We start from the raw sequence: 71,827 nt of genomic DNA on the forward strand, positions 1-71,827 counted from the left end.
AGAGACAAGCCTGTGATCACATGTTTGGACTTCACCAAAGAAACATGACAAAAAGGATTGTCAATGTCAAAAAGGTTGAAGCTAAATGCAAAGGTCCACTTACACCATATGCTGAAGAAGTCTTTAAAGAAATTAAGGAACAAGAATCACATGTGAATGTTCTGATGGCGAATTCTTCCAAGTACCAGGTATAATATCTTAAACTGATATGGTTGTATTGTATTGTATGAATTAACCGTTCTGAAAACCATTTGATTGGCAGGTGACAGGTTCTAGGTCTAGATGCGTGGTGAATGTGGATTTGAAAACATGTTCATGGAGGAGGTGGGATTTGACTGGGATACCTTGTAAACATGGAGTTGTTGTTATATGGGGCATGGGAAAAAATGGGATAAGAGTTAGGACATTAGAAAATTGGGTGTTCAGAGCATATTGGTTAGATACATGGAAGGAAGCTTACTAGCGTGTTATTGAACCAATCCGTGGGCTAGACATGTGGACACCTTCAAACTACCCAATTACACTCACTGCACCCAAACATCATACCCGGGTGGTACGTCCAAAGAAAAAGAGAATAAAGAGTGTGGATGAGGTTCAGGCAACCTTTGAGAAATTAGGAAAGATGGCTAACAAGGGGACACAACCAAATGCAGTAAGTGTGGGAATCTAGGACACAATAGTAGATGTTGCAAAGGACAAGGAGGGCCATGAAATAGTGCAAATGTAGCATAGGAATCAGTTTCCCAAAATGCAACACAAGGTGCATCACATGCTACTCCTTCTACTCAAGTTTAATGCTTGATGTTTGGTTGTTAAGACAATTTGAATTACTCTATGTTTGATGTTAGACAATTTGAATTTATGTTTGTGACGGTACAAAGTTTGATGTTGTATACGGTTTGACTTTTACAAGTCAACTGAATCTATGTTTGATGTTGAGACATTCTGATTTTTAATTTGTAATGCTAGGAAGACATATTGCAATATGCAGTTTGACTTTTAGAAGTCAACAGAGTCTATTTGAGATTACTTGTATTTTGCAGCTGTAGGTGTACAATAAGGTTCATGTAAAATGCAGTTTTACTACTAGAAGTCAAATAAGTACGTTTGATGTAGTTTGGTTCATTACAAAACATATTGGGCACTTTGACTTTACTAAAGAACATTACATAATACCATTAACATAACTAAATAGTCATCACATAAGACCATTACAACATACCAACATTATAAAACACAGTTCATAATTCCTACATTACAAGGTACATAATTCATTTCCAATGACAATCGTCATTTGACCATTCAGGGTCAGAATCATGCTTGCCTTCATACGGGTCATGATACCGCCAACTCTCACTATCATACTCTTCATAGTCATAAGCCTCTTGCAAAACCTCACTATCAATATCTTCGGATCCTTTTCGACATCTTCTTCCAACTCTTCGACGAAACTGTATTCGTCCTTTAAGTATCGAGCCATTAATTCTTCTTCAGTCATGTTTAAGTCCTTACAGAAGTTATCTTCAACCACTTCTTCTGTCTGTTCAACTACTTCCAATTCTTTCTCAGCTTATTCGGATTTGGTATGGTTACAACAAGGCTATCAAGATCAACAACATAATATACATACCATTACTAGCAAATAAGGAAATTAATTAACATACGAATGCTAATCAAAATGATCAACATCATAATACAAACATAGATGATCCATTAGAGGTTTTCAAAAAAGGATCAACATCCATTACAATATTGTTTCATAAGGTTACTACATTACATCACTTCAAAATATGAAAACAAACACAACAAAGAACAACCAACTAAGTCCTACAATAGTTTTCCATTTTGTTACTTGCATCGACTTGCTTTTGACCATCTCCTCTTTCATCCGGATAGTTTCAACCAATGCTAGAACTACCATTTCACATCTTGAATATATGGGAGTGTCAGCCCACCTAGTCCAACCACAATCTCCCTTCTGTAATTCATGTATAACAATATCACACACATCACATTCACAACCAAATAAAAATTACCAACATTTATTACAGACATTTACATTAACTAATGTACAGATTCACCACAAGGCAAATTTTAGACAGATTGAGCACTTACACAGCATAGGAAACGCCGTCCAAGGTTGGCCTCCGTCCTAGAGATTTTGACTTGAACCACATGAGCATCTCAGATCAGACGAAACAACCCTCTCTAAGCTAAGGCGATGGCATGAACTGGAGTTTGATGAGAATTGTGACATTGTGTTGAACAAGAACGCTGCTAGTGGAATCAAAATTAGGGTTTGTATTGAAGACGATGGAAGCTTATAACGTTCATAAGAAGGGTAAAAATGTCTTTTCACTCATTTAATGAACGACAGGTTAACAGATCAGACGGAAAACAAAGTCCAGGGTGACAAATTGCAAGAAAATGGAAGTTTCATGGTGTAGTCCAAAAATTCTTTGAAATAAAGAGGAAAAGTGAAAAGTTATTAAACTCAAAATTTTGGCTATGGGGTATGGGGGATGGCGGAGGGTCGTTGAGCCCCGTGGAAGCACATCCACACCGCCCCCACTGCTTCGTCATGTCCCATCGTCATCTCCAAGACGTCAACGACGACCCCTCTCTTCCTCATCCAACATACATACATACATACATATAAAAGGACTCATTAGCCCATCCCTAGGCTCATCCTCACACCCAATAACATGACCACCTACGTAGTAAATCATCCCAAAAAAAAAAAACTACCTACCTTTTAACACCCACTAGCCTTACCCTCCTATCCATCAATTAGTGTCATAAATTTATATCCTCCTATCCATCCATCCACAACATTTGCATTAAGATAAGTATAAAATAAAAACATTTTTTAATTTTAAATTAAATAATGGTTAAAAATTATAATTTGTCGAGTCAAATTGTCACCTCCATAATCTCCTACATTTTAGTGTTTTAACCAGTCTCACTAGCAGATTCAACACTCCTAATCTCTCTCTAAACACCACATAATCATCATTCACACAATAATTTACAGATTCCATTGATGCCCGAAACCCCTTTTCCCATTCCCATAATCTCCAGCTTTCAATATCTCTTTTATGCTAATAATATATGACTGAGAGTTGAGGGTTTTTTGAATTCGAAACAATCATCATCATCCTTGCTGTCATTTTCTGTTTTTTTATAAATATAAATCTGTCGTTTTTGCGGAGAATTGAGGGTATACTCTTTTCTTTTCGGATAGATACATACATACATACACATATAGAGACAGAGACAGAGAGAGAAAGAGTGTAAGTAGTCCAGTGAATTAATCATGGAGGAGATTTTGAGGCCCTGAGAAGGTTTAATTTCTTCTTCACCTGTTCGATTCGGTGAGTAATTTTTATTGATTTTTCTTATTTTTTTTACAATTATTGTATCGGTTTGTGGGTTGTTTCCCCAAAAATTAGTTGTTAGTTTATATGTTTCTTTCTTTTTTGGTAGATTGAATCAAACCCTTTTGAAGTTATTTCAGTTTAATGTTGAATTTTTACTCTTATATGTGTTGAAATTGTTCTTGTAAATATGCACACCAACTGTTTGTAAAAAGGTATCAAAGAACACACATTAGTTTTGTGGATAGCATAAATTTGTTGGTGCTGTTTTTCACTTTTTTTTTCTTTTGCATATGAAATTTCTCGAGTTTTTTTTTTTTTATATTATTTGTTTAAATAGGATTTGTAAATATGGATATGTTTTTGCTAGTTAAGGTAGGAAAACACATTCATTTTTGGTACCCTTTCAATCATGCTTTTCATCATGGAATCTTGTTCATGCCATTTTTGCTCATAAAGTTACAATCATGTTTGTGTTTTTTCTTTTGAGTTAATTATTGTTTCCGTCCATGTGGTTTGCCAAAAATCACTATTTCAGTCAAATAGTTTAAAAATTGCGATTTCAGTCCCTGTGGTTTCACTTTCGTAACCATTTCAGTCCACCTCGTAATCATTTCAGTCCCTGTACTTACATAATAAATGGATTGAAATGGTTACGAAAGTGAAACCACAGGGACTGAAATCGCAATTTTTAAACCAATGGACTGAAATAGTGATTTTTGACAAACCACAGGGACGAAAACAGTAATTAACTCTTTAATTAAAGTTGACCATGAAATCATGAATTGATTTAATGCACCTTCTTCTTGTACCATATGATGATGATTTTTTTTTATTTTTTTTATTTCTGTTACGTTTTGCAGTTAAAATGGATTTCTCAGAATCTACAAGAGTCGTATACGACAGAATCCAAAAAACCGAACCCGAAAACGTCTCCAAGATTATCGGGTACCTTCTGTTACAAGATCACGGTGAACGCGAAATGATAAGATTAGCATTTGGGCCCGATAATTTAATACACTCCTTAATCAACAAAGCCAAAACCGACCTCAACTTACCTTCAAACACAACCGTTGGTCAACCGATTTCACCTCCTGAGGTCAACGGCCCGATTCGCTTCACGCCATTCTCTCCTTCACCCTGCCGCCGATCACCGTTAACTATCCAAGTCCCGACCCCCCGTTGTTGTGATCCTCATGGTCAACCTGTTGACTTTGTTCCCATGGCTTCATATCCCGAAGATTACCACCTTCACAACCACCTCCGTTTCATGTCGTTAGACGATCAAATCGAGTCTGTTAACAGCCCCGATTTTTCGTCTACTAATTACTATTCACCTAATAGGCGATCGCCAAGTTTACCCGAATTTCCGTTCAAAGTTTGTCATTACTTTATTAAAGGGTTTTGTCGGCATGGAAACAACTGTCGGTATCTACATCCTACACCTGAAAATCTGTCGCAAATCTTTAACACCGAGGACGATAACGTCTTTTCACCGGGGTCGCTTGAGAAACTAGAGTTAGAACTCACTGAGTTATTGAAATCAAGAAGAGGGTTTCCAGTTTCCATAGCTTCTTTACCAATGATATATTATGAAAAATTTGGTAAGACGCTTCAAGCTGAAGGTTATTTGACCGAAAGTCAACGGCACGGAAAAGCTGGTTATAGTTTGACCAAACTTCTAGCTCGCCTAAAAAGCATCTGTCTCATTGATAGGTCATTTTCTTTACCCTTCATAACTTAAGGTGTGTTTGGGATCGGTTATTAGAACTGTTCAGTTTACGGTATGGTTTAGTTTCTCCAAAAACCTTTGGTAACGGTTCGGACCAGAAATTTTGTCAAAACCGACCCAACTGGACCATGAACATCCCTATGCATTGTAACTTTCTCCACTCTTAAAGGAGTGAAAGTTCATTTTATAAAGATTTTAGAGTAAATTACGTTTTTGGCCCCTGTGGTTATATCATTTTTACTATATTAGCTCAAAATAAGAATTTTTAACATATCTGCCCCCATGGTCTCTATAACTAACCATTTTGGCCCCCCAAGTCTAGAGATCACGAGGGCCAAAATGGTTAGTTATAGAGATCATGGGGGCCAAAATAGTTAGTTATAGAGACCATGGGGGCAGATATGTTAAAAATTCTTATTTTGGGCTAATATAGTAAAAGTGATATAACCACTGGGGCTAAAAACGTAATTTACTCAAGATTTTAGGAGTGAGTTTAATGTTTTACAAATATTGAGTGAGTAAAGTTTAGCCGGATACATTTTTTTTTGACAACTGACCCTATTTCTTATGTTAATATCGTGTCACTAGGCCGCATGGACAACATGCAGTCGTGTTGGCTGATGACATGGCAAAATGTATGGATCATAACGGCGATAGAAACGAACATGGTGGAATTGTGGCGGGATCTAGACAGATATATTTGACTTTTCCAGCCGAAAGTACCTTTTCGGAGCTCGATGTCTACAATTACTTCAAGTAAGAATAGTGTAGCCCATAGACTATGGGCCATAGTTGTTAATAGCGACCATTGCAGTCGCTATAGCGCGCTTTATGGCGATGCGACTATGTGTCGCTAAGTTGGTCATGGCGATGAATAGCGATTTTAGCGACAGTTATTATTTTTTTTTATTTTTTTAATGTTATAAAGGGTTATAGCTATAAAATAGCTAGATTTATAGGTTTTTGTTAAATATACATGTAAAATAGCATATATACAAGGGTATTTTGATGTAATATACATATAAAAATTTTCAAAATTCTTTTTCTAGTGTAATCGCTATTTATAAAATTGCCGTCGCTATTTGTCGCTATTCGCTACGTAGCCTAGCCATGCCTTGTCGCTATTCGCTATCGACAACTATGGTGTAGCCGATAATACAAAAATCAATTTCAACATACATGTATGTATCATATGCAACGTGCGATGATTTTTACTTATTTCTTTTTTATTTCAATATAACAGCAAATTCGGGCCCGTTAATGATGTGAGAATTCCATGTCAGCAAAAGAGAATGTTTGGATTTGTGACCTTTTCGTTTGCAGATACAGTTAGGCTTGTTTTAAACAAGGGTAACCCTCATTTTGTTAGCGGTGCGCGTGTTTTGGTCAAACCTTACCGCGAAAAATGTAAGGTTGATGATAGGTAAGAAATTTATTAGGTTTATCCCTTTTTCAAATTATAAATATTAGAGTGAAGTACATGGATGGTCTCCGTGATTTACCAAAATTTTGGATTTGGTCCCTAGCTTTTCAAAAGTACACAGATGGTCCCTGTGGTTTGCAGTTTGTAACGCATTTAGTTCCCAACTTTACCAAAAGTCACAAGTTGGGGATTAAATGCGTTACAAAGTGCAAACTATAGGGACCATCCGTGTACCTTAAAATAACTAGGGACTAAATCCAAAATTTTGATAAACCACACGGACCATGTGGTATTTTACTCTTATAAATATTATTATACCATGATATTTTTTGAAAGTCATATGTTTCAAGATTATGTTTTGAGTTGATTATTGTTTTTGTCCCTGTAGTTTGTCAAAAATCACTATTTCAGTCCATTAGTTTAAAAATTGCGATTTCAGTCCCTGTGGTTTCACTTTTGTAACCATTTCAGTCCATATGGTTTCACTTTCGTAACCATTTCAATCCATTATCTGTTAAGTACGGGGACTGAAATGGTTACGAGGTGGACTGAAATGGTTACGAAAGAGAAACCACAAGGACGGAAATCGCAAATTTTAAACTAATGGACTAAAATAGTGATTTTTGACAAACCACAGGGACGAAAACAGTAATTAACTCTTATGTTTTAATTTGATATTATGGAACATGTTATGTCTATTTGTGCCATTAATATATATCTTTCAGGAAACATGGAGACACATATCAAAATTCTATTTACCAAGGTTCCCATTGTCTTGATACCGAACTTGGGTTGCAGTCAAGTGAGATTTTTATATAATATTCTTGACGTATTTTATAAAAGCGAATTGCTTATGGAAACCGTATCAAGTCCATAAACAATTATAATAACATTTTTTTAATTTCAATTGTAGCGCCAAGATTTTGTGATAATTCAATCAATAACCAATGGCAAAGTTGTGGAACCTCACTAGAAGATTTGATGGTATCAGAAGGTAAATATTTCCAGGAATTTTGATAATTTTAAAATTATTTTTATTTAGAGTTAATTACTGTTTTCGTCCCTGTGTTTTATCAAAAATCACTATTTCAGTCCATTAGTTTAAAACTTGCGATTTCAGTTCTTGTGGTTTCACTTTCGTAACCATTTCAGTCCACCTCGTAACCATTTTAGTCCCTGTACTTAACAGAATAATGGATTGAAATGGTTACGGAAGTGAAAGCACAGGGACTGAAATCGTTACGAAAGTGAAACCACAGGGACTGAAATTGCAATTTTTAAACTAATGGACTGAAATAGTGATTTTTGACAAACCACAGGGACGGAAACAGTAATTAACTCTTTTATTTAAATATTATCTACTTTTTTTTTGTTTATTTATAGGCAATGCTCATGCACAGCAAATGGAATTTCCGCGTTTCAATTGTTTTCTTGATGTTTTAAACAACGGTAACACCGGTGAACAAAAAGTCAGACAGATCAAGACCAAATACAATGAGCAAGAAAGGTGTGTTTACAATAAAAATGTATCTTTTCAATTTTTTAGTGTTTAATACCATAAAAAACCAATATACTTTCTTATTATTTTTTTATAAAAGGTCCCTGAACATAGTTTTGGTATATCAAAGTCCCTGAACTTGTAAAAATACACAAAAAAGTCACTAAACTAATTTTTGTATATTGAAGTCCTAAACTTGTTTAAAATGTAGGTACATGTGAATTTTTTTGAAAAAAATATAAGAGTTAACTTTCGTTTTGCTCCCTGTGGTTTGGTCATTTTAACGGTTTTGCTCCAATAGTTTAAAAATAGCCATTTTCCTCCCTGATCTTTCGAGTTTGTCGCCAGTTTGCTCCCTAATCTTTCGAGTTTGTCGCCAGTTTCCTCCCTGATGGAGTTAGAGGCGGGGAGCAAAACGACGATAAGTCAGAAAAATCAGGGTGGAAAATGGCTATTTTTAAACTATTGGAGCAAAACAGTTAAAATAACCAAATCGCAGGGAGCAAAATGGAAGTTTACTCAAAATATAATGACTTGTTAACCCTTAAATTGATCAAAGTGACCTTCTACGTTTTGCAAAAATAAATAAATAAGTGTATTTTCTTGAGTAAATTGTCATTTTCGTCCCTGTGGTTTGGCTACTTTTGCAACTTTCATCCAAAGGTTTGTTTTTCCGCATCTGGGTCCTCATGGTTTCAAAATCTTGTCATTTTCACCCTAAGGTTTGGCAATTTACTGCGACTTTCGTCCCTCGAGGTTTGGCCCTCAGGGACGAAAATGGCAAGATTTTGAAACAACAAGGACCAGATGCGGAAAAACAAACCTTTGGAAGAAAGTCGCAAAAATAGCCAAACCACAGGGATGAAAATGACAATTTACTCATTCTCTTATTTACACATTTTGCAAAAAGGAAAACAACCCAAATTGGGTTGAAGGACTTGTTTGTGAATAATAACAAAGTATATTTTATGGTATTAACCCTTTTTTTAAATAAAAAATCTGTATCAATGGTTTTATTTCTTAAGTTGCAGTAGCCAGGGACTGAATCTTCCAGACAGTCCGTTTGCATCTGGATTAGGCGGTGAAATATCGACAACTATATAGTTTCTTCATAGATAACAAGAGCAGGTTTATAGCGTTAGAGATAACAGAATGTCAAAGGCGATTTGAGAGTTCTAGAATCGATATAATATGAGAAAAAGGTTTATATAGAGAACGTTTTCGGGGCGACAAAGATGGTTGCAGAAAAGGGTACAGAAAGAAAAAAATATGATATGTAACTAAGTTATTGTTTTTTTTTCTAAGTTTTTAGAAGTATAGCAAGGCTGCAAAAAAATAGGTGGCTTAAAGTAGAAAGTAATGAAGTAGAGGGGTTAAAAGTTAAATAGCAGAAAAGAATTTCTGCATCTATGGGATGTTACTAAATACATACATATGCTAATTAATAATATAAAGACTTCAGTTTATACCAAGTGTTTTCTTTTTTCATGTTTTCTTGATTTTATTAAAGATTTTGTGGTGTTGGAAGTTGCAAGCTGCTATAGTCAGTGGTGGATTTAGAAAATAATTATAGGGGCAATGTTTCAAAAAAAATCTAAAGGGGCAGCGAAATCGGAAAAACGTCAAAAAGAAAAATTACACTATTGATGAGTGTTTAAATGGCAACGTAGGCTACCCCTTGTTGTATGGTATGTCCGACCCTGGCTATAGTTATTGTTACTGTTATATCTCTACAGTACATGTTAGTCATAAATCGAACTTCTTAAGAGTGAAATGTTTACCTTTCTATAGCTGGATGAGTGTTCATTGGAATGAAACCAGACCAACGTAAAGCGGTTTGACGTTGGTCTGGTTCTAGTATAGAAATGGTTTGGTAGCAGTGGTGTAGCTGGAACGAAAAATCAGTGGGGGCTGACTCTCAAAATCCAAAACAGTGGGGGACGTACTCTTAACAGTCCAATATTTTACACTTAAAATACACGAAAATTGTCGGCAAAATTAACACTATGAGCAAAAAATCGGGAGGGGCTTTAGACTAGTAAAACATGGCATAGTAAGGCTTTAGAACATAGTATTTAACATCAAAGTTTGTTTCAACCTTAAATATCATGTGAATCAAAAGTTATTTAACTTTTTCATACAACTACCTCAAAACCTTAGAACATTGTGTCAAACATTGCTAGGTTACCATAGTGTTTTTATTTTACGAATCAATATGAAACTAAGATTGCGACCCGCCGCAATGCGGCGGGGATTCTTTAGATATAACTAAGTCAATCTATGACTCGCACGTTATGTTAAACCTGTCAAACGGGGGAAAATAGACGATGTAAAAACGTTCACCCACACACGCACGTTGCGTCGTGTTAACTCGCAAAATTTAGAACGAAACGTAAAAACATTAAACCAAAGACGCACGTTGCGATGTGTTAAGTCACAAAATTTAGAACCAAGCATAAAGCAAAAAAAAATGCGGAAAATGAAAACTATAAAGGACCAAAGTTGAAAGTAAAAAAAAGTTATGAGAATATATCGCAAAAGATAAAAATTTTTGGGTTAAAAGTAAAAAAACAAATAGTTTTGGGTTAAAAATAATTTATGAAATACTTTTGGGTGAAAAGTAAAAAAAACACTTTTTTTGGAAAACCCCCAAAGCCAGCGTTACGACAACCATATGTATAACCACCCCGCGTTGCGGCGGGGCGTAAAACGGTGTGTCAGATAGTATTAATGTCACACAACCGTCATCGACCACCAACACTGACTCGACCTAGGATATGTGTGTTGCGACGAACCTGTCAAACATGGAAAAATAGAGGTAAAAACGTTGAACCACACATGCACGTTGCGTCGTATTAACTCGAAAAATTTAGAGCTATACGTAAAACGAAAATTTGCGAAAGATGAAAAGTATAAGTGACAAAAGTTGCGTAGTTAAATTGCAAATAATGAAAAGTTTTTGGTTAAAGTTAAAAAAAAAACAAATTAGGTAAGGTTAAAATTGAAAAAGGTAAAAAGAATTTGATTAAAAGTAAAAAAAACAAAAGTTGCGTAGTTAAATTGCAAATAATGAAAATTTTTTTTTTTTTTTGAAAAACTCTTGAAGCACAATTTACAAGTGGTATTGCACAAAAAAGTTACAAACTTATATATGGAATAATGGTGTGTCTAACCTATTACAATGGTGCATCCAACTTTACACTTTTGTGTAGTTGTAACCGGTTTTGATGTATATATTTAAATAGGGGATGGTTCAAATGAAAACCATTTTTATTGTGAAAACTCGAAAACTAACTAAAAAAAGCCTAAAAAACACACAAAAAAAATTTTTTTTTCATTTTTTTTATAAAAATCGCTAGTTTTTATATATAAAAAAAACTTTTTTTTCAAAAAAAAAAAAAAAATTTGTGTAGTGCACATGTGTAATAATACACATGTGTAGTACACATACATATGTGCAGTATTACACATGTGCACTACACAAATTTTTTTTTTTTTTTAAATTTTTTTATATTAAAAAACCTGCGAAATTTTGATTGCAAAAAAAAAATTAAAAAAAAAAAAATTTTTGTATGTTTTTTTGGCTTTTTTTAATTAGTTTTCGAGTTTTCACAATAACTAGTGGTTTTCATTTGAACCTTCCCCTATTTAAATAATTGTTTTCAAATCCAATAGCTTCATATTTAGCGTTGACACTCGAAAAATAAACCAATGACCTCTACATAAAAAAAAAACATAAAGTTATATGTGTGCCACTTTTCTTAGATGAGAAAACACACCACCTTATTTACAAATTGCAATTCAATATTTACGTCAATTATTACAATTCGCCATAGTCGTAGAGTGAAAAAGACTTGTGATGTGATCAATGGGGGAAAGTAGAAAAGAAAATAAAAGTTTTTTAGGGTCGGGATTTAGAAAAAACGGTAGAAAGTGTGAGAACGGTGAGAACGCTTATGGATCGTCCGATCAAAACAATCTATGGACTAAATTGGTGCAGTGGCGTTTTTGTAAATAACATCAAATTTATTACGTAAACGCGCTTCATTAAGGGTAAAAGCGTCTTTTGACTACTCCAAACAAAACGCCATCTCGTGAAAATAAAACGCCAAACAAAAATCACACACCATTTTAACTAAAGAACGCCATTAGGTATAAAAAGCCAAACTTAATTATAGTAAAATCCCGCCTAAACAAACCGCCAAAAAATGCTATATATACAACAACTCAGACCTTCAATTAAAAACACACACAAAAACCCCAAATGCCATAATTAATATATACCATTCGTCTGATAAACGCCAGAAAACCCAAACATCAAATATATTCTTGTCAATAAAGTGTAGCTGTATGGGGTGGACAATATTGTCAGTTATCTTTCTTAACTGAGGATTAACAATGTTATCCATCACCATACAACAACACTTTATTGATTTTAGCATGATCAAATTTACAGTTTTAAGATGTTTTATTTTGTGGCGTTCTTTTTCTCGGTAAAACGCCAAAAAGATAACATTTTGGCTGAAAGGGTGTAAACTCAATAACATTTTGCTGCATTAGATGGACAAAAATTATAGAAAAAGGGGCTGATTTCAGACTTTGTGTTTACAAACGGCGACAAAAAAACTACTTCAAAAAACAAAAATAAAAAAAATCATACGAAAGTCGAAACAGCCAGTGAAGATGCTTCAAAAGAAGAAAGAGACTGGTGACAGTGAAGATTTCGAAGATCAATATTTATTTTGTTTAATTTTCTTTTCAGTTGATTGTTATATAATAACAACATCATATCTAATAAAAACACCAAAAAACAAATGTCTTACACCTTTGACGTTTATCAAACCATCATAAATTTACTTTGGACAACTATTATAAAAAACAAAAAAAGTAAAAAAAAAAAAATAAAATAAAATAATAAAATAAATAAAAAACAAACTTGAAAATGTAACTAGAAACAGTAACTACAAATCAGTAATACTGAAGATAGGAAAATTTTATTATATTAAAATCTAAAACGCCAAACTTGAAAGATGGGACGTGTTACAGACTTAAGAGATAAAGCTTGTGAAAAACAATAATCTATGTCCCACACGTCATAGATCTATATCCCCAAACACCCACAAAAAAGCCACTTTAACAGACGCGTAGGCAAAATAATCAAACCGATTGGTTTGTTAAGTTTTACATAAAACGCCATATTTTTTGTGACAGTTCTTGTACTATTAAAAAACAGAGAGACTGATGACAGTGAAGAGAGATCCGATTAGGATTTTTAATTTATTTTCTTTGCTTGTATTTTTTTTACTGTGGCTGAAATATAATCTAACAATTGAAAAACGCCAAGATACAACAAACGCCAAAATGTTTATAAAAAATAATAAAACAATGGGCCATTTTTTTAAAACGCCTTGAAAAAACGCCATTCAGATAGATTTCCTGACCACTCTTGGTCCCAATGGCATACGATTTGAATAAACGCCAAAATGTTAATACGCTTTTCCATTAAACGCCATTAATTATTGAATTTGGATAACGCAAAAAATCTTAAACCCCAAAAATTAAAACAATATTCGGAAAAGCGGAACTAGAAAAACAGAAGATGAAAGGACAAAAACGCCCCTCCGCCCTTCTCTATGCCGCGTGACACGTGTTAGACCAGGATGCGTTCTCACCGTTCTCACACTTTTAAGCGTTTTCTCCTGATCCTGTTTCAGTTTTTGTATGTGGTTTATAAGGGTATAATAGAACTTTGTGTTACCTATTTGTCTTTATAATAATTAAAAAAAAAAAAAGAATTATTACATAATGTGAGAGTTGGGTACAAAGTCCATTTTTCCTACAAAGTATAAAAAGTCATAAAACACCATAATATCAACAATAAAACCCACTCAAAACCCACAAATAACATAGTGAAGATTACTAAAACACCATATTTGTGGATTTTGTGTTGTGTTTTGGATGATACGGCTTTGATTATCGAATGACTAACATTAGTGTGTGTTGATTATCATATTATGTTTTATATTCATAGTTGTACGATTGTGTGTTTGAAGTTTTTAAGGACTATTAGGGTCTGGATATTGTGTTTTAGTGATATTCACTATGTTATTTGTGGGTTTTGCGTGTGTTTTATGGCTAAAATTGTAGTGTTTTATGACTTTGTACACTTTGTAGGAAAAATGACTTTGTAGCCGAACCCCACCCTTATTACATATATCCCTCGATTTCAAACTATAATTACATATTTACCCGACCTAAAAATTAAATTACACATTTCCTCTCTTCTTGTGGCAAAATGGCACAAATGTTTTTAAGATTTAATAAAAAGGGTAAATTGGTCATTCTCTAATGTAATTTTAATAAATTGGGTATATTTGATATTTTTAGTTTTTTTAAAGAGGAAACATGTAAATTAAATTTTAACTTGGTATATGTAATTTATGAAGTTTACAAGAGGATATATGTAATTGCCTCTAAAAAATAAGAGCAAAGACGCATTAATTTACAATATTTACTACGGTTTCTAAAATAACATTTTTATATGATCGACCAATGTTTTAAAAACCGGTTTTTAAATCAAACCGGATTAGACCAAAAAATGGTTCAACCAGTTGAACAAGGTTGTACCGAGCGGTTCAACTGGGTTGACTAGCTAACTCTGTAATTTCATAAATTACAACATCAACTCAAAAGTTAATCGAAAAATGCATGATTACATATTAAAAGATGATCCAAAAGTAATTCCATAATAAAAAATAATACAAAAGATAATCGAAAATCATTTAATTTTCCAACAAGCTCTTTTAAATGAAAGTGTACTATATGTTTAAGCCATTTGAGTATTGAATACATCAAGTTCACGATCGCATAAAAGATCAAATTCACTATTATCGCTATCCTCATCAACTAAAGGATAACTATTTTCGTTTCATACAATATTAAATAAGAACTTTTAGTTACGAATAATCATAATATATAAAAATTACGTAAGATAAGCAACATATATAATAAAAAATAAGCAACAACCCAAACTAAAATAACCCTGGGCCGGTTCCGGTATTATGTTTCAAACTGGTATACCGGATTTTACCGCCGGTACAAACCTTATGTCGTTTCACTTATTTACCGGGGTGTTTCGTACCGGATTTATATCCGGAAACGGTAATACCGGTATAACCGGCCGGTATTTACCGGTTTCTAAAACACTGTGATCGACCGTATATATATTTCTGTGTATGAAGAAGTATGTATGTGTGTATATGAATAAACAAATACCTACTATCAAGAGGATCTGGATACAAACTTATCTCTATGCACTTTTAGATCAAACTACCCGGACCTGAACTGGTTTTTCAAAAACCCCGATTTTGTAAAACCTGATTCTACCCGAACCCGGTTCCATAACCAGAACCGGTTTTTCGAAAAACCCGATTTGTGCACCACTACATAAACCCAATTAACCAGTTGACTACTTAACTTTATTATGAACACAAATGAAATAACTTTTGTGTCACCCTTGTTTTATATGGAAAAAGCCCAAACATTTGGTCGGGCCGTCGGGGTACTTTTGTAAGCATGCTTTGTTTTATATTTCTTTTCTAGAATACAAATTAATTTTAGCGGTGAGATAAAACCTTGGAATCAATAGGTTTTTGTTCGATTTTCACAAGAGCGTTTTTCTATATTTATCGGGTTCATTCTGAATTGGTGTAGATACATTATGTTTAGTGGAGATGGATATGATCGGGTGGTTCCGCTGATGACATGATGATACACCGGTGGTCCATCAGTGATCCAAATTTATCGTTAAAAAAATACATTTGAGAATTAAATTTTTACTTATCTGCACACCAATTTATTTCATGTAACACGGTGACAATAGCTACAAAGCGTGTGGGTCATGGTTTTCTGAATTCTTATCCTAGTGTTTGAAATTTGAGATTTGGATTTTTCTTTAATAATTTTATTATATCAGATCCATGATGAAATTTGAGATTTGGATTTTTTTAATAATTTTATTATATCAGATCCATTATTCATGAAGTTTATATAATAATCTAATCTAATCTAATCTAATAATCTAATAGACATAAGATATTATTTATTTCTTTAAAATCAAGTGTGCGGGCTATGTTTTTATAACGATTTTTATATAATGGGATTGTTTCGAATTCAGTCATTTCAACATTTAGAATGAGATTGTTTGATAGTTTAATATCAAAAGAAACATAATTTCAAAATTGATTGGATATGCCCTAAAGGCTCGCAAGTGCTTATTTCATAAGAAGGCACTAATGAGTCACATACATGGAATTTTACGGATTTCTATCCGAGTAACAACTTGTTAAACCACAGGGACTATCCGAGTAACCTTCATCCGCTTTAGGAACTATCCGAGTAACAACTTGTCAAACCACAGGGACAAAGAGTGTAATTCTGAAAAGTTGGGGACTAAAGGTAAAATTTCACCAAACTACATGGGCTATCCGTACATTTTACTCTTTTTAAAATAAACGATAATTTTCATACTATAAATTAACAACATCTTGGTGCTTTATGAAGTTGTACATTAAGTATTAGGAACTTTTCAAAAAAAAAAATTCCACTTCTAGCCCAAATGTTTTATTTTTTGTATTCTAACCCCTTTGATTTTTTACTTTTAACACAAAGATTTTCATCTTTGTAACTTAATCCAAACACTTTTTTATTTTCAATATTGATCCCTCATGTCTTTCATCTTTTGCAAATTTTTCGTTTTATATTTCGTTCTAAATTTTGTAAGTGAACACGCCGCAACGTGCGTGTGGGGTTCAACGTTTTTTCGTCTATTTTTTCCCGTTTGACGGGCCCATCGCAAGTCGCAACGTGTCTATTTTCTCTGTTTGACAAGTTCGTCGCAACGCGCGTGGTCCTATGTCGACTTAGTTATTCTTTTATATGTTTTACGTTTCATTCTAATTTCTTCGCATTAACACACCGCAACGGGTATATGTGGTTCAACAATTTTACGTCTACTTTTCGTTCGTTGTTATTTTTTCCTTTTTTTTATTTTGTTTTTACGGGTTTTTTCGTGTAGTTTTAGTGCTACTTGCACGGTTAACGCCCCCATCGCAACGCGGGGACCTTAATACTAGTTGAACCCAAATTTGAAATTGTTATCATTTCGCTATTTTTTGCTCGAAAAACATGAAGAAGATACATGCCACAACAACCGTCCATGCGGCAGTAAAAATGCCATGACATGTAACTTTTGTGATATTGTTAGTTTTTAATAATCAAATTATCTTTTTGATTCATTCACGTGAGTTAAGGTTAACAAGAAGTTTAAATATGTGATAATTTATTTTTTATTTGTATATAAGTAAATGCATTAGAAAAAATAAAAGATAATTGAGTAAAGTTGGGAGGTAAGACCGAGGAGATTTAAAGCTTAAAATAAAATAACGAGTTAATTGCCCAGATGGTCCTTGTGGTTTAACATTTTTTCACGTTTAGTCCCCACCTTTTGAAAATAGCAGGTATGCTCCCTATGGTTTGTGATTTTGTTACTCGGATAGTCCCCTGACATTTACTCTGGGGACTATCCGAGTAACAAAATGACAAACCATAGGGAGCATACCAGCTATTTCTAAACTAACTGATATCTACCCAGGGACTATCCGAGTAACAAAATGACAAACCATAGGGAGCATACATGCTATTTTCAAAAAGTGGGGACTAAACGTGAAAAACATGAAACCACAGGGACCATCCTAGCAATTAACTCTAAAATAACAAAGTAGATGTGTTCTCAAATGTACTTGTGGGGAAAAGCTACATTTGCCAAAGGGACTCAAAACTAAAAAGTAGGGGATGAGAAATGATTAACATAACTTTTCTTTTGATTGGCGTCAGAGAAATCTACCTAACAGTGAACGGAGCGGGGGCGGTAAACTCACTCGGTACTGACCCTCCTTTACTGCCAACCTGTTTACCGAACAAACTTTACCGAAATGGGGGGCGAAATCGGTGAAGGTTCACTGACTCGGTGAAGGTAGGGAAAGGGGAGAGAGAGGGTGTGTAATGGGGTCCATTTCTTCTCAACCAATCACACATTTTTCCTTTTTTTTAAATATTTTACCTAAACCTTATTAGGTAAACCACCGCCAACGTTTTTTATCATTAGATAAACAATTGACATGGCGCTATGTGATTGAGTGAATTGAGAGTTTACCTATTCCATTAGGTAACCACTCCCTTCACCCTAATGTCACGAACTTATCTTTTGATCTATGTTTGGCGTCTTCGGTTGCTTGGGATAAGACAATCCCATCCCGCTCTTGATCTAGGTAACTAGTTTTGTTCAGCCTTGAACTCATCAGGAGAGCGACAATAACTTTTGATCAGTGATGCGTTCATTAGACTAAGCACATACACATTCTTGATCCACTGAGATCGTCCTTGATAAGTCCCAGACTAACCGCTAAACCTAAGCGTTCATGTGCATCCCATAGCAAAACGACCTTTGATTATCTGGCACGTGACACTCTCCCACCACCACCAATTCATGCAAGTCCTCTTGCATGCCCGCAATCTCATACTTCCTTGCAGTCGAAGGATCTGCATCGCCCCGAATAATTGAGTATAATTCACTTTGGTTGTATAGGACATCCGATAGCACTACAACAATGATCTTCATCCAGATCGTTCAATATATCTTCGTCCATTTTGGTAAGAGTTTTATAAGGATTTGGTAGAGAGTTTTTTTGGTTGAGTTGATTGGGTGTAGAATGTGTGTAAAATGTTATGCGCGTATGTATATTTATATAATTAATAAATAAGATTTTTTTAAACTGTTTGTGACCGTTCTCCAACGGTATTATTTATCAAACCATACACCACTTAGTCGTTATCTCCGTCTCAGAGAACAAAATCACTAAGCCATAGTGACAGGAGGGTGGTGTTCCCCGACGCGATGTGGCGCTATGGCCTAGATGGTGCCTGGGTCGCGCTCTACTACGCAAAGTCTAAGACTATAAGGTGTGGATGAGGGTAGTCCCTTAAGGATGATCCACCACGTAGACAGCCACGTCATTAGGTATGGAGGATAAGCCTCTTTATACATACAAGATATATGTATGTATATGTGTGTGTTGGATAAAAAAGAGGCGGCCCGTCGTGAGCGGCAATGGAGGAATGTTGGGGACGTGGACGAACCAAAGGGGACGGTGTGGACTAATAGTGGTACTTACTCTAGAGTGCCCCTTGATATTCCGATATGTATAAGCTTTTTCATGTTTTCTCTAAAATATTATTCCTCGACATGTGAGAGTGAGAGAGACTACTCCCAACACTTTCTTTTTTGTACTTGAGTCTAATTCAAAGCCAAAGTTAGATTCATTTCCATATTAATCCACTCAAAATGAGCTCAGCAATTCACCATTAATGGTGTTTCATATGGTAAATTTCCATGTATTCTTCTATCTCAACCTATTTAGAGACAAAATTACAACAATTTCACTGTTCATTTCATACAATTTCATCTTACATTTAACCTAATTTTTGAAATTTCCAACAGATCTATGCAAATTGAAGCTGTAAACAATGGTATTTGTGACGAATTCTTCAATTCAAGCATCCGATAACAACAGATCCGCCATTTTCAACGCATGTTACCACAATTCGTTGCACGAATTCGATGATTCTTATAATTGTTCAGATAGTTTCACTTATTCTACTGATGTCAATAACTTTAGGAGTAAATTGAGGCGGTTGGAGACTCTAATGCTCGGAGATTCCGATTCCGATTCTGGTGATGTTACCGGAGATCGGAAACTGTTCGCCGGCGGTGATGTAGACTTGCCGGAGATGATGCTAGGTTTTCCAAAACGAGACTTGAAGCAAGTCCTCATCGCGTGTGCGAAATCGGTTTCAGATAACGATGAATTAAACGCACGGTTGTTGATATCGGAGCTCCGGCGGATGGTGTCGGTCGCCGGAGAACCGATTCAACGTATCGGGGCGTATATGTTGGAAGGACTTATAGCTCGGCTATCGTCTTCGGGTAGCACGATCTATAAGTCCGACCTCGCGCTAAACACGCGTGTTTTATACGAGATTTGCCCGTGTTCTAAATACGGTTACATGTCGGCTAACGGTGCGATAGCCGAAGCGATGAAGTGTGAAAAGCGAGTACACATCATCGATTTCTGTATTGAGGATGGGAGTCAGTGGGTCCCGTTGATCCAGGCTTTTGCTAGGAGACCTGGTGGTCCCCCGCATATCCGGATATCGGGACTCCATCATTACCCAAACGGGTTGGGTAAAGTGGGTATAAGGCTTTGTAAGCTTGCAAAAGCTTGCAATGTACCTTTTGGTAGCGTTCATTTCATGGAATGGAATGGAATGGAATTAGGAAGTTTTTCTTTGTAAAATTGATCTTGGTTGGGGGAGGGAGGAATTTGAAATCCCATGAATTTCTTTAATCAATGAAATTTGTGACTATTTCAACATTCCTTAGAAATCCTTCACTCTAATGAAGGAATGGAATGGAATGTTGAAATAGTCACAAATTTCATTGATTAAAGAAATTCATGGGATTTCAAATTCCTCCCTCCCCCAACCAAGATCAATTTTACAAAGAAAAACTTCTTAATTCCATTCCATTCCATTCCATGAAACGAACGCTACCTTTGAGTTTAACACGGAAGTCGGTCTCGAAAGTTTTCGAGACCGGCCTGGCGAGGCTTTAGCTGTTAACTTTGCGTTTGTGTTACACCGAGTGCCTGATGAGAGTGTAAGCACTCAGAACCATAGAGACCGAGTGTTGAGACTAGTAAAGAGTATGAAACCGAAAATTGTAACCCTAGTCGAGCAAGAATCTAACACGAACACGGCTCCGTTTTACCCTCGGTTTCTCGAGGCTCTTGATTATTACAATGCAATGTTCGAGTCAATCGACATTACACTTCCACGGCACCACAAGGAGAGAATAAACGTAGAGCAACATTGTTTGGCCCGAGATGTTGTGAACATAATAGCGTGTGAGGGAAGCGAACGGGTTGAAAGACACGAGCTTTTGGGAAAGTGGAAGTTGCGGTTCAGTATGGCGGGGTTTAGCCCGTGCCGGATGAGCTCGTTGGTGAACGGAACCATCAAACGATTACTAAATAAATGCAATGAAAGATATAGGGTTGAAGAAAGAGATGGAGCTTTGTATCTTGGCTGGATGAATAGAGATTTAGTGTCTTGTTGTGCTTGGAAATGATAAAAGTAACATAATGTAACATAGTTGTTCAAAAAAAAAAAAAAAAAAAAAATACAAACATAATGTAGCATAAACAAGTTCTTAATGAATCACAACGTTATAAATTTATCTAATTTAAGGTTCAATCAACTTGCGTTTGTTTGTTGTTTGTTTGTCAATGAAGATAAAGCAGAAAGTTTCTTGCGGTTGTAGTAGAGAGGCGTTAATCATGTCAGGTCGGTGGTTTAAACTGTTAAACCCAAACACGACCCATACATTTTGTCGTTTCAAATATACCAACACTAAAAGCGAGTAACCCAAACACGACCCTTATAACCCATATATCTAAACGAGTCAAACGGGTTGACGGGTTGTGATCATGTTGTAAAACGTGTTAAATTAGTTGAAGGATTGTAACAAGGGGAGACGGGACACCCTTACGAGTACCACATTCGGGTATGAAACCGTGCTAGAACACCGCCGCCACCCTTAAGTGTGGATGGGGTAAAAAGGTGGGGTCCAAGGTTAAAGGGAACTAACCCTTATGTAAAACGTAAGTAGACAAAATAGAGTCAAAGTCCATGTCCCAAAGGCAACACGAAGCATACTAGCAGAGTAAAGTCTTGACCAGAATAAGGTCAACATTGTACTTTCACCTAAAAGACAGACAACCCTCATGTGTTTCAACTTTCAAGTTTCAACTGATATGTGATATCTAAAGTCAAACGATGCTGTTCAGATTGGTCAACCCAACCCAACCCAACCCGTGTTTGGTTTTATATGGGCCAGATTGATTCAAGTCGGCCTACTAATTTTTGTTTTGTTTTATATTTTCTACTTCACTTAAAAAAGACCTGGTTTGGTAACCGAAAAACCGGTTTCAATACGGCCCATATTTTTTGAATACCGGTTTTTAGAGATGCACAAAAAAACCCGAACCCTAGTATTAGAAAAACCAGGTTTTTTTAAACCTGAACCTGAACCGGAACCCGACCCTACCCGTTGGATTGGGACCGGGTATGCATACAATGTTCAATACCCGAACCTGGGTTTTTTCATACCCGGGTTTTCGTAATACCCGTAACCGGGTTTAAAAAAAATGCCCGCACCAGGTTTAGAAAATACCTGGACCCGTTGTGTACAACAACGTTTTTTGAATGTCTTTTAAGTCACATGACCGTTTAGAGCTTGTGTGAGGCTTTTTTTTGGCAGATTTCAAGGTATATAATATATACAGATTTCCATTTTATCTCTGTGTTTTGTGCAAAAATAATAATCGAAAAACCCAATCTATACCCGAACCCGAACCCTACCTGACCAATACCTGAACCCCTACCTGACCAATACCCGAATCCGGAAATAGGGTATTCTAATACCCGGGTACACAGGGTATGGATTTCCTGGCCAATACCCGGACCCGAACCCGACTCGGGCATTGGCAACACCCGAAAATTTAAAACTTGGTCATACCCAAACCTGGGTATGTAACTGAAACCGGGTTTTAGAAAAAAAAAAACGCGATATGTGCACCTCTACCGGTTTTGTGTACTGCCTTATGACTCAACCCGCCTTCAACACCACCCAAACTGATTTAAATAGGGTTTGAATTTATTATTACCCAAAGCGGTTAATTTGTTAAACTTTACATGTTAGGATTTCTAAATACATTTTATACTATTTTAATTTTTATATAAAGATTTATTACCCAAGGAAATTAAAAACATAAAAACTAAAAGTTAAGATTCGTAGATTATTATATTACCCAAAAATATGATGTTTATGGGTATTTTTCAAGTAAACGGGTATGTATGATTCTTGTAATCAGGTTGGGTTTAACTTAACGCTATACCCGTCTTGCTGTCTCAAACCTGCGGAAAAACTTTATATATATCTGATACCGGTTTGGATGTTTCGGGGTATCCGTCATGTTCAAGTTTGTTTGTGATCCCTAACTAGTAAACAACCCTACAACAATCCAAGTCCAATCAATCCAGTTTATTGTTGGATATCTTTAATAATCACCTAAGCAACAAGAATCTTTTTTACTTGTAACGTTTTTGTATCAAAAAATTACTTTAGCTACCGATTAGTCTATTTGGATAGTAATCAGCCCCTGGACTGGATTAGCTATATATTGCTTTTTTTAGACTTGATATTTAAATAGGATTACAAGTTCAAATCAAAATATAAAAAAGTCTAAATCATTAGCTGTTTACATTTTTTTTTCCTTGGAAAGTTCCTTTGATTCACATAACTTGTTAACTTTGCCAAAAAATACAAACTTCTACCTACGATTTGATACAAACTTTTATTTACGATTTGATAAAAAATAGCGTTATACTTACAATAGCAATAATAAAATTTTTTACAGCTTTTAACAATTAAACTTAAAAAAAAACTATTCAATTTGTTATTTCCTATTTCGAATCACAGGGTTCACCTTTACATACATTTTTTGATGTTTTCATTTTATATTGCTTATTCAATAAACATAAAACAAATCCAAATAACATTTCCTAGCAGATTCAAACAACTTCCAAGTATAACTTCCATTTAAATAATTTTACTTTAATAATTGTTAAGCTCTTTACCACTTTGCAAACCTGCTTAATGGTTTTGTTGAGACATTGGTGTCTTATTCACAAAGTTTGAAGGGTAAATTGCATTTCAAGTGCTTTAAATTCCAACAAAATTTCAGTCCTTGTGATTTAACAAACAAAATTAGAATGAATACATTTTTTAATTTTAATTTTATTTTTTAATTTCTGTAAAGCGAATGTCCTTTATTTTTGTATTCTTTTTGTATTCTATTTAGAGAGAGTAAAACCGTTTATAGAAATTAGAACACAAAGGAGAGTCGAGAGTCGATGAATTTTTGTTTAAACTTAAAAGAACGTAACATGCAATACACCCGGAGTTTTAATTTAAAAAAAAAAAACATTAGATACACAGAAAATTTTCAAGTAAACTTTTAAATTTTTAATAGTATTTAACGTAACTAAATCTAAACAGTTTAATATATCGAAACAAAAAAATTAAGCAACTTCATCTAAACACAAATTTTCGTTTGAAACAACAAACTAACGATCAACTGAATCTCATTCAAATCAAAAGTGGCCTCAGAATTGCAGAATTAGCATCAAAACCTTTTGAAAAGGTCAATCAGTCCCGAAAGATGGTGTAAATTTAAACAGATTTCCTCACAGGCCAATTACAATCACACAATCCAAACAATTTACAAAAAAAAATATATGTTTTTCTCACGGCCAATCCCAAGAGGTAATTGCGGAGACTCCGCTCCCCAAGGCGATAGGATGTGACAATGCCGCCCCCGTTTACACGGGATCTGCTCATCAAAGACAGGCGGCTCAACCGTGTATTCCCGGGGACGGCTTGATTTTCAACGATTTACATTGAGTTTTACGAATATTTGCTATTTCGCCTCATATGTTCGTAAATCGTCGAAAAATATAGAAAAACCGGGTCAGCTAGACCTTGTAACCAGAAGTTACAATATTACATCACGAATTTAATCTAAGAAAAGGTGGTGATAATGATGCTAGAATTAGGGTTGTTATGGTAGATGGCGGTGGTTATGGTTGGGAGATGAAGATCTACTGGTGATTTATAGGAGAGAAGAGGTGACGGTGATGCGTTGTGAGCCGTTGGATTAGAGGATCTATGTTTCCTTAACCCTAGGGAAAGTACATGGGCTTGTGTTGGGCTACTTACGTCAAATGTCAGGAAACTAGATTCACATGTTAGTTTTGATGGGTTGAGATCCTGTACAAACAGTGCTAATTATAAGAATCGTAAGAACAGATCTGAACCATTAATAATTAAAATCAATGGTTGATATTGATTATAAATAAAACCCTTATAATTAAAAATTACTACCAACAAATTATGGGTAATTTTGTAAAATTACTAGTCATTTGACCATTTTCCATTAAATACAAATTCCATCAAGGTTTTTTAAACTAAAATAACTTTTATATACTTCATTATTTAAAAAAAATATATATACCATAAAATCAAGTATTTTTTTATCTTTAATATGAGTACCATATTGCTATACCTTTTTTGTATTTATAAAAGTGATTTTTAAAAAAGTTAACAAAAGGTGTTTTATAATTGTGCTGATAACGTGCTGATTATGTGTTAGTTACAAAATAATACAAACAAACATCAAAAGTAGATATAATCAGCACATCTGGTGTGCTGATAATGGAGAATGATTGAGGATGTTGTGCTAATGTCGTTTATGTTGATAATGAAGAACGATTGAGGACGATGTGCTGATAATGAAGAACAATTAAGGATGTTATGCTAATTATATAGTGGTGTGCTGATTATATTTTTTGTAATTATTTTTAATTAGTTATAAATAAATATGGTCAAAAGGTCTAAATTACCCTTAAACTAATTTTTTATTGATGGACACTTGTCAATTATGTGTTGGTTCTTACGGTTCTTACAAACTTAAGTGTTTGTATTTGATCCCATTCCTAGTTTTGATTATGTGTTGATTGTTTTTTATATTTAGAAAAAAAAAAGAAACGAGTTTTTAGTAGGGTTGTTTATGAGCCGAGCTAAGCTAAGCTAAAGCAAGCTCGGGCTCGGCTCGATAATAAACCAAGCTGGCTCGGTTCGATTTAAATTTTAAACTGAGCTGAAAATCTAAGCTCGGCTTGGTTTTAAACCGAGCTGACTCGGCTCGGCTTGGTTTGACTCGATTTTAAAAATAAAAATTTATATATAGTTCTCAAAATTCAGTATTCTAAAATATTATTCAATGTATCAAAAGAACATGTTCAAAATAAATTCAACCTAATACATTACAAACCAAAATCACGTTCAACAACGCAAAATAAGTTTTATATTTCAAGTAAATACAATATGTGTTCATTGGAAGCGTTACATTGAGGGTGTTGACACAATAAGAGTTATGTTGAAGAGTAACGGTTGGTCGAATTCATAGTGATCCGGTTCAATCGGAGCGTTTTCCACAGTCATCGAGCCTGTCGTATGCGAATAAGAATGGTTTACTAAAATCTATGTACGAAATTGAGTGTGTAATTAGTCGAACATGTATGAAGCCAACTTTGAGGGGTTGAACTAAGGCGTGTGCATTAGGAACATCAAGTACGTCACCAAAAGGTTTCATTACAAGGACACGAAAGTATTTTCGAAATGATATGGTCATAAAATAATACACAACCATCCTCAGAGTACAAGAAGTGATCGCTACGTATCAAAAGAAGAGTTTATCAGGTTATTTTTAAACTAGAGCACAATGTTATAGGAGTTTATGCGTAGACAATCGAGAATGTAGTGTGACCATGATAATGGAATGATAGGTTTATCTATATCAAGAACAGTAACTAACTGTCACCTTAAACGGTAAGCGTCGGCCAAGGCAAGGGCTAGGGGATAGACTAGTTTAGAGAGGAAAACTGTTATGTAATAGCAATTCTAGCCGTACAAGGAGTAAGATTATTGTTTATGTCATCATGTTTATCCGGGAGTTGATTAACTTATACCTCCGTTCTCCGTTGTCCCTCATAGTTCTATATGAGAGAAGGGAACAATCTTAAGGGTCGAAATGGGGTAAAAGTCGAGTATCACATTGAAATCTACAAACTACCAAGTTTACACACAATAGGGCAGAACCCTTCTCACGCTCGATAAGCCTCACTGGGACTTGCATGCACCCCGCGTTATTATTAAGTGTGCACCCATAATAATAAGGCGATTTGCATGTTCATCTCAGAGCCTCTTAGCTTACGCTCGAAGTTTCCCCCGTTCAAACAACACAACAGATGGTATCACAAGTTTATAGTTCGTATGAGTCGAAAAGTAGTGTCACACTATTAGGTCACTATGGTGTTAAATGTTTCAGTTCATGTGTGATGTGAGTGTGTGACTGCTAAGCAAGTAATGCAATGAGTGAGAGAGACGAACCTTGCAATCTGGTGCTGAGTGTCATGATCGATTCTCGAAGTTGTTCGGTTATAGTCTGGTTTTACAAAACGTTTTAAAACCTAGTTCACTATAACCAGTGGCTCTGATACCAACTGTAACACCCCCAAATTCCACCTGCGGAAACCCCGCGAGGCGTGTTACGCATCAGAGTTCGAGCCACCAATCACATTGAACCAATGATAAATATTTAGGTAAGTCATAACATTAATTACCAAATAAGATGTCTACATGATATCAATTCTCAAAAGTTGTGTAGCGGAAGCATGTAATCGTTTCATAATATTAATCAAAATCAATGCATTGTTTATAAGTGAATCCAAGAGTCTCGATCCATGACCACTCCAGCACTTCCAGATAGCAAGTCCATATTCCAAACGTTAACGACCTACAAGCATGCAAACAAGTGTGTCAGACTACGCTGGTGAGTTCAAGGTTTTGTTAACGTGTTGAGTTACCAGATGTATGTTAATGCGATTCAACGTTGCGTTACGATGTTGCTCATGTTAGATACCCTAGGGAGTGTGCCCATGTGTATCCGGGGAGTGGGTACCCCTTACGACTGATTGCTATGTTGCCTTCGTTAGATACCCTAGGGAGTGTGCCCATATGTATCCGAGGAGTGTGCCTCTAACAACCATAGCCATACCCAGATAATTAGTTCACGCCCGTCCTTACGGCCCGGTGTGAGGTTTCCCACCTAATAGCGCTATCAACTAATCACCCCCATTGCCCTCCAGGCAATAACCAAAACCGATTAAGTTATTTACCCAATGTTTCCCTTCCAAATGTTTACCAGTTGTCCCAAACCACCGGGACGCATGCTTGAGAAAAGTACAGTGAACTCACCTTGGTTTGCTCGGTATGTTAAAGTATGTGTTCACAGTTTGATCAATCCAATCCTAGTATAAATTTCAATGCCAGTCAGTTACGTACACCCTTAATTCACATGTTCCTATTATGTAAGTATGAACAAGCACGGCACATAATATCACACAAGCTAAGATGCAAATTTCGGATCACATGTATTGTTCTACATTACTAGCTAGTTCATCAAAACACCACATGTTAACAGTTCGTTCTTAACTCAAAGAACCATACACACACTGTATAATCATATGATAAATATTTGATTCATATAAAACATCTATGTCACTAGCTCCCACTTACAAAACTCATGATCACTAAATTAGTAATTCCCTATGGTGCAACCCAAATGAGTTAACGGCCCAACATCTTACAGCCCAACATAATTGTAATGCGTAAGGCCCAAATAAGTCGATCAACCCATTTACATATTGGACGATATTTGATTTGTGTGGGTCAGCGTTTAACCCTTTTTATTTCTGATTGTAAGTGGTCCCCATGACCATTACATATGAATGAGTATTATATCCTGAGTGTTACCCTACCCCCAATACCCTTCTCCTATACAAAGCACCACTTCAAATATTTGTTACACAAGAAAGCGGCTACTGACAAACTTATTAAAAAAAAACTTCATGATTTTACTAGACCTGCACATGGGCCGCCGTTTTTATTACAAAGCCTATAGAAAGTGTGTGAACTAGCTCCATATGATTACCATTACTTTTGTGAGATATGGGCCATATATATATATTCAATTATATTGGACCGACAATACTACATGCAGCAAATATGAATGTATCTACATCACTGATTTAATATCATAAATGGTTTCTACAATTATCACATGAGCCGACAAATCTGTTATCTTTTTCATGTGACTGGACCGAATACAATGACTCACACAATTAATCAAAATAGCAATTATTAATTCATGCCATCACATCCTTATCAAGAACAGTTTCAATCAAGTATTACTCTCATACAGTCATCATGCGCATCACCATACTCTCACCCAATTATTAATTATATCTCATTCAATAAAACATATAAACAATATGTAAATATGAATAGCAAATGACAAAAGCCACTAACCAAACTTTAACCTCACACTCCTATTGGACCTTTAAGCCAAACACTCCTATTGGACCTAAATTATATAATGGCTGCACATTTGTTTCAACATATATTTTAGTCAACAGTTGGCGGTTACCTACCCACAAACAATGATATTCTTTGCATGAATTACGGTACAATTTAGATCAGGATACAATCATTATTATCGCACATGCAGCCCACTAACATGAAACCCTAGATCATGCACAACCAATCACAAGTTTCACATAACTGTTATACGTAATATGGTAATTATACTAACCTGAAAGATGTATTACGCTAAGCACAAACGTGAGCTTCAAGGGAGATAGGACTTCGTAGGGGGGGGGGGGGGTCTTCCTGCCGCCGTATGTAGATTGAGAGAGAGAGATAGGGAGTGGAGTTTGTTATGGTTTTTAAACTAACAGGATTTGATTTAGAGGATGATACGTATTCATGTTCCTATAGGGATAAGGGTTGTTGGGCTGATTAATCAATCTAAACAATTAATATAAGAGTTGGGCTGGTTATTTAAAAGAAGACACCATACATGTTTAAACTAGATATCGGCCCACATGAACATGTTATATGAAGGCCCTATACGTGTAAGCTGGTTATCGGCCCAATGTTCATGAATTAGTGTTAATACGTACAATGAAATAGTGCATAATGAAATAAAACGATGAGGATCTTAAGATTGTTAAGACAACGATGCTAACTTATAAGGTTCGGTAAGGTTCGGGTTGTCACATCATCCCCAACTTGAAAGAATTTTCGTCCCGAAAATTTGACAAGTAAGAACTGAGGAGTGAAGTGAGGAAATTAGGATTATTGCGGATTTTGCTCGGGTGTCACATCCTTCCCATGTTACAGAAATTTCGTCCTCGAAATTTAGGCTATATTATACTCTAGGCTCCAATTATGAGTTTGTCGATAATTCACTAAACACGTAGTTAAATACGGTTTCACGAAAGTTCACTAAATAATATAAAAGTCATATAGCATATAAAGTCAGATAACATATAAATTCACATAAATTATATTTCTTTATTTGTTCAGGAATAGTGTTCTAATTGTCCATCAACGTTCGAGTACAACCCATGTGTAATTCCGTAATTCCCCGAATTACCGTTATGTGAGTGTTATGCATGAATGAGCGTTTGAGGTAATAGAGTTTGTGTTAATTGTGTTAAACTAAAAATGTCTTGCTCCTAAGTAGAAACACACGCTGAGTTAATAGGAGCTTGATAATGAAGAATGTTGTGACAAGTTATGCTAAGCTCAAGAGATGCTCACAAAAGTTGAAATACGAGTGTGTCATACATCTGTATGGCATTGGCTGATGCATTTAACATGTGCGACCGGGGGGGGGGGGGGGTTGTTGCACTAAATATAACTTGGGTGAGCTATACGCCTTCGAATTCGGGGACTTGCCAAAAAGGCAGTGTTTAGTTATCATGGATGTTGTATATTGAGTAGCCAGCACTTCACGAAACAAGTGTATCTAATGTATATCTGGAGCTTACCAGAATTGAGGCGAATGTCGTACATCATAAACGAAGGGTCGACGAGATAAACCGAACTGGAAATGTGTTAAGGTAGTTTGTTACAGGCTAAAATGCTCAACCCTCAAATCACGTGTGTCGGGTGCACCACCAAGATTTTCTCGAAGCAAAATATGTGAATGTGATAAAGTGAGTGCAAGAGATATATGTTTATATATGGTATCGCTACCGGCGATCAGAACTGGTGCAGTCACCCCTACCGAAGATCAAAGGTGATGCCATCGTATGTAAGAATTCGAGAAAGAAAATATAATTTCTTGGAACAGGTGATTCAAGCAATTCAATCAATCGATTGAATGAAAACTCAAGTTAGGCATTAATCCCTAATTCAGACGGGTATCATCTTGACTCGTTCGTTCAGAGGGAAAAGAGATTTTCAGTTGATATTGTTCGTGATATTTTGGTCGCAGTTGGTTGTAGTAGATGTAACACCCCGTGTTTTCCAAAGTCAAAGTCAAGATCAAGTGTTGACTGTTATTGGAATTAAAGATTAATAAAGATTAATTTCATTTTAGTTTCATTTTGATTTTCGTATTATTTGGAGTAAGTGTTGTATAATTAAACCAAATCGACCGATAATCAAACTGTGAATCAACGACCGATTGTGTGTGATAGGAAGTAACAACGCAATAAAGCTAGTCAATCAATAATCAAGCTAATCAAATCAATCATCAAACTCAAGTGTGGGGATTTTAGTACTTTTTATACGTGTGTGTGTGTGCCTTATGTGTTATTTGTGCATGTTTACTTTTATGTTAAAGTGTGTGGTGAATCAATCAAATCAATCAAGACTCGAAGGTGAATCAAACTCAATCGAGACCGACTTTGGAAACAAGTTGTAAGGATGCTTGTATGTTAGATATAGTAGTTAGGACTAAAAGTAATTTGATTAGGAATTCTATCATTCTCAAATTATCGTTCATCGAACTCGAAATATCGAAAATCGTCGCGAAACACTCAAAATCAGGCAAGCCGTTCGAACAGGGCAACCTGATCGAACAGGCTAGCCGATCGAACAGGGCAACCTGATCGAACAGGCTAGCCGATCGAACAGGACTGTTCGATCGGACAGCTGCTCGATCAGGAATGCTGCTCGATCAGCTGACCTTTCCTCTTTTGGAAGCCTATAAATAGGGCTGTCCTTGTCAAGCTTTCCACTTTTGGAAAAGCTCTGACCGACCAGCCACTTTTTCTCACTAAATCCAAGATTTCTCTCAAACCGGTAAGTATTTCACTCCAATCTCTGTACGTTTTTGTTCATTAATCGATTCTCCATCTTTCTATCTTTCAAATCCGATTTTCATCCATGAAATCACCAAGATCTAGGTGTTCTTGAGTGATGTCATCATGGTGTTCTTGGTGTTCATCAAGAACTTCATGTTCTTGACTTCATTCAACCATGAATAAGCTAGATCTGACCGATTTCTACATCAATAACCTAAAATCTTCCATAGATCTTAACATTTCACGGTGGAAAAGGATTGGAAGATGGGTTTTCATCTATCTTTCAACTCTTTTACACTCAAGAAGGTGAAAACGAGACTTGAACCGATTTACAAATCAACCTAAACAAACACATGGTTCAAGATTCGAGTTCTACCAAGAGATATACCGATTCCGGGTTAAACTTAAACTTGGGTTCCAAACCGTCTCTGACCGAGTCTGGGTGATTCCTGCTCAAGTCAGTAGGCTAAATAGGGACTTCAGTTTTGTGATTCAACTCGTAGTCAAAATATCTCTAAAACACCAACAAACAACGGGAATAACCAAGTGTTAGGTGATAAGTTAACCAAATCGAGAAGCTGGCCGAACGGCTAGGCTGTTCGATCGAACAGCCCAACCGAACGACTATGCCAGCCGATCGACTAGGCTAACCGATCGACCAGCACTTAGACTCACCAACTCACAAAGTGTAGTATTGACGAGGTACTGTTCGATCGGCTACGCCATTCGATTGTAATCATTACTGCTCGGATCATGAGATACTATACTTTAAAAAACGCTTAGACTTTTCAAAGCATTGGAATGTCACCCGATCGAACATACCAACCGATCGAGTGACATACTTGAAAGCAGCAAAGTGCTAACCGATCGGTTGGGGTAACCGGTCGAACAGCAGTTCGATCGACCAACTTGAAAGGTAGTACAAACCATCATACACAAACACATCCTTCACATCAAAGGAAGAAACAATCCACTTGAAGGAACCAGCCGATCGAGCCAGCCAGCCGATCGAATGGATATTCGAACGGACTTTCAAACCAATCGAACAGCCCACTCGATCGAACTGCTGTCCGATCGATTGGCCTATCCGATCCAGTTTCCCTTTGTTTACTTTTTCCGCGTTACTCATCGTTGTGTTATCGAACTATTCAGGCTAACCTATTCTCAGTGCTCCCTTCAATCCACAATCAATCACTGTGAATATACTCGATCCCTTTTTGCTTTTAGCACTTTTGGGTGTTACATACGTAAACTATCAAAATCACAATCAACACAACTATTTGAACGCTAACCTATTTGCATGTATTACTTGTCTAAATGATTGCTGTTTATTATGTTTACACGTGGAGTGCTATCTACCTGCTTTAGCAACATAGTACTAAAGTTTGGACTCAGCACCCGTTCACACGGGGGTTGCTAAGGACAATTACTTGCATGGATTACGGTGGTAATCATGCATTGCGAACTGTCTCGGACAGTCAACCCGAAGTCGTTGGTATCGATGGTCCCATGTTGATAATTTACGTGCATCGTTTGCCCTTGTGTACGTGCTTGGTTATGCGTAAACTATCCGAACTTTATATGCTATATCAAACTTGTGTACTCACCTTTACATTATATGTATTGACTTTTATTTTAACGTATGTGACAGGTGTTTAAGCTACTAGCGTGCTAGGGAAGCGAGACAATAATAAACTTCTAGGAGTCTGTGTCCGTAGGACGGTGTCCACGTACCTGTTCCAGGGCCATAATTATCTGTAGATCTTGCACTGGCACTTGTAGTCAGTAAGATCCACAGTAGTCGTCTAGAGGTCTTAAAACAATATTTACATTTGATCTGTAATAATTAAGTATCCGAGTGGTCGGAACAGTTCCCATATTGTTTAGTTGCTTTCTATGATAACTGGTTATTGTTTGGGACACGGTATGGGACGTGTTATATAACTGAATTGTATGATAGTTGTTGTGGAAACTTCTGAACAATCTGTTTCGCTCAGTGCCGCGCCCCGATGATTCCGCCATCGGTTGGGGTGTGACAGATTGGTATCAGAGCCATAACTATAGGGAATTAGGTTAGACACGATCTAGTCCGGATCGCTGTCTTAGAAACCTAGACTATAGTTAGGAACCAAGAGACCAAGTTTATGTGCTTGATTTATGTTGTTTCCTTCTATTCTATCATTACATCCGAACTCCGAGCCAAATTTTGTAATTTGGACAGGATTAGGAGTGAAATCCGCAAATTCCTGCCTGAAAATACAAAATTTTGCTAATTATTTTGTGTGATTTTTCTATCAAACGGGGGGAAAGTTATACCAAATTCGGGGCTGAAACCCATGGATTGATGAAAACTTCCTCTAAATTTTCTTAAAACAAGGAAGAAATTGCTAAGCTAGGGGTGAAACCCTAACCTTGGCAGTTATTCCGACTTTACTTTATCTCGCCAAGGCAATTGACGGACTCCAACGACTTGAACTCACGAGTATGACCTAAAATGCGCATGCGTAATGCCCAAGAATCGAGGCAGAAACATGTCCCCTAGAGTCGAAAGTGACGACAAGTCAACTGTGAATAGTTAAATTGCCATGGTTAGTCAAAGTCTAGTAGCCGCAGACAATCCCATCTCCGATTTGAGTGTTGCTTTGTTGATTTTATATGATTTACCTGTTTACGTGTTTTAAAATTTGCGGGTTACTCCATTTGCTATCAATCGGCGTGACTTTTGTTGCTATCCTATCTTGATTCAAATCTCTGGAGATGTGATCTAAACGAAACCAGTGTGCTAGGCTACGCTATACGACTAAGTTAGACGATACAATATGATGCTATCCGATATGCAAAACAAACGATACTCGACAGGTGGATATAGGTTTCTGTTTTCTGACTGCTTCTGTGATAAAATTTCGTACGTGTTTAGGAAATTAAGTGCTCTACTTGCTTAATTGCTTCTGTGCTTGAGTTGCTTCTGTGCTTATGTGTCTTTGTGATTATGTGTTTATGTGTTTACATGTGTTACGTGACGTGAGATGCGACGTGATTCTGAGCTTTAGTAAACTAAGACGTGCGAGATTCGAATTCGTTGTGTTGAGCCCTATGGCGATGTCTATTGCAGACCATGTCGTCATCATCAAGGCCTCGTCAACGTCTTACTCGTCGGGAGAAGAGAGATCGTCGTTTTGCTGCTATCCTCTCTAAAACAGTAGCAAAGGCTGTGAGTGAAGTATTCGAGAACGCAAGCAAGTCATCTGAGGAATCCCGAACCCTCACGCCCAAAGACTCCAACAAAGCTACTTTTAGCTTCAAACAATTCAGGGCATGTGGGCCAAAAGAGTTTACCGGTGAAGATGGCCCTACGGCTCTGTTTCATTGGTTTGACTCTGTGGAAGTTACCCTTCGCCAAAGCGGATGCCCAGATCATCTCCGTACTCTCAATGCTACCGGTGTCTTCCAGTCGCGGGCTTTGGACTGGTGGACCGCAGAAAGGAACAAGCGCGGGAACGACGCTGCATACGAGCTGACATGGAAGGAGTTGAAATCGATCATGATGGACGAATTCTGTCCTCCCCACGAACGCCAAAAGTTGGAGGATGAGTTCTGGAGTATCAAGCAGAAGGAGGGCGACAACGCTGGTCTCACTGCCCGTTTCAAGCAGCTGAGCATTATCTGTCCAGACCAGGTCAAGACTTCTGACATGACCATCAAGAAATACATCCGTGCTCTTCCGGATTGTGTCGCAGATTTTGTTCACGCCGCCAAACCCGCAACGATCGAGGAAACCTACCTACTCGCCGCTGAGATTAACGACAAGCGAGTTAAGGCTGGTGTCTGGGATAAGCCAAACAAGTCTCTGCATCAAGTCACCACAGCATCAACCGACAACCCTACTGCTCAAGCCTCCAAGTCCTCAAGGAGAAGAAAGAAGAAGAGTTGCGCTGCTGCAACCAATGCTACCCCACTTCAGTCAGTACCGCCACAACAACAACAACCACAGCGCACTGCGCCAGTGATCAATGCGCCGCCAGCAAAGCGTGCGTACACCGGCCCCCACCCACTCTGTGCTACATGTTCTTACCATCACCCGGTGGGTGTGGCCTGCCGATTCTGCGCTCACTGTAACGTCTACGGGCATTTCACTGCGAGTTGTCGCTATGGTCCCCGTCAAGCTCAAGCTCAAGCTGCTGTTAACCAGGCTCTACTCCCTGCTCCTCAAGCTCCTCAAGCTCCTCAAGCTGCACAGGCCCCAACAAACAATGTTCGGACCTGCTTTGCATGTGGTGACCCTAACCACTTCGCAAACCGGTGCCCGAACAGGGTGGTGAAACAAGAAGCTCAACAACCCCAGCAACAACAACAACAGCCTCAGCAACAAGCCGCTCACGCCAGAACTTTCAACATCAACGCACGCCAGGCTCAAGCTGACAACAACGTGGTCAATGGTACGTTCCTTGTGAATGGTATATATGCATCATGTTTGTTTGATACTGGAGCCGATAACTGCTTTGTGTCATTTGAATTTGAGAAGCTTCTTAGACGTAAGCGCTCTTATCTTTCGACACCCTTCGAAGTAGAAGTCGCTACCGGAAGAACCATTGCTGTCAATTCTGTGCTCCGTGATTGTACTCTCAAGCTCAACAATCATATATTCCCGATTAATCTCATTCCAATGCAACTCGGGAGTTTCGATGTCATAGTAGGCATGGACTTTCTTCGTGAAAACCATGCTGAAGTTGTGTGTGCTGATAAGATGATTCGTTTTGTGCTAGCTAGTGGTGATGTTCTATGTGTTTATGGTGAAACTACTGCGAAAGATCTCAAGCTCATGTCCTGTCTTCAAGCTCGCAAATATCTCCGCAAGGAATATCGAGCCTTCTTGGCCAACATTGTTGTAGCAGAGACGGACAAGAAAAAGAAAATTGAAGTCAATGATGTTCCTGTTGTCCGAGAATTTCCTCAGGTGTTCCCTGATGATCTTCCTGGATTACCTCCAAGTCGTGATATCGACTTTCGAATCGACCTTATTCCAGGAGCCAACCCGGTAGCCAAAGCTCCGTATCGACTCGCTCCATCTGAGATGCGAGAACTCTCGAACCAACTCCAAGAGTTACTTGAAAAAGGCTTCATTCGCCCGAGCACTTCTCCATGGGGCGCGCCAGTCCTTTTTGTCAAGAAGAAGGACGGGTCGTTCCGGATGTGCATCGATTACCGGGAATTGAACAAGCTGACCATCAAGAACCGATACCCCTTACCAAGAATCGATGACCTGTTTGACCAATTACAAGGTGCTCAGTGTTTCTCCAAGATTGATCTACGTTCAGGCTACCATCAGTTGCGGATTCAAGAGGAAGACATCCCCAAAACCGCTTTTCGAACCCGATACGGCCACTACGAATTTGTTGTCATGCCTTTTGGTTTGACCAACGCACCCGCGGTCTTTATGGATCTGATGAATCGCGTGTGTAAACCATTCTTAGACCGTTTTGTCATTGTATTTATCGACGATGTCCTGATTTATTCCAGATCGAGGGCCGAACATGCGCAGCATTTGCGATTGGTTCTCGAGTTGCTTCAGGGAAACCAACTCTACGCCAAATTCTCCAAGTGTGAGTTCTGGTTGGAGGAGGTTCAGTTTCTGGGTCACATTGTGAATAGTCGGGGTATACACGTTGATCCTGCAAAGATTGAGGCAGTCAAGGGATGGGTTACGCCAAGGAATCCGTCAGAAGTTCGCTCTTTTCTCGGATTAGCTGGTTACTATCGGAGATTCATCGAAGGATTCTCAAGGATGGCTGTACCGCTTACCGCCCTTACTCACAAAGACAAGCCTTTTGTGTGGGGAACCGCACAGGAGACTGCTTTCCAAACCCTCAAACACATGCTGTGCCATGCACCAGTTCTTACACTGCCGGACGGAAGCGATGACTTCGTGGTCTATTGTGATGCTTCAAACCTTGGACTAGGCTGTGTTCTCATGCAACGAGACAAGGTTATAGCTTACGCATCCCGACAGCTCAAAATCCACGAGAAGAACTATACAACCCATGACCTCGAGCTAGGCGCAGTTGTCTTTGCCTTAAAGATTTGGCGACACTACCTGTATGGTACAAAGTGTACGATCTTCACCGATCACAAGAGCCTACAACATATCTTTAACCAGAGGGAACTCAATATGCGTCAACGCCGATGGGTAGAACTTCTCAACGACTACGACTGTGAGATCCGTTATCACCCAGGCAAGGCGAATGTAGTTGCAGACGCCCTCAGCAGAAAGAATTACGTGATAGGTGTTCGAAACATCCAGGCTCAGTATAACCTCGAAGCTCTCATCCGCGAAGCACAACACGCTTGCTTTAACGAGCGTACGTTAAAGAAAGAGCGAATCTATCACGATGGAACTCGGCTTGTGAGCAAAGCCAACGGAATATTCTATTATCTGGACCGAATCTGGGTTCCGAGGAGGACAGATTTGCGAAAGATTATCATGAACGAAGCCCACAAATCCCGATATTCCATTCATCCCGGTGCGGACAAAATGTACCAAGACCTTCGCTACAAGTACTGGTGGCCTGGGATGAAAAGGGATATTGCTCTATATGTTGGTAGCTGTTTAACTTGTGCAAGAGTCAAGGCTGAACACCAAAGACCCTCAGGCTTACTCGAACAACCGCCGATACCCGTATGGAAGTGGGAAAGTATAGCTATGGATTTCATAACTAAGCTTCCGACCACGCCATCAGGTCACGACAGCATTTGGGTTATAGTCGACCGTCTAACCAAATCAGCCCACTTTCTGCCAATACGAGAAGACTATAAGGTGGCCAAACTAGCCCAAATCTACACCGACGAGATCATTAAGAATCATGGTACGCCTCGAGACATCATTTCGGATCGCGATGCTCGGTTTACATCGAGATTGTGGGAAACTTTTCAAGCAGCTCTAGGTACGACGCTGAATTTGAGTACCGCATTCCACCCGCAAACCGACGGGCAGACTGAAAGAACGATTCGTACTATTGAAGACATGCTCCGTGCGTGTGTTATTGATTTTGGTGGTAGTTGGAGCAAACACCTACCGTTGGTCGAATTTTCGTACAATAATAGCTATCACTCCAGCATCGAAATGGCACCTTTCGAAGCCCTGTATGGTAGGAGATGTCGCTCGCCTATTGTATGGCACGAGGTCGGTCATTCACAATTGACTGGGCCCGAGATTCTACAAGAAACGACTGACAAGATCCACCAAATAAGGGAAAATTTGGTAAAGGCCCGGGATAGACAAAAGATGTACGCCGATAAACGACGCAGGCCCCGCAAATTTGCAGTTGGCGACTACGTGCTCCTAAAGGTATCGCCTTGGAAGGGAGTAGTTCGATTCGGCAAGAGAGGGAAACTTGCGCCACGATTTGTTGGACCTTTTAAGATTCTGGAAAGGATCGGTAAAGTTGCCTACAAACTCGAATTACCGGAGGAACTCAGCAATGTCCACCCGACTTTCCATATTTCAAACCTTCGAAAATGCGTAGCCGACCACGACTCTATAATACCACTCGACGATCTTCAGGTCAATGAGACTCTACACTTCGTGGAAAAGCCTGTCGAAATCATGGACCGACAGACCAAGCAACTCAGACGCTCTCGCATTCCTATTGTAAAAGTACGATGGGAAGGCAAACGAGGCGCGGAGTTCACTTGGGAACTCGAAAGTGACATGAAGGCCAAGTACCCGCAGTTATTCAGGTAGATCTGAAGCATCAAATAGGTAAAATCACACGGCGATGTACGGTTCTCGGCCTAATTTCGGGACGAAATTCCCTAAAGGAGGGGAGACTGTAACACCCCGTGTTTTCCAAAGTCAAAGTCAAGATCAAGTGTTGACTGTTATTGGAATTAAAGATTAATAAAGATTAATTTCATTTTAGTTTCATTTTGATTTTCGTATTATTTGGAGTAAGTGTTGTATAATTAAACCAAATCGACCGATAATCAAACTGTGAATCAACGACCGATTGTGTGTGATAGGAAGTAACAACGCAATAAAGCTAGTCAATCAATAATCAAGCTAATCAAATCAATCATCAAACTCAAGTGTGGGGATTTTAGTACTTTTTATACGTGTGTGTGTGTGCCTTATGTGTTATTTGTGCATGTTTACTTTTATGTTAAAGTGTGTGGTGAATCAATCAAATCAATCAAGACTCGAAGGTGAATCAAACTCAATCGAGACCGACTTTGGAAACAAGTTGTAAGGATGCTTGTATGTTAGATATAGTAGTTAGGACTAAAAGTAATTTGATTAGGAATTCTATCATTCTCAAATTATCGTTCATCGAACTCGAAATATCGAAAATCGTCGCGAAACACTCAAAATCAGGCAAGCCGTTCGAACAGGGCAACCTGATCGAACAGGCTAGCCGATCGAACAGGGCAACCTGATCGAACAGGCTAGCCGATCGAACAGGACTGTTCGATCGGACAGCTGCTCGATCAGGAATGCTGCTCGATCAGCTGACCTTTCCTCTTTTGGAAGCCTATAAATAGGGCTGTCCTTGTCAAGCTTTCCACTTTTGGAAAAGCTCTGACCGACCAGCCACTTTTTCTCACTAAATCCAAGATTTCTCTCAAACCGGTAAGTATTTCACTCCAATCTCTGTACGTTTTTGTTCATTAATCGATTCTCCATCTTTCTATCTTTCAAATCCGATTTTCATCCATGAAATCACCAAGATCTAGGTGTTCTTGAGTGATGTCATCATGGTGTTCTTGGTGTTCATCAAGAACTTCATGTTCTTGACTTCATTCAACCATGAATAAGCTAGATCTGACCGATTTCTACATCAATAACCTAAAATCTTCCATAGATCTTAACATTTCACGGTGGAAAAGGATTGGAAGATGGGTTTTCATCTATCTTTCAACTCTTTTACACTCAAGAAGGTGAAAACGAGACTTGAACCGATTTACAAATCAACCTAAACAAACACATGGTTCAAGATTCGAGTTCTACCAAGAGATATACCGATTCCGGGTTAAACTTAAACTTGGGTTCCAAACCGTCTCTGACCGAGTCTGGGTGATTCCTGCTCAAGTCAGTAGGCTAAATAGGGACTTCAGTTTGTGATTCAACTCGTAGTCAAAATATCTCTAAAACACCAACAAACAACGGGAATAACCAAGTGTTAGGTGATAAGTTAACCAAATCGAGAAGCTGGCCGAACGGCTAGGCTGTTCGATCGAACAGCCCAACCGAACGACTATGCCAGCCGATCGACTAGGCTAACCGATCGACCAGCACTTAGACTCACCAACTCACAAAGTGTAGTATTGACGAGGTACTGTTCGATCGGCTACGCCATTCGATTGTAATCATTACTGCTCGGATCATGAGATACTATACTTTAAAAAACGCTTAGACTTTTCAAAGCATTGGAATGTCACCCGATCGAACATACCAACCGATCGAGTGACATACTTGAAAGCAGCAAAGTGCTAACCGATCGGTTGGGGTAACCGGTCGAACAGCAGTTCGATCGACCAACTTGAAAGGTAGTACAAACCATCATACACAAACACATCCTTCACATCAAAGGAAGAAACAATCCACTTGAAGGAACCAGCCGATCGAGCCAGCCAGCCGATCGAATGGATATTCGAACGGACTTTCAAACCAATCGAACAGCCCACTCGATCGAACTGCTGTCCGATCGATTGGCCTATCCGATCCAGTTTCCCTTTGTTTACTTTTTCCGCGTTACTCATCGTTGTGTTATCGAACTATTCAGGCTAACCTATTCTCAGTGCTCCCTTCAATCCACAATCAATCACTGTGAGTATACTCGATCCCTTTTTGCTTTTAGCACTTTTGGGTGTTACATACGTAAACTATCAAAATCACAATCAACACAACTATTTGAACGCTAACCTATTTGCATGTATTACTTGTCTAAATGATTGCTGTTTATTATGTTTACACGTGGAGTGCTATCTACCTGCTTTAGCAACATAGTACTAAAGTTTGGACTCAGCACCCGTTCACACGGGGGTTGCTAAGGACAATTACTTGCATGGATTACGGTGGTAATCATGCATTGCGAACTGTCTCGGACAGTCAACCCGAAGTCGTTGGTATCGATGGTCCCATGTTGATAATTTACGTGCATCGTTTGCCCTTGTGTACGTGCTTGGTTATGCGTAAACTATCCGAACTTTATATGCTATATCAAACTTGTGTACTCACCTTTACATTATATGTATTGACTTTTATTTTAACGTATGTGACAGGTGTTTAAGCTACTAGCGTGCTAGGGAAGCGAGACAATAATAAACTTCTAGGAGTCTGTGTCCGTAGGACGGTGTCCACGTACCTGTTCCAGGGCCATAATTATCTGTAGATCTTGCACTGGCACTTGTAGTCAGTAAGATCCACAGTAGTCGTCTAGAGGTCTTAAAACAATATTTACATTTGATCTGTAATAATTAAGTATCCGAGTGGTCGGAACAGTTCCCATATTGTTTAGTTGCTTTCTATGATAACTGGTTATTGTTTGGGACACGGTATGGGACGTGTTATATAACTGAATTGTATGATAGTTGTTGTGGAAACTTCTGAACAATCTGTTTCGCTCAGTGCCGCGCCCCGATGATTCCGCCATCGGTTGGGGTGTGACACCCGAACTCGACTGGGGTATTGGCAATACCCGAAAATTTAAAACTCGGTCATACCCGAACCCGGGTATGTAACTGAAACCGGGTTTTTCGAAAAAAACACGATTTGTGCACCTCTACCGGTTTTGGGTACCGCCTTATGACCCAAAGCGGTTAATTTGTTAAAGTTTACATATTGGGATTTCTAAATACATTTTATACTATTTTAATTTTTATATAAACATTTATTACCCAAGGAAATTAAAAACACAAAAACTAAAAGTTAAGATTCGTATATTATTATAGTAGAGATGGACATAATAACCGGTTCCAAACCCGACCCGTTAGAACCTACCCGTAATCGGTTCCAGTCCCAACCCGGTATAAAGCATACCCGGTTCCGGGTTTAAAAAACCCGACGGTTCCTACCCGGTTCCATATTATAAAAAAAAAATAAGTTCCATACCCGGTTCTAACCCGCACCCGGTTCCTACCCGTACCCGGTGTCCATGCGTACCCGGTTCCTACCCGTACCCGGTTTGCATGCGTAAACGGTGCCACTTTAATTTTTAAAGTTTAATAAATGCTGGGCTTGATTGTTTCAAGTTTACAAACAGAGCCCAATGCCCATGACCCACCAAGCAAAGCCCACAAGAACAACAAACTATCAATGAATTTCAGCCTCTAGTCCCGTTCCCAGTTCTTAGTAAATCTGACCGTTGGAATCTATTCTAACGGTCACAATCAACATTTAATACAAATTTGGCCGTTGGAACCGGTTCCGCCTATAAAAAGTTTGCAATTTTTCTAGATTATCACACATCAATTCTCCTTAATCTTCTTCTACTAGCTTATTCTTCTATCTTAATCTTCTATAATGGCTACCAAAAATTCCAAAAATTTCTCGGTGTGCTTCTTTAGTGTCGAGTTAGCCGACGCCTTCATAAACTTGCCGCAACCTTTGCATCTTGCCATCTCGTGGCTATCGGACATTAAACATAAATCAAAGTTTTTCCATATTGTCAACTTTGAGAGGAACCGGGTACGGGTAGGAACCGAGTCCGGGTATTAAAAATACCCGATTATGCCCATCTCTATATTATACTACCCAAAAATTGATGTTTATGGGTATTTTTTGAGTAAGCGGGTATGTATGATTCTTGTAATCAGGTTGGGTTTAACTATATTCATCTTATAGTACCGATTAGTCTATTTGGAATAGTAATCAGCCCCTGGACTGGATTAACTATATATTGCTTTTTTTTTTATTTTAGACTTAATATTTAAATAGGATTACAATTTACAAGTTCAAATCAACGTATAAAAAAGTCTAAATGATTAGCTGTTTACATTTTTTCTTAAAAAGGTCCTTTTACAATTCTCATAACTTGTTAAATTTGCCAAAAATACAAATTTCTATTTACAATTTGATATAAAAATAGCGTTATACATTACAATAGCAATAATATACATTTGTTTAAAACTTTTTTAACAATTAAACTTTACTTTTAAATAATTTTACTTTTATCATTGTTAAGCTCTTTATCACTTTCCAAACCTGCTTAAGTGGTTTTGTTGAGACATTGGTGTCTTATTAACAAAGTTTCAAGGTTAAATTGCATTTTAAGTCCTTTAAATTCCAACAAAATTTCAGTCGTTGTAATTTAACAAACAAAATTAGAACAAATACACTTCTGAGTTAAACCGTTAATAGAAATTAGAACACAAAGGAGAGTCGATGAAATTCTGGTTAAACTTAAAAGAACATAACATGCAATATACCCGAGTTTAACTTAAAAAAACATTAGATACACAGAAATTTTTCAAGTAACCTTATAAATTTTAAAGAGTATTTAACCTTACTAAATCTAAACAGTTTAATATAACGAAACTAAAAATTCAAGCAACTTCATTTAAACACAAATTATCGTTTGAAACAACTAACTAAAGATCAACTGAATCTCATTCAAATCAAAAGTGGCCTCAGAATTGCAGAATTAGCATCAAAACCTTATGAAAAGGTCAATCAGTCCCGAAAGATGGTGTAAATTTAAACAGATTTCCTCACAGGCCAATTACAATAACACAATCCAAACAAATTACAAAAAAAAAAATGTTTTTCTCACGGCCAATCCCAAGAGGTAATTGCGGAGACTCCGCTCCCCAAGGCGATAGGATGTGACAATGCTGTCCCCGTGTTACACGGGATCTGCCCGTCAAAGACAGGCGGCTCAACCGTGTATTCCAGGGGACAGCTTGATTTTCAACGATTTACATTGAGCTTTACGAATATTTGCTATTTCGCCTCATATGTTTGTAAATCGTCGAAAAATATAGAAAAACCGAGCCAGCTAGACCTTGTAACCCGAAGTTACAATATTTCATCACGAATTTAATCTAAAAAAAGGTAATAATGAGGCTAGAATTAGGGTTTTATGATGGATGGCGGTGGTTATGGTTGGGAGATGAAGATCTATTATTGATTTATAGGAGAGAAGAGATGATGGTGATGTGTTGTGAGCCGTTGGATTAGAGGGAGGATCTATGTTTCCTAAACCCTAGGGAAAGTACATGGGCTTGTGTTGGGCTACTTACGTCAAGTGTCAGGAAACTAGATTCACATGTTAGTTTTGATTATGTGTTGATTGTTTTTTATATTTAGAAAAAAAGAACGAGTTTTTAGATATGATAAATAGGTTTAGAGTAAATTACTCTTTATATCTAAAAAAGAAAAAAAAACAAAGTTTTAGATATGATAAATAGACTTGAGTAAATTAAGTGTTAAAAAATAATTGCAGATTATGTCCAAATTATTGGGTTTCTAACATGTTAGTCTAAAGGGTGTAGAAGACATGATTGGGATGTTATTCGCCAGCTAGGAACATGAATGGAAGGCTACACCACCTCCTTACTTGATCCACTATGGTTTGCATGGATTAACCAGTGCTTTAGACAACGGTTTAGGAGTTTCCGATAAAATTCATTGTTTATATTATTTAGTCAAATTCGTTTAGACGACTCGAATATGGATTTAATGATTGAATATGGTTATTGGGAACTGTTTTGGATCATGCTGGCAGAGACGTTTCTGGCCCATCGATTAGTGATGTTTACATGGTGGGAATGGTTGTTGATGATGGAATAATATAGTGGCAAGGGTGAACTTAGAATGTGGACGGTGGTTCGGGATTAGGTAGACATAGGTTAGTGTGGATGGTAGTAGTTGATGGTGACGATTAGAGGTGTTTCAGTGGTGGACAGGATTAGTGGTGTTTCATAGTGGTTTAGACGGTGGTCGGTGAAGGTTTTCAAATGTGAACATCGGGGCCATTTGGTGTTTGGTGTCACACCCCAACTAACGACGGAACACGTCGATGTATGATGCTTGTCCATAACTCATGTACTATTAAAACTGACGTATTTAATCATATCAAACTAAATGTCAGACACAATTATCAAATTTGTTTTCAAACATAAAAGAACATGAAATAGAGCTTTGTGTATTAAGTCTAAGTCCAATGCGTCCTATATGAATCATCAAGCTTGTAAAGTCTCACACTGCGTTTCTTGTATCATGTATTTAGTAAAAGGGTCACCTAAAAAGTTGGTGAGTAAACATAGGTTTAGAATACGTATGATATGAATAAAAACAGGGAATCATAAGTCCATAAATCCATGATATAAGTTAAGCATATATGAATAAACGAATTTTGCATTGATCAAACCTACTTGACACAGATAAATCGGTATCAATACCCAAATGCCTTTGGGCATGTGGTGAATCCAATAATGTTATTACCTACTTTCTAAGGCTTGGTGTTATTAATGATCAAAACATGAATGAATACTAGCAGTTAGAATATCTCAAATGTTAGAATAATTCAAATGCTAGAATAAAACAAACATTAGAATAAGTCTAACGCATACCACAACTAACAAATAGATATGAATGAATTCACATGATTTAAATAAAAAAGAATTATGATTTAGTATGTATGCATGATACATCCCAAAACAAATGATAAAAGAAAAAAAAGGGATTATGAATACTCACCTTGATAAATAGCTAGCTAGTACCTTAATATGTGTAATAATGATTTAATATATATAATAATGACATGTAAACTCTAATTAAGTTTAGGTGTTTCGTAGAAAATTCCAAACCAACTCCTTACAAATAAGTAATCTTACAATCAATCATATTTCACCAAATATAGTTATGCATACACATTTACTTTTGCAATAACTTGTACAAATTTCACCATTTTATTATGGGAAACTTAATAAACGGATCAAATGCTATATTATACGGTGTGGGCGTGGAAGCTATTCCACGCCGAGCACACCATCCCGAATACGGTGTGGAGGCTGGCGTTGTTGAAGTGGCGACAAGAATTCTACCGGCGTGGAGGGCATAGTGCGAGACGACGTGGCCACGTGTGATTGGATGCAATTAATATTAATGTTTTTTATTTAAATTTAACAGATTTATATAATTTTTAAGTATAAAAATGTGTGCTACGTATCGAATAACGCTGCTCTTCCATGCCCCGTCGCACACCTCCCCTTTTTGCATCACACCCATTTCTGACACGTGTCGCATAATACTCATTTCAAAACCCTCCACACCGTATGGTCTTATATTCCTTTCATTCTTGCCATATGTAAACCATACTAACTTTATAAAGTTTCATAAATCGGATTCGACTTCATTTTATCAATTCTTACGTATTTATAGTACTTTACAAACATTCAGAACATATACCTTCAATTGAACACACTAAAAGTTACATATAAACTTTAAAACTTACACCAAACATGTCATAAACATTCATATAAATGAATGGAAACAAAGAAGGTTTTCATCTTGACAGTTTGGCCGAGTGGTCTAAGGCGCCAGATTTAGGCTCTGGTCCGAAAGGGCGTGGGTTCAAATCCCACAGCTGTCATTCTTTTTATTTTTTTCATTTTTTAAATTACTATATCTATATTTTATAATAGAGTAAACTTCCGTTTTGCTCCCTGTGGTTTGGTCACTTTAACGGTTTTGCCCCAAACCTTTAAAAATAGCCAGTTTACTCCCTGATCTATGAAGCCTTTCTCCATTTCACTCCCCGCCTCTAACTCCATCCAAATTATTTGTTAACTGAAAGGGTATTTTGGTAACTTCAAATATAAAACTAAGGGTATTTTAGTAAACTACAAATAAAAGATTATATTATATATAATAATAAAATATAACAAACCCATCATCTCTTCATTCTCTTCTACCCTCTCTGCACCTCTTCTCTCTCAAGTCTCAACCCTACCCAGCCACCATCATCATCACCGCAGGCGACCACCCACCACCATCAACCACCACCTTGAAATCAGAACAACCACCTATCTTCTCTCTCTATATACCAATCACACTATTATTCTTGAAATCAATCCCACGCTGCCTTAACATCTCGATCGAATCATTTGCAAAGATATCTTCATTGACATTAAACCTGTGAAAATTAAACTGCCAAATGCAAGGCTTATCAGTCCCATAAGTGGGTAAATTCCCATCTTCATCAGAAAAAGTAAGACCCAGTTGAATCGATTTCAACATATCAACATTATCCTTTAAAGTCACATAATTATAATCATTAATATTCTTAAACTGTGCCAATGGACGAATAACAACACCAAAAAACTCAGTATCCATTGCAATATAAGGGTAATCATCAACAATTTCTCGAATCAAAGCAAACTCTTCTTCAAGATTATCATTCCATATTTCCCTGATATGAACAGACTCACTTTTCAGAACAAACCCACAAAAAAAATCAATCTTTAACAAAACCCACAAAGGAAAACACAAAAAGATTCGATCTTTATCATCATATTGAACAAATCTTGAAGATTAAGAACGAAGGTGATTAAAAATCTTTAAAAGAATAATAAAAATCTTACCTTTTTGGAACAGGGTGCGATCTGACGGTGTAATCAAACAGATCTTGAAGCTCTGAATCAAAATCGGTGTGAAATTGTTTGTTTGTTTGAAGATTTGAGATTTTTAGGGTTTGATTTGGGTCAACGGATTTAAACATAGAGGGGTCTAGATTATAGGGAAGATGGGTGGGGAGTTGAGGCTCCTTAAATCAACTGAGAGGCAGTGACATTGTGATTAGTAATTAAATTGCAGGTTTAAATCATTGATGGAGGAGAGATGGGTTGGGAAGTTCAGTGATGGAGGATGGTGGTGGACTGGTGATGATGGCAGGTGGCGGCGGCAGGATGGTGGTTGTGTCCGATTAGAAGATGGAAAAAATCAGGGATGGTGATTGTTGGCAACTGTACTAATATATGTATGTATATTAGAGAGAGCAAGAGATTGGTAATTGGTAATTTGGTAAGGGTGGATGGTGATTGTGATTGTTGTTACAGCAGAGATAAAGGTATATTTGATATTTTATATTAACAAATTACTTATATATAATTAAATCATTATTTATTAAATTACTATAATACCCTTATCTTTAACATACATTTTAGACAGAGTTAGAGGCGGGGAGTGAAATGGAGAAAGGCTTCATAGATCAGGGAGTAAACTGGCTATTTTTAAAGGTTTGGGGCAAAACCGTTAAAGTAACCAAACCACAGGGAGCAAAACGAAAGTTTACTCTTTATAATAATAAAATCAACACCACCGACCTAAATCAGAAAACAACCCACAACGTTATCCTCGGGTCAATCGTTGAATTCTTCCACAACGCCGCCTTCAACCACCGTACGCAACCGTCGTATTCTCCTTTCTCCGATCCACACCTTCCAAATCACCACTAATTTCACAAAACCTTAAATCTACCATTCAATTCGCCACAATTTCACAAACCTTCAAACCCTAAATCATGCTACAATCACCAGGCCACTCACCGCGAACACTCTCATCACCGTCACCATCGATCTCCGAAACACCGGTTCATCAAACACCTAGATCCACCACATCTTCATCCAAAACCGTCCACACAAACCCTAGAAAACGCAATTCTTCAACCGTACTTGATGAGGACACGTACGTCGCTGCGATCGAGAAGATTATCCAACGAGACTTCTTCCCTGACATTCCGAAGCTCCGAGACCGACTCGATTGGCTCGAAGCCACTCGCACCGGTGATCCGATGCTTATTCGTGACGCACAGTTGAAGATTATTGAACGGAGATCTGGAAAAACGGTTATGGATACCGAAGGTAAGATCCGTACGCCTGGATCTACTTTTTTCCGTAATACGACGCCGTTAGAGGTTGACAGAACTCCTGGTACTGATAGGTTTGTTGAAACTGATTCTGTTATGGAATCGGTTGAGAATGAAGGATCTGTTGAAACTGATAAGTTATCACTTGATGAGTTTTTTAGAAAGTATACTAGTGAGGATAATGACAGCTTTTCGAAACTTATCGAAAAGGTTAATAAGAAGAAGAGAGAAAGGTATGAGTTTTTGTTGGAAGGTGAGAATCGAGACGGTAAGGGTTTGATCGAGGATTCGAAGAAGGATAGGGTTACGGATGGGTATGGTACGTCGGATCAGCCTTTAGCGACTTTAGACGGATGGAAATACACGGCGAAGAATTTGTTGATGTATCATCCGGCTGATAGAGGTGAAGTGGCGTTGACGGAACAGGAATTGGCTAACCGGTTGCACGGGATGACGAAGGAGATTAAGAAAACGAACACGCGGTTTCATGGGAAGATGGCGGAGTACACGTCTAGAGGAGATGATGAAGTAGCGGTGCTTTATAATCCGGTTGCTGGTGGTACGCCTGTACCGTGGTCGGATAGAGATGGGGATAAGATGAAGAAGTATGATTTGGAAGATTTGAGAAAGACGCCGAATCAGTTTTACGTCGAGTCTAGTAAGAAAGCAGATAACGGTTATTCGTTCGTTAAGACTCCGTCTCCTGCACCAGGTGTAGATGAATCACCATTCATTACATGGGGAGAGATTGAAGGGACACCGTTGAGATTAGAGCCGGAAGACACACCGATTGACATCGGTGGTAGCGGAAACGGGGCGCAGTTCAATATCCCTCTTCCGCCTTCGAGAGATGTAAAGGCGCATGATTTGTCTCGCGAGGCTTCTCGGAAAATGAGGGATCGTTCTAGAATGTTCCAGAAACCGCCACGACCGTCTGGGGGTGCTAGTCCAGGTGGCCGGACGCTTTCCCCTGCTGCGCAGAAGTTTGTGAGAAATGCGATTGCTAAATCTCATTCTTCAAGTGTTGATGAATCACTTCGGGCTAGTTATCGCGGGTCGAGTCCTGGGTTTGGTACACCGAAATCTGGAAGAAGTGCGTCCAGGTTCGGGGCAGATGGTTCCATGCGGTCAAGGTCACCGTCTGTTAGGGAGGGCTCTAATCCTCCTTGGTAATAAGTATGTCTTTTGACTTTATTTTGACTGTATCTTTATTGTTGAAGCTTACAACTTTTAGTTTCATATGGTCATCTTTTGTTGCATACTTATGATAATTGTGTTTTCAAGTCGCAGATAGATTTCTTTTTTTATTATTTAACTATTTACGGGTCAAATAATCAGCATGAAGCAACAAAACGGACTCTTTTTGTCTTATCATTTTGGCTGCATATTTGTTTGGATTCTTAAATATTCTGAAATGGTCAAAATGGTTGATTATCTGATTATCATAACCTTATAGCTGATTATTTGATTCTGAATATCTGTAATCACTTTAAAAATGCAATGCCAAATAGCCCTTTAACTGAATATTCTGAGTATTCTTTGAATGTTTCTGCACATCCGATTTGATTTATTTGACAATTTAGGAGCTTAAATAGTAAACACTCGGTTTGAGTTGGCTTTCACGACTTCAAACACCAAAAGCACATCCAAACACTATCCATTGCAGTTCTATCCTTTTGTTAGGTACAAATGTGTTAGAACTGAGTTAGGGATCTAATCGTCATTGTTAATAGTTAGGAGGGTCTAATGGTAAACATTCAACCAACTTAACTGTCTGTTAGTCAAGTGGGTGAGTCGATTAATTCTTGATCTGTACTAAATCAATCTTAATGAATTGAGAACGATAGCTAATTGATTTAGGTTAAATCTTCTTTTTCTCTTCTTCTACGATTAGCCTATATACAAATTCTGTACGTACCGTTGGTTAAAAAATATCAGTTTAATTAAAGGGCCACTCCAATATCAGCAGTTTGAAAAACACATGGAGTTAATGGTAATTACTTGCTAATTTTTTACTGTGGTTCCATTTCTGGTCCTCAGCAAATTGTGTTGGTGATATCTCTGAATTTATGCTCCTAACGTGTGACACGAAACATAAAGAAAAGGTTGATGAACGTGAGGGAGTTTATGAGGCCTTGTCAAAGTTCACTTTCGCAGCAGTCAGGGTGACCATGTTAGCTAGATAGTCGTCATGTTAGAGGAAGTAAGGCTTGTTGATGACTTAGAAAGGCTTCCATATGTCTGTGCTACAATGAAACACCAACATCTTGAAGAAAGAGAGAAATATAGGAAGGAAAATAGGATAGTTGATGGGTAGAAGAACAAGCAATAAGGCTGCAAGTATCTACAGCTAGCAAAAGTAAGGCTGCAGGTAGTACGAATAAACTATGTGGTGATGTAGAACATTTGGGTGTTATGTTACAGAAATTGAGTTTTGATTGTGCTGGTTAGTTCATTAGATTGTCTTGGTGTTCTTCCATGATTGGTTCATTGTTCTTATTGTTCATACTGTCGTATGGTTCCTACTATACTAGTTTCTGCCGACCACACCACTTTCGATCTCCATATGGTTACTGTTGTTTGCTCTTGTGTATCAAATTCAATTTAGTTTTCTTTAGTTTTTGGGGTCAAGAACTTCCTCTTTCAGAGGGGAGGGAGTATTGTTACAGACTTACGGTCATAGTTGTCAAAGGCGCACTCAAAGCGCAAAGGTTGAGCCTTGGGCCTGGGCGCAAGGCGTTTAAAATGCGAAGCCTCGAGACAAGCCTGAGTGCCTAGGTGCATGCGCCTAGTGTGCCTTTGACAACTATGGTTGTGGTACAAATATGTTAGAATTTAGTTAGGGATCTAATGAATTTGTGAATAAGTAGAAGGGTCCGGTGGTAAATACCCAACCGACTTAACTGTCTTTTAGTCAAGGGAGTGAGTCAAACTGTACTTAAAACAATCTTAATAAATGAGAATGGTAGCTAAATGATTTGGAATTTTGGATTTAATCCCATACTTTTCTGAACATCTCTTCTTCTACATCTAGCCTATTTACAAATTTCGTACGCATCATATTTATGGTAAATTATCTAGTTCCGGTTATTCTATTATTACTTTGAAGTCATGCCAAACGTCCGCATATCTCATTAACTAGCCAATTGTCTCGAATGTTCCTTCGCATCCCCAAAATCCAAATCGGTTTTTGTAAGAACGTCCAAGTATTGAGTTTGACCAGGATCAAACCGGTTTGAAAGTATAGGGGTACTCTGCTTCAACCCTATGGTTTGGGCTCGTTTCTAACCGGTTCTAGCACCTGAACTGGTTTTTTTTTGTCTGACTGAGTGACCCGTTTTGACCCATATAAATTGGCAATCAGCCATTTGTATGCCAGTTGTTGCTAGCAATGTATATCTATTATGTTTGAATTTGGTTCATTGGAGCACACTCAACATATTCACATGACTTCACATGGTTTCATTAATGGCGAATATCTTATGGGCCTTCCTTGATTTTAGATTTTTTGGACTAGAGTGAAAGTGCACTAATTTTAACTTTAGAGTTAAATGCCATTTTAGTTTCTGTGGTTTGAGCTATTTTACTAGTATGGTCAGGTTTTATTTTTTGCCTGTGGGTCCAAAAAGGTTTCATCGTTGCCATTTTAGTCCAACGGGTTAAATTCATCCATTTTTTCTGTTAACAAGAAGGGCAATACGGTCATTTTATATGGTCGAATGTCCTTCTAGTTAACAGAATTACATATAAAATGACCGAAACCTTCTTGTTAACAGAAAAAATCGATGAAGTTAATCCAGTGGACTAAAATGACAACGGTGAAACCTTTTTGGACCCACATGCAAAAAATGAAACATTTGGACTAAACTGGAAAAATGGACCAAACCATAGGGACTAAAATGACATTTAACTCTTTAACTTTATTTTACTAATTTCGTGAAAATAACGTTAAAAAGGGGAGATGGTTAATCATGCGATGGCGTTGATAGCTGAAAGACAAGGGGCACATGCGCTAATTGACATTTGTCTCAATTGCTGAGTGTTATGTGCCTTATGTCTAAGGTTTAATGCAAAACTACTATCGAGTCGGGGTATCACTGGAAGCAGCCTCTCTATTCCTACGGGGTAGAGGTAAAGTTATCTACATATTACCCTTCTCAGCCCTATCTCTTTGTTATTGGTAGGATTTACCGAGTATGATGATTGATGATGATGATGGTGATGAATTATGAACTTGTGAAAGAGTTGATGAAAATGTGTTTAGGATTACATTTAATTAAAGAAAATGTATCTTGCTTTTGCTTTAAGAGGAATCTGATACACCTTGTCTTTAAAGTATTCTACTACTACCTATAGCATTCACATGCTTGGAAATTGATTAAAAACCACGTCGGCTTTGTAGCCAAACACGTTATACTTGTGAAATTGGGATATTAGATAAGAATCTTGAAGGAACCCCTAATGATCAGATTACTCGTTTGTGATATTTTGTGATTGTGATGCCTTGTTTGTAGATTTGGGTTGCTTTTTAGCAAAGTATAAACGAATCGAACAAACATGAATGAGGAGTATTCGTGTTCGTTAAGAAATAAACGTTAATGAACCGAACATAAAACAACACCATTTCAAAAGTAAACTGTCCAAATTAAAGTCTAAAATATCATGGTCTTTACGTTATCATATATTAAAGCATGGAAACTGAATAGTGATCCTATGATAACATGCACCTAGGTGTCTTTGCGAACGTGCACCTGGTTGCCTTTGCTAATGTGCACCAGTTGTTTTTTTTAAACCGCTCTCCGTTTTACCCCTGCACCTTACTCAAGTAGTTTTTTCTTTTACATTTCTGTTCCTGAACTTTTTAACGCTTATTTTTATAGTTGTTTTGACGTTAACTTATTTATTTTTTATCATCTTTTCGATGTTATTTTTTTTACTGGGTGAATACGAAGCTTGCTAATTTTATTATTGTCGTTTCGACTTTATTCATTTTACAAAGGGTATACTAATGTCAAAGTGGTCAAAATGAGCCTCACATATTTTCCGCCGCATTTACACCCCTGACGCGAATTGCTATCATATTGCGCGAGGGAATTCTAAAAAATCGCTACCCACCGCGAAGTGCAAACTTACATTTAACTCTAAAAGAAGATAATTTAAAGTTTAACATGAAAACAGGAAAATCAAATATGTAATTTAATTTGATTTATTGGAGTAATAGAGTAGGAGTAAGCGTTGCCATTAAAAAAAGTAATTTAATACCAGCAATAGACAAATTCGAATGACGATTTAAACAATAAACAAACGAAAATATGTGTAAACACACGCAAATGAATGAACGAGACATGTGTTTATGTTCGTTGGTTTAGTTAATGAAAAAAAGGTTTTGTGCCCATGTTCGTCTATTTATTATAGTCTAGTGGTACCTTAGTGTTGATAAAGTTTTATTTTTTTTAAGTGGTGAGGGTTCAACCCCTATGATGTACATATATTATATATATATGTGTGATTAGGGTATGTTTGGCAAAAAGTAGCTGGTGGCCGGAAGCTGGTAGTGAAATTAGAGAACAAGTGTAAGTTGGCGTTCAAAAAAAACCCGACATACATACATGAACTTGTTGTCGAATAGTTCATCTTATTTGGTTAGATTCATGTAATCCTCAAATAATTGAATTAAATGTAGGAGGTTGCATCAGTTTTTGATGAATACCATTTATTGTGTCCAATTGGCAGGGGGTGTCACATGAGTTTTGCCTCCCTACACCTTTTGAACTTAACTTTTTTTAAATAAAACATCATTTTCTCCATCACTTATTGTTTTTCACTGTTTTATATGTTTACTTAAGCCTAACATTTGTGTACAATGTTAAGAGTAAATTACAAAAATCGTTCTTTATGTATGTCACTTATTGCAAACTGTGTCCTTTATCTCCAATAATTACAGAAAACGTACTCGATGTTTGCAAACCCTTGCAAGTTATGTCCTTTAGCCCTAACTCAGTTAATTTTTTGTGGTTAAATCTGACCAAATGGACCCCACATGAGGGTATTTTGGTCATTATACTCTCATGTGGGTCCATTTGATCAGATTTAACCACAAAAATATCCTCATGTGGGGTCCATTTGGTCAGATTTAACCACAAAAATTAACTCAGTTAGGGCTAAAGGACATAACTTGCAAGAGTTTGCAAACATCGAGTACATTTTCTGTAATTATTGAAGACAAAGGACACAGTTTGCAATAAGTGACATACATAAAGGACGATTTTTGTAATTTACTCATTTGGTTAAGTAAACATGTTTTTCTAGCTTACGTCATCTCATGCATTCCATATTTCCATATATATATATATATATATATATATATATATATATATATATATATATAGCCATCACATGCTGCCATTCATATTTCATCTGACATCAAGGATCTGAAGCAGTCTTTGAGGTAATTAATCACAGTTTCAAAGGTTTTTCTGTTGTGTTGTTTCAAAACCTTAAAGTTTGATTTGATTTCAACATTCTTCTTATGTTTTAGTTACAATTTAAACCTCTTTGAGTCATGATCATACATAGGGGTGCAAACGAGCCAAGCTACTCGAGCTCGGCTCGAAAAAAAGCTTGAACGAGCCGAGCTTAAACGAGCTCGAGCCCGAGCCTAAAAAACAAGCTCATTTAGTAAACGAGCCCGAGCTTCGCTTATCGAGCTCGAGCCAGCTCGCGAGCCTAAACGAGCTTTCTGTTTATATATTTTTTTATTAATATATTAAACATATATTTATATAATAATAATAATAATTTCCATTTATGTAAATATAAATAAATAACTTAATTATATGTATAATAATAATTATAATTAATATAAATTAATTAATAAATAAATACTAAACGAGTTGAGCCGAGCTTGAGCTTGAAAAATTACCATCGAGCCGAGCTCGAGCTTTCATATGTTAAACGAGCTCGAGCTCGAGCTTGGTCGAGCTCGGGCTCGGCTCGTTTGCATCCCTTCATACATATGTTAATTACTTTATGTAAAAAAATGTTACTGAAGCAATTATATATAGAGATAATTAACTGTTTAAATATGTTTTTAATTTTTGGCCTAAAACTTTCATCATGCTATGACCATAACTTAAATTTGCAGACTATTTTTAAGCTGCACAATGCCGTCTGAGACATCCGATCAGGACCGAGAACCCTTTGTTGAGGTCGATCCATCAGGACGATTTGGGCGTTACAGCGACCTGTTAGGTGCTGGTGCCGTAAAAAAGGTCTACAGAGGGTTCGATCAAGAAGAAGGCCGAGATGTGGCCTGGAACCAAGTCAAACTACGAAATTTCAATGGCGATCCATCCGTCCTCAAAAGACTGTTATCCGAAGTTGAACTGTTACAAAGTCTAGAGAACGAAAACATAATCGTTCTTTACAGTTTCTGGAGGGATGTTGAAAACAGCACCTTGAATTTTATCACCGAGGCGTGCACTTCGGGTAATTTGAGGGATTATAGGAAGAAACATAGACGCGTGTCGCTTAAGGCTATGAAGAACTGGTCAAGACAGATTTTGAGGGGGTTGGAGTATTTGCATACTCATGAACCTTGTATTATTCACAGGGATCTTAATTGCAGCAATATCTTCATCAATGGAAATATTGGAAAGGTAAACTTGTTCTCTAAGTCCATTCCATATATGATTTAATTTAGGGAAGGGGCGTTAAATGGGTCGTGTTTATGGGTTGGCGGGTCGAAGTTAACAAGAAGACTAACCTTTGACACGGACACATGAACGTGAACATGACATGAGTTTTCGCGGGTTGACATAAACACAACCCGTTTAAAACAAAATTTTATTTGTTTATTTACATATGAGTAAATTGCCATTTGCCACTTTAATCCAAAAATGAGACCTTTTGTATCTGGGTCTCTGAGGTTTCATTTTTGCTGCCATTTTCATCCAACTGGCAATCTGGGTTAGAATTTTTTGTTAACCTCCACCTTTTTTGTCGTCTTCCTCATTTAAATTAACTATTATTCATACGTAAAATGACAAATATACCCTTCATTTAAATGAGGAAGACGGCAAAAAAAGGTGGAGTTTGATAGAAAATTGTAACCCAGTTTTCCAGTTGGATGAAAATGACAGCAAAAATGAAACATCGGGGACCCAGATACAAAAGGTTTCATTTTTTGGACTAAAGTGGCAAAAGTAAAGTAAACTCAGGGACCATTTTGACATTTTACTCTTTACATATTAATACTCTAAATTTACAATTTATATTTATAACTGAAATTACGAATGTATATTAAGTAATTTACATTTAAACTAAAAAACTTTATTCATTTCTCTTTTAAATTTTAATTTTTGCCATAAAAACTCAATTGCTTTAAGTACACAGTTAAACGTATAAAACATCTTAAAATAATAAGTATAAAGTTAAAAGGGTCAACTCGTGAACCAACCAGGTCAACTCAAACACGGCCCGTTTAGCTAAACGTGTTCATTAGTTTGGCCCCAAACTAACCGGAGCATGTTTAGACTAAACTTAAACCCATCATCCGTGTCATGATATCAACTCCATTATCATGGACAGGTTAAGATTGGTGACCTCGGTTTAGCCGCAGTGGTAGCTAAGAATCATGCGGCTCATACGTTACTAGGAACACCTGAATACATGGCTCCTGAACTATACGAGGAAGATTACAACGAATTAGTGGACATTTACTCATTTGGAATGTGTTTACTTGAAATGGCTACAATGGAAATACCATATAGCGAGTGTGACAGTATTGCTAAAATATATCGCAAAGTTACTGGTGGTGTTATGCCTCAAGCGTTTAGTAAAGTAAACGATCTTGAACTAAAAGCATTTATTATGCGATGTGTTGGTCAACCACGAGCAAGACCTTCTGCATCCGATCTTCTTAAGGACGTGTTTCTTGTCGAGACGACTAGTGAAGAGAGTGAGAACAGTACCTAAATATGTTTTCATGTTTCTTTGTAACCTTTGTGTTGTCCAATTGTTAGTGTCCTTCTCAAGATCATATCAAGATAAGAGTTTGTAAATTGTAATTTCCAGGTGACACAAAAATGGACTCCAAAAGATTCATGGAACTTATTGAAATCATGCGAATATCATGTAGAGAAAACCAGGCCAGTAAATGAACCGAACGAATATGAATAGGGCTTTTTTTAGGGTTATTTGATTTTATCACCCCTAACTATTGGCTATTTGCCGCTACCACCCCCAACTATCACTTTGACGTCCGTCACCTCCAACTTAACACTTAGTGTGTTCTGTCACCACGTCGTTAACTGATCACTAACTTTTGATCTTGGTACTATACTTTTGGGGGTGTCATAGGGATCTTAGGAAGGTTTTAGGGATGTTAGGACACCCCAAAAGTATAGTAACAAGATCAAAAGTTAGTGATTAGTTAACGACGTGGTGACAGAACACACTAAGTGTTAAGTTGGGAGTGACGAGCGTCAAAATGATAGTTGAGTGTGGCAAGCGGCCAATAGCCAATAGTTGGGGGTGATAAAATCCAATAACCCTTTTTTTATGTCCATTTGTCTATTTTTAACAGGATAAATGAATGAACATGAACACTTGGATGGGCCAATTTTCTTGTTCGTGTTCATTAGATAAGCAAACAAAGTGTTCGTAATCTATACATATAATAAAGTAAACCAATTTAAGACACATGGCATTCATTGAAGCTATCTAGAATTTTATTTTCCCGCCTAAATTATAATCCCTTTAGTTTCCTAGTTAATTATAAATTCATAATAATAATAATATTATTAATCCGGAAATCTTATCTCCCTTCACATATCAATTTAATATTATTATCATTTATTCATTTAAAAACATATAAAAGCAAATCAAATATACGACCTTATCTTTTTTTCAAATAATAATCTTTATATAATTTTAACATATAACGTAAGGATGACCAAACTCCAATTGTTTTACAACACCATTCACACATGGGTGTCAAACATCTTATACATCTTATGACATATTTTCAGCTATTAAATTAAACTTAATATGTTATACACACTAAATTATGAAGTCGAGCTCTATTGTTTGTCAAACATAGGTCACTTAATTACAACATTCATACATGTGTAGTGATGCAAGTAACTAAATAATATCAAATAAGATATGGTACCAAACCCGATAATCACAACTTTTGTAATATGTGGATTCATTAAATCTGAACTGTGTTAAATATAACCCATGGTATCTATATCTATGAAATCCGGATTGTCATTATTCATGTTACTTTTTTTTTTTGAAACATTGAGTGTCTTTGTAATTTACATCCATTCTAACTTTTTATTTATCTTTAAATTTAAATGTAATATAATACGTAAATACAATAATACGTATTATATAATATATTTATTTTTGTATTATTTTCAGCGACAGTTTAATTATATGTTTCTCTGATGAATTTTATAATACTAACATACATCATCTTTATACTAACTTATTTATGTCAATTTGGTATATAAATGTCTTGCATTTACAAGAAATATTTATTAAATAGTTTAAATTTTTCAACCGTGTAGCACACGGGGAACTAACCTAGTTGTTTATATTTGTTAGTTAATATTTTGAACAAACACAAACTAACATAGATGAACACAAAAAAAATATAAGGTTAGAAATAAACGGATGTACATGTGTTCATGTTTGTTGGTTTAATTAAAGGAACCAAAAAAAAAAAAAAATCATATTTGATCGATTATAAAATAAACCAACTTCATGTGGAATAGTTCACCAATGGTTTATTGAACATTCGGCTCGTTTACACACCAGACAAAACCAAAACCAAAAACTACAAAGTAGCATAGTTACAAACGTACAACACATCAAACCAACCGTATGTCCGTTAACATAATGTTTTTTTTTTTTTTTTATTTTTTATTTTTTTTTTTTAAACGAGAACTTCATTAAAACATACCGAACCCGAAGACCGGGACGGGAAAAACAAGCAACATAATGTTGACGACAACAGTTTTGTAAAAGCCAAGACAACCATCGAGTCGAATGTAGTCAAGCAACGCCTTTGTTCACCGTATGTCCGTTAACATAATGTTGACGACAGACAGGCATGTATACATCTGCCCCACCTATAAGTTCGGTTTTCCTCTCGTCGGTCTTCCTGAAGGTGAAATGGGCCCGTTTGCCACATAATTCACATCGAGCGGTTAATTTAGTTACAGTATCAGCAAGTGGTACTACATCAAGAACAGGACCAAAGTTCCTTCTGCCAAATGAAAGTAAGTTAGATAAAGGTGGTTAAATGATGAGGAAAAACAAATGATATGATCTCGGGTAAATTACACTTTTCGTCCTTTATGTTTGTAGCGGGTTGCAATGGATGACCTTTAACTTTAATAATTACAGTCACAGTCCTTTATTTGCAAAACCTGTTACACTTTAGGTCCTTTGACCCTAACCTGGTTAAAACTTTTAGTTAAGTAAGGTCATGTGGAACCCATATGAGGGCAAAACAGTCATTTAATAAAAAAAAAGAATGTCAAAATTTAAAAACTTCTATAAAATTTTATTAAATGACTGTTTTGCCCTCACATGGGTTGCAAATGACCTAACTTAATTGAAATTTTTAACCAGGTTAGGGTCAAAGGACCTAAGGTGTAACAGGTTTTGCAAATAAAGGACTGTGACTGTAATTATTAAAGTTAAAGGTTATTCATTGCAACCTGGTACAAACATAAAGGACGAAAAGTGTAATTTACCCTATGATCTAACAAAAAGCACCTTAAGACTACACGGTATGCAGACGGACCGGCGACGGAGGACGGAGCTCGACGGGGGTGGGCGGCATGGTGTTGGCTCCGGCGACGGGGGTGGGGCCCACCTGGAGGATCGTCCTGAACGGCGAAGAATGGACGTTGTCGACGGGGAGGGAGCTCAGGACGCAGGGGGCGGCACGGTGTGCCCAGCGGCGCCGGACCGCGACGCACCGGGGCCGAACCCCATACCGACTAGCCTAAGTAATCACCATCAAGACCTGCAACTATAACTGTTTTCCCATCATGGTCAGCAGCTTTACAACAGAAGTCATAAAGATCACCAAAGAATTGTGCCTCATCAATCCCAATAACATCCAGCTGCCAAAAACAAAAATGGGAATTCAAACAAGATTTTAGTTTATTTAAGGATTTGTAGTGTTTGTTTCATGAACAACCAAATGACACAATTTTGACTATCTTGCTACTGCCGAATAGCAATTCCCGAATCCACGTTTGATACGATATCCCTCAAGCAGAGGTTGTGGGTTCGAATCCAGCTTTCACTGGTTTTAGGTTCCCGTAATTCCACTCTGCAGAGGTCTCAGTTTCGAATACAACTTTCATTGACAATCTTGGTAGTACTAGATACTAAGGGTGTGAACCTATGTAGTTAATATCACCGATATATCAGTGATATATCGGTTATCGGTCCCCTGCCGAGTGCAAAATATCGGTCAGAATATCGGTACCGATAATATCGTTGATATTGATATATATTAGTGACTTATCGGTTATCGGTCCCTTGCTGAGATATCAGTGCAAAATATTATCGGTACCGATAATATCGTCGATATTGACCGACATTAGACCGATATATCACCGATTTTCCCGATATCTGTACCTTTCTTCTTAGTTCTACCATTCGTCTTTCTTCTTATTGCTGCTATTAGTGTTTTAAGTCTTAATTGTTAGTTGTTAGTGTTTTAAGTCTTAGTCAGTTCCTACTTACTACAACTGTTAGTGTTTTGCAAGTTGTAAAAGGTTAATTTGTTAATGGTTGAAAAATATAATGAATATTTAGTGTTAAATTGCTATATATATAAATTTAGCATGATATTAAAATTACCGCATGAACTACTTAGGTGTAAACTATGACACGACACTAAAATATCATGAAATTACGCGTTTAGGTAGTCGTCTAAAAAAGGGTATGGTTTGTTGGACCCGCTTACATGTTTAGTTAAACGGGCCAGGTTCTTTTTTTCCCTTAAAATGTGTTCTTCATAACTTAAAATGGTTGATTAATTTTACTATTTTACGCGAAAATTTAAAGACTTGAATGGACACCGACTTTTATAATTAAATGTATAATATTTTTTTCTTCTAAAGTTGTAACTCTTAAGTTTTAAGATGCAAAACTAAAAAAAAAAATCATGTCGTGTTCACGTTCACATGTCTGAGGTGCTTTTACGTATCATATCGAGCCAACCCATGAAAACGACCTGTTTAATGCCCCTACAAAAAACCAATAAGCGGCGGATGTACCTTGTCATAAGCTTCTTCTCCAACTTTCTGTTTGAAAGACAACAGATCAGAGAGTGGCCAACAGGGGTGCTTGGTTCCGTCATGAGTCACGACCGAATCGATCGCGTATCGGGTATCCTTGCTTGATTTTATCAGTGCTATATTCCTACATACATCAAAGAGTAGGGCTTGAAACGAACGAGGTCATGTTCGTGTTTGTTCGTTAAGGAAATGCAGATGTTCGTGAACTGATCGCGAACACATGTTGAACGTAAGTTTATGTTTGTGTTCGTTTATTAATGTTTTTTCGGTTGTTTGCGGACAGTTCGTGAACACTGGTCACGAACACAAATAAACACAGACGAACATTAAACTTGATATTAAAAAAAACTCCATTAACTTTAAACATCCGACACAACTAGTCAAATACAACCATTAAATGATAAATCAAATTTAGCTAACTTAAGACATAATTATCTAAAGTTACTTAGACATATCCCAAAAATGCCTTTCAGGGAAAGTAATAAAAAAAGAGTTTACATTTTACTATTTTTTAAATATAATTATTAACTAATGTTTAGGGGTGAAAGTAAAAACATGGAGAAAAGTAAAACTTAACAGGAAAAGTGAAACATTATAAAACATTAACAACTTTTAACCAAGAGTTAAATGCCATTTTAATCTTTGTGGTTTGGGTTATTTTGCCAGTTTAGTTCAAAGATTTCATTTTTCGCCTGTGGGTTCCAAAAGGTTTCACCGTTGCATTTTAGTCCACTGGGTTAGCTTCATCAATTTTCTCTGTTAACGAGAAGGGCAATTAGGTCATTTTATATGTAATTTTGTTAACTAGAAGAGCAATAAAATGACCGAATTGCTCTTCTAGTTAACATAAATAATGGATGAAGTTAACCCGGTGGACTATAATGGCAACGGTGAAACCTTTTTGGACCCACAGACGAAAAATGAAACATTTGGACTAAACTGACAAAATGACTCAAACCATAGGGACTAAAATAACATTTAACTCTTTAACAAATTAACATACACGACGAACATCTTACCGAACGTTCACGAACGCAGTTACACGAACGGGGCCTTTATTCATGTTTGTTCATTAACTAAACAAACAGATATAAACAAACTTCCCACCGAACGGTTCACAAACAGTTCGCTGAACGTTCGCTTCATTATCAAAGAGTAAATGAGAGCAGTAAGAATTTGAATTACCTGCCATTAGTGGCTTCAGATCTGATCCTGTGAAGAAGAGTTGTAGTCTTACCGGCAAACATTGGCCCGACGATCACATGAATTTCACCTGTTGTTGATTTGGCGATCTGATCTTGATCATTGAGGTTAACAGTGGGAGTCAACGACATGTTTGATGAGTGAGTCAAGACGCGTTAATTATCTTCAACGGATGGTATATAATATGAATTGGTGATTATAATAATTTAATGGAGATTTGAATTTGGGGGATTTGATTTGGGGAAGATGAGTTTGAATATTTTGGTACGAAAACAAGATATTTTTTTGGGAGGAGTGAAGTAAGAGAGAAGATTTCATGTTAATTTCTATTGTTTTCTTTATACGGGTTTTTTTTTAATTTTAGAGATAAATGTCATTTTAGTCCCTATGGTTTGAGTCATTTTATTAGTTTAGTTCAAATGTTTTATTTTTTATCTATGTGTCCAAAAAGGTTTCACCGTTGTCATTTTAGTCCACTGGGTTAACTTCATCCATTTTTTCTGTTAACGAGAAGGACGATTCAGTCATTTTATATGACCGAATTGTCCTTCTAGTTAACAGAATTACATTAAAAATATCTCGTTTAGTTTTTGTTGGCTTTTTCTTCTTCATTTTGTCACTTTTTACTTTCCAATCCAATCTCCTCTTTTTAGGAGTTTTTCAATGGCTGAGCCTGAAATATCATTGGTTCATCTTTGTCTGCTTCGTATCTGGTTTGTGTACTAGCTAGATCTTCGGTAGTATCCATATCTGAACTGTTAACAAATATGTTCTGAAAAGCATTGGACAACTCTCTGTCGCTCATAATGTTGGCTAAAAACAGTAAAAACAACGAATTTCGAAAATCGTATATATTTAGTTAGCATCACAATATTCACATAAGTTATTTCATTTATTTCCTGACTACTAATTTTAAGTATTCTCACAATACTTAATTAGTTTAAACCAGTGACTCTGATATCACATTCTGTCACAACCCGCCACCCCACCCTAGGCGGGAGCCATGAGCATATACAAGTGGTACCGGTATTTATTAAAATTAACGCAACGGAATTTTCATTAGGACCGGGTGTCAGGAAAATATCAGAGTTTTCAAAACACCGTAGTTTTCATTTCATAAATTATGGGATGAAATCCATAGTTACATAAAGGATTTTCACAGGGATGAACCATTGATTACAAAACACATTTTATTCAGGTTACATAGCCACTGATTTAAGTTTTAAGTGCCTCATAGCACTTTTCATTTTCTTCACAGTAAATCACCTTAAACACATTTTAAAACCATTTTATCAGCGAAAAATACTGGTGAGTTCATTCAGATTTATAAAAACACATTGTTATAATTACACCATTATAGGTTTTTGCATGTGTTTATATCTTTCAATTACTCAATCAGTATTTGTCACTCGGTGACAGTTCCTGTGACTATGGTCATATCACTATTGGCCCTCAATTGTCCAATAGCAAAGCTTATCAAGTAATGTATACAAAACCCATATACCGGAAGTAATTTCAGAATACAAAAACTTAATCATTGTAAGTATAACTGGAAAAACATTTAGGGTTTTGAAAGCATTTAATAAAAGAGAATGACTTACTTTGCAGATTTAGGGTTTTCAGTAATAGCCTTCTGGTCTAAGTATTGGGTTCCTAATTAAACACACAATGCAACACATATTAGTGTATTAACTCAATTCAAACTTTAACGATAATCACGAGATCAAAACCACAACGTAGATGACAAAGTATAGCCTTATTCAGGCAGCACTTAAATATCCGTTGATTTGGTTTCAGATCGATCGGACATGGTATCGTACCGGTGATTAGGGTTAGCACGCTGATTATGGAGCAGAGTTTCGGGGTTTAGGGGCTTCGGGTATTTGGACAGCAGAACGAGAGAGAAGGAGTATCGATTTTGATATCGAAAAGGTGCGCTGAGGCTTCTCCCACGACTGCCCTTATATAACCCATCTGGGATTCTCCCGCGCGTCGCTGGAGAATCAGGGATCCCCCGCGTTGCGCGACAACTGCCTATTAGGGCTAAGTCAGCCTCGTCAACAGCATAGCCTTGCCACTTGTCGCGAAACGGTGCCACGTGGCCTGGTACTCTCCCGCGCGTCGCGAGAGATGCAAGGGATTCTCTCGCGTGGCTCCTGGGATGTCCAGTATGGGATTTTTCGTTTTTCACGCTGGGTCTCGTCATGCGAGTCCGGGGTTTCGATTACGGTTCCTTCTAGGGTCTTTTGAGAGTTGTTACACCTAACTACAAGTAGGGGTATGTCCCTAGTTTAAGTAATCTTTCATTCCCAAAGGTTTGTTTTGGGCCCAAGTAGTGTTAAGTGTTGTTCTGTCAGATAGTTATTGTCGTGCACACTAATGAGATTGTTGTGATTGACCTTGTATATACATTATTGCACCTAGATGTAACTCTACATCAAACTATTCACATGCCAATTTTATGAATGTTGTTGGATGTAAGCAATGAAGCATTGTTGGTCTATATATGTTATGAACCATATTAGTCCACTTTGGGCCCAACTTAGCAACCCGTTTAAGGAGCCCAATAAGATGCAAGTTTGCTGGATCGTGAAGTAACCATCACAGAGTATAAAGCAGGAGATATGGAGAGATTATGTCATGAATGAATATTGATGATGTGTGTCTTCTTCTTCCCATCTCTAATCTGTAATTTCTAGTTTCCCATCCCCCTTGCTATTACTATCCTATCCTACTCTTGTTTATTAGTTGTAATCAATCACAGATCAATATAAACCTACTATATTCCATTCCTGTTCGAATTATTGTTTAGTTGTGAATTATCCATTCACAACATTGGTGCTTTCATTGATCCTTAGCATCGATGGCTTTGGAAGATCTCGAACCACAATTACCTCGTTTCACTGGCTCTGATCCTAACTCATGGATCTCTCAATCCGAGCTATATTTTCGATTTTACTCAATCTATGGTGATGAACGATTCTCATACGTTATTGAAGTATTTGAGGATGAACCATTCTACTGGTTCAATTCCTGGTTTCGGAGCGATGACCTCACATGGAACGATTTCACTACTGCAATGGTTCATCAATTCTGTTTACTGACCAACACGGGATCTGCTCTCAAGGTGTTCGATGAAATGCCTGACAGTATTAACAATGCAATTGCCAACGCCAATCATAAAACTACTGATGATGAGGTATTTGATATTCCTACTACGGGTTCAACTTTGAAGTTGGATCCATATTATGTTCATGTACATCCGAAACGAGCAAGTATTCCTTCTCTGTGTGCTCCTGATTGCAAAATTAGTAGTTCTACCATTGTCGATTTTGGTTTTCATTCGTTTTTTGAGGCTGAGATGCACAACACAGATTTAGGTGATACACAATGGTTTGCATGGAAACCAGGTTTACTTGGGCATCTTGTGCCGGTGTCTCCTAGAAAAATCATTTTTCCTAATGCCAGTACACTTAATTTCCAGTTTAATAGTTCTGTGATAATTTCTGGTCCTAATTCACCTTCAGGTGTTGAATTGAAGCATGGTACTATTGGTCATTTAGCTCATTTCCTTGCCGGTTATGGTTCGAATTTTGGGGTTGATTGGTTAGAGCAGAACTTTGCTTTTGATCCTGGTACAAATTTAGCTCATACAGCTTCGTCTAATCACATTACTAGCATGTTTAACCATATTGCCATGACTTTACTTGAGTATCATACTTTGTTTTTGGACCCCGGACCTATTTTTATTGCTATGCCCTTGCTGAATTTTGCACTCCGTGATCTTAAGTTGTTAGTTTTGGATGACGTTTCAGACCCACCCGACCCGTATACCACCCTTACGTCTATTCAACTTCGTTTATCTATGGATGTACGGATGTTTAAACCACTCAGGAAGTTTTGGAAATCTTATATTGTTAATGTTGCGATATTTTTGCTTCAACATGCGAACAATTGGTTGTTAGATACAAATGCGCTAGTTATTCCAAGTTTCGAATGGAAACCGGGTTGGCAATGTGGTTCAGTTGCAAAAGTGAGGGAAGCCCTTTGGTTCACTGTTCATTATTGTCTCGACTACCACTGTGCTACAGTGCAAGGAACAGATTTAGGTGTTTTTATTGGTCCTAGTTCCCATTTTAGTGCTACAGTGCAAGGAACGGGCTTCGGGTTTGTTACTAGTCAAGTTGCGATTCACAATGATGTTGTGGTGCTTGCACCAATCATAGGGGATAAATACCTTGGATGGAGGGGTGGAACACCACCTTCACTTTCGGTTTTAGTTGATAGGGTAATGCAACAACATGTGGATAGCTTGTTATCTTCTCCTTGGTCTATTGGATTTGAGACATTTCTAAGGATTTTGCAGACCCATGTACAAGTTATTACCATTTATGAACCTGTGATTGATGTTGATTCTCGTTTGTACTTGGATTCCCGAGATGAGGTCAACTCTTTTATCACGATTGATCCCACGAAAGCAACTTCTTCCCATTTGTCTACAATTTGGACACCCATTTTTCAAGTGCTTACATCTCATGTTCATAGCATGACAGGTCAAGTTCAAATTAGCCTAGTGTTTACTTTTACAGTCGAGTTTCCATGGAAGCCTCCATGGTTGTCTCTTTGCTCTGCTTTTGGTCCGTTGGTTCATAGGCAAATGCTACGCCCATTAATAGTTAATGAACAGCTTCCTTCTAAGCTGTTTGATTTGGATATTGATCCGGTACCGCCAGACCCATATACAAACCTTACTCAAGTTTCTATCCATGCTGAATTTCGCAACACAGATTTGGTTGTTATGGTTGCTGGTCCTTATAAGCTACAACACGTTAAACATAACCTTGGACCTAGTGGGAGTGGTCTTGTTGTTGATGCGGGTCATACGATTGTTGATATGCAGCCGCAAGTTTATCAAGGATTGAGAGTTGTGAATTCTAGTGGGGTTGCTAGTGGAAACAATCAGCAAGAAAATAATATTTTAAGGGCTGGTATGGATTCAACTCAGAGTTCTATAGGCACAGTTGGCACGTTTGTCAAGGGATCTTTAGTCAAAAAATTATTAGATGGTTCTGTTTTTCAAAAGACAGAAATTGGTTTAGTTTATCATCTAATTTCTATTATGGGTTACGAATATGGCTCTTTAATTCGTTTATCTCCTGTTGGACTAGTTCACGGTAATGTGCAGGCACATCCGGTGGCACTTCAGTTTCAAGTTGGAAATAAATGTGTTATTTGGAAAGGGGGAACAACGCCTAAACTTGTTGTTACTGCTCATTTAATTGGGATTGAACTTGCTGATGCAAGAAACGGCATTATACAAAGCAATTTGATTCGATCAAAGACAATTGGCACCACCATAATGTGTTTTTTTGCTGTATGGATTGATTCTGTGCACTTGTTTTCAGAAGATTACACCACAACCAACATCGTTCCCACCTTGGAATTTGGTTATGCAGATCAGGAAGCGTATAAAAAGGATTCACAATATAGTTTTTCCAAATTAGCTACTCACAACCAGTTAATTGGAAGGTGGAGTGGAAGTGCTGGTTGTTGTGTCGGCATGGTTAGCATTGTGATTAGTTGGGATTCGACTACTGTCTTGGTTGTACTCTTATACCAAATGGCTCCAGTTTTGACTTGCTACATCCAACCAATTGATAGTGCTCAATTATCAAATGTCGACCCATTTCCATCGTATAATATGATGCGATATGTCATGGCCAACTATAGTGGATTCAATGCGACTTCATTTGTTGCAGCAATTCTTGACGCTACAAAAAGCCGAATAGTTGAGATCACTTCTAATACTTGTGCAAGCACTTTAGAGTTTGTTATGAAGTCCTCTTCTTTACATGCTACATTGTGTGAAAAATGGTGTGTGGGAATGCAATTCAAAATGCCATGTGACACGAACGATCCATCACATCTACTTGGGATTCTAGGCACTTGTTTCCACAATCACGGTCTCGACTTCACACAATTAGTTCGTGAATTAACTTCATTTGACGCTCTCTATGGCCATAAACCACCTGAAACAAAATTAATAGCTCCTCCGAACGACAAGCCTCAACAACCGAAACAACATCCTAACGTTCACCTTGAGGACAAGGTGAATTTGAAAGGGGGAAGTAATGTTATGAACCATATTAGTCCACTTTGGGCCCAACTTAGCAACCCGTTTAAGGAGCCCAATAAGATGCAAGTTTGCTGGATCGTGAAGTAACCATCACAGAGTATAAAGCAGGAGATATGGAGAGATTATGTCATGAATGAATATTGATGATGTGTGTCTTCTTCTTCCCATCTCTAATCTGTAATTTCTAGTTTCCCATCCCCCTTGCTATTACTATCCTATCCTACTCTTGTTTATTAGTTGTAATCAATCACAGATCAATATAAACCTACTATATTCCATTCCTGTTCGAATTATTGTTTAGTTGTGAATTATCCATTCACAACAATATATAGGTGGTCCAAGTAAGTCCACGATGAAGCTAAACAATGTGCATGGTACTATGGTCCCTACGATGATTCCAAAGCACAAGCTTGTTCGACTCAAATTTGGGTGCACAGTTACCATGTAGTTTGAGCTTACTTATTTCATGACTATGGCATAATAATCAAGACCCAAAATATATATAACACTCGATATCCATCCTTTTGGACAACCTGTTATTCCACCATATTGTTTTATGACATTTGTTTGTAATATATATTAATACCTTTATATCTTATTTACTAGATTATGAACTGTGTATTATACGGATCTAAATATAGAATCATGTAACTTTACAATGTACAAATATACACAAATGAATCAATTTTTATACATACACCAATTTACATAATTTAGTTATTTTTTTTCTTTGTCGGGAAACAATGAAAGTAGGTAATCATTTACTTTAGGGGCAATTTCATATATACCTCTACAAACTTGTAAAATATCATATATACCCTTAAAAATTACAAATATCATATATACCCTTACAAAGTAGTAAAAATATCATATATACCCAATTCATTAAAAAATAATTTAATGAATGACAATTTTACCCTTATTTTTTAAAAACTTTGAGATTTCATAAATCACCATTTAACTTCAAATATTGTATTTACTCATTTCTAGCTTAGTTTGTTTAGCTTAAATATTATACATGAAGAACACTATGGTTTATAAAAAAATGGGTAAAAATAAACTTAAGTTTAAAATATGTTATATAAAAATATGAAGTTAAAAGATGAACATATATAAAAACTTAAAGTAAAAAAATGGTAAAATGATTATTTATTGGATTGTTATTAATAAATTGGGTATGTATGATATTTTAACTATTTTGTAAGGGCAGTAAATGATATTTTTAGTTTTTGTTTGGTATATATGAAAATTTTCAAGTTTGTAAGGGTATATATGAAATTAATCCTTTACTTTATGTACAACTTC

The 71,827-nt window shown here is 37.1% G+C and overlaps 6 protein-coding genes and 3 non-coding genes across 11 annotated transcripts; 5 read left to right on the forward strand and 4 right to left on the reverse strand.

Moving 5' to 3' along the window:
- Window positions 1-2,948: 2,948 nt before the first annotated feature.
- On the forward strand, window positions 2,949-9,502 carry LOC110938101 (zinc finger CCCH domain-containing protein 18). Of its 2 annotated transcripts, none has more exons than XM_022180572.2 (8): window positions 2,949-3,374; window positions 4,241-5,093; window positions 5,698-5,865; window positions 6,353-6,532; window positions 7,258-7,334; window positions 7,446-7,526; window positions 7,916-8,039; window positions 9,056-9,502. In XM_022180572.2, the coding sequence occupies exons 2-8, from the start codon at window positions 4,246-4,248 to the stop codon at window positions 9,132-9,134; spliced, it is 1,557 nt and encodes a 518-aa protein (XP_022036264.1). In that variant the 5' UTR covers window positions 2,949-3,374; window positions 4,241-4,245; the 3' UTR covers window positions 9,135-9,502. The 2 variants fall into 2 exon arrangements, with proteins under 2 accessions (XP_022036264.1, XP_022036265.1); XM_022180573.2 differs by having other exon boundaries at window positions 9,062-9,502.
- Window positions 9,503-19,311: 9,809 nt separating this feature from the next.
- LOC110938100 (scarecrow-like protein 21) lies at window positions 19,312-21,328 on the forward strand. Its single transcript, XM_022180571.2, has 3 exons — window positions 19,312-19,469; window positions 19,588-20,385; window positions 20,705-21,328. The coding sequence occupies exons 2-3, from the start codon at window positions 19,614-19,616 to the stop codon at window positions 21,274-21,276; spliced, it is 1,344 nt and encodes a 447-aa protein (XP_022036263.1). The 5' UTR covers window positions 19,312-19,469; window positions 19,588-19,613; the 3' UTR covers window positions 21,277-21,328.
- A 3,041-nt stretch (window positions 21,329-24,369) lies between these two features.
- LOC118492023 lies at window positions 24,370-24,465 on the reverse strand. Its single transcript, XR_004892464.1, has one exon. It is a non-coding gene; the product is annotated as a small nucleolar RNA SNORD96 family (small nucleolar RNA).
- Window positions 24,466-44,604: 20,139 nt separating this feature from the next.
- Window positions 44,605-44,700, reverse strand: LOC118492024. Its single transcript, XR_004892465.1, has one exon. It is a non-coding gene; the product is annotated as a small nucleolar RNA SNORD96 family (small nucleolar RNA).
- A 2,795-nt stretch (window positions 44,701-47,495) lies between these two features.
- TRNAL-UAG lies at window positions 47,496-47,575 on the forward strand. The gene has a single exon. It is a non-coding gene; the product is annotated as a tRNA-Leu (tRNA).
- Window positions 47,576-48,021: 446 nt separating this feature from the next.
- LOC118491626 (probable CCR4-associated factor 1 homolog 10) lies at window positions 48,022-49,021 on the reverse strand. The gene is made up of 2 exons (XM_035989537.1): window positions 48,567-49,021; window positions 48,022-48,394 (listed from the first exon to the last, which is right to left on the reverse strand). The coding sequence occupies exons 1-2, from the start codon at window positions 48,701-48,703 to the stop codon at window positions 48,022-48,024; spliced, it is 510 nt and encodes a 169-aa protein (XP_035845430.1). The 5' UTR covers window positions 48,704-49,021.
- A 280-nt stretch (window positions 49,022-49,301) lies between these two features.
- Window positions 49,302-52,307, forward strand: LOC110938114 (splicing factor ESS-2 homolog). Its single transcript, XM_022180590.2, has 2 exons — window positions 49,302-51,025; window positions 51,890-52,307. Exon 1 carries the CDS (start codon window positions 49,505-49,507, stop codon window positions 51,020-51,022), a length of 1,518 nt encoding a protein of 505 aa, XP_022036282.1. The 5' UTR covers window positions 49,302-49,504; the 3' UTR covers window positions 51,023-51,025; window positions 51,890-52,307.
- A 3,921-nt stretch (window positions 52,308-56,228) lies between these two features.
- On the forward strand, window positions 56,229-58,959 carry LOC110938116 (probable serine/threonine-protein kinase WNK11). Its single transcript, XM_022180591.2, has 3 exons — window positions 56,229-56,297; window positions 56,994-57,507; window positions 58,439-58,959. Exons 2-3 carry the CDS (start codon window positions 57,013-57,015, stop codon window positions 58,823-58,825), a joined length of 882 nt encoding a protein of 293 aa, XP_022036283.1. The 5' UTR covers window positions 56,229-56,297; window positions 56,994-57,012; the 3' UTR covers window positions 58,826-58,959.
- A 1,660-nt stretch (window positions 58,960-60,619) lies between these two features.
- LOC110938117 (thymidine kinase) lies at window positions 60,620-64,680 on the reverse strand. Of its 2 annotated transcripts, XM_022180592.2 has the most exons (5): window positions 64,369-64,680; window positions 63,163-63,307; window positions 61,876-61,995; window positions 60,862-61,129; window positions 60,620-60,759 (listed from the first exon to the last, which is right to left on the reverse strand). In XM_022180592.2, the coding sequence occupies exons 1-4, from the start codon at window positions 64,515-64,517 to the stop codon at window positions 60,914-60,916; spliced, it is 630 nt and encodes a 209-aa protein (XP_022036284.1). In that variant the 5' UTR covers window positions 64,518-64,680; the 3' UTR covers window positions 60,620-60,759; window positions 60,862-60,913. The 2 variants fall into 2 exon arrangements, with proteins under 2 accessions (XP_022036284.1, XP_022036285.1); XM_022180593.2 differs by lacking the exon at window positions 60,620-60,759 and having other exon boundaries at window positions 60,993-61,127; window positions 61,896-61,995.
- Window positions 64,681-71,827: the final 7,147 nt, after the last annotated feature.

The sequence above is a fragment of the Helianthus annuus genome, chromosome 4, assembly GCF_002127325.2.
Source record: "Helianthus annuus cultivar XRQ/B chromosome 4, HanXRQr2.0-SUNRISE, whole genome shotgun sequence".
Classification (NCBI taxonomy): domain Eukaryota; kingdom Viridiplantae; phylum Streptophyta; class Magnoliopsida; order Asterales; family Asteraceae; genus Helianthus; species Helianthus annuus.

Excerpts from the sequence above, each read along its gene's own strand:
- LOC110938101 (XM_022180572.2), top strand. The coding sequence starts at position 4,246 with ATGGATTTCTCAGAATCTACAAGAGTCGTATACGACAGAATCCAAAAA. Across the intron at positions 5,094-5,697 it reads AGCATCTGTCTCATTGATAG|GCCGCATGGACAACATGCAG; the intron begins GTCATTTTCTTT and ends TCGTGTCACTAG. Across the intron at positions 6,533-7,257 it reads AAATGTAAGGTTGATGATAG|GAAACATGGAGACACATATC; the intron begins GTAAGAAATTTA and ends TATATCTTTCAG.
- LOC110938100 (XM_022180571.2), top strand. The coding sequence starts at position 19,614 with ATGGTATTTGTGACGAATTCTTCAATTCAAGCATCCGATAACAACAGA. Across the intron at positions 20,386-20,704 it reads AGCTTGCAATGTACCTTTTG|AGTTTAACACGGAAGTCGGT; the intron begins GTAGCGTTCATT and ends ACGCTACCTTTG.
- LOC118491626 (XM_035989537.1), bottom strand. The coding sequence starts at position 48,703 with ATGTTTAAATCCGTTGACCCAAATCAAACCCTAAAAATCTCAAATCTT. Across the intron at positions 48,395-48,566 it reads TCGCACCCTGTTCCAAAAAG|GGAAATATGGAATGATAATC; the intron begins GTAAGATTTTTA and ends TGTTCATATCAG.
- LOC110938114 (XM_022180590.2), top strand. The coding sequence starts at position 49,505 with ATGCTACAATCACCAGGCCACTCACCGCGAACACTCTCATCACCGTCA.
- LOC110938116 (XM_022180591.2), top strand. The coding sequence starts at position 57,013 with ATGCCGTCTGAGACATCCGATCAGGACCGAGAACCCTTTGTTGAGGTC. Across the intron at positions 57,508-58,438 it reads TCAATGGAAATATTGGAAAG|GTTAAGATTGGTGACCTCGG; the intron begins GTAAACTTGTTC and ends TATCATGGACAG.
- LOC110938117 (XM_022180592.2), bottom strand. The coding sequence starts at position 64,517 with ATGTCGTTGACTCCCACTGTTAACCTCAATGATCAAGATCAGATCGCC. Across the intron at positions 63,308-64,368 it reads TCTGAAGCCACTAATGGCAG|GAATATAGCACTGATAAAAT; the intron begins GTAATTCAAATT and ends TGATGTATGTAG. Across the intron at positions 61,996-63,162 it reads GAGAAGAAGCTTATGACAAG|CTGGATGTTATTGGGATTGA; the intron begins GTACATCCGCCG and ends TGTTTTTGGCAG.